The sequence below is a fragment of the Neolamprologus multifasciatus genome, chromosome 23 (assembly GCF_963576455.1).
Source record: "Neolamprologus multifasciatus chromosome 23, fNeoMul1.2, whole genome shotgun sequence".
NCBI lineage: Eukaryota > Metazoa > Chordata > Actinopteri > Cichliformes > Cichlidae > Neolamprologus > Neolamprologus multifasciatus.
This window is the reverse complement of record NC_140460.1, coordinates 42,796,388-42,868,476: the sequence shown is the minus strand read 5'-3', so window position 1 is coordinate 42,868,476 and position 72,089 is coordinate 42,796,388. Positions and strand designations below refer to the sequence as shown.

At 42.9% G+C, this 72,089-nt stretch overlaps 1 protein-coding gene across 1 annotated transcript; it reads right to left on the bottom strand.

Moving 5' to 3' along the window:
- Nucleotides 1–14,344: 14,344 nt before the first annotated feature.
- On the bottom strand, nucleotides 14,345–54,820 carry prkx (protein kinase X-linked). The gene is made up of 9 exons (XM_085151430.1): nucleotides 54,643–54,820; nucleotides 54,059–54,351; nucleotides 42,899–43,067; nucleotides 41,383–41,646; nucleotides 33,900–34,019; nucleotides 28,918–29,013; nucleotides 25,096–25,153; nucleotides 18,982–19,059; nucleotides 14,345–18,120 (listed from the first exon to the last, which is right to left on the bottom strand). Exons 2-9 carry the CDS (start codon nucleotides 54,204–54,206, stop codon nucleotides 17,995–17,997), a joined length of 1,059 nt encoding a protein of 352 aa, XP_085007556.1. The 5' UTR covers nucleotides 54,207–54,351; nucleotides 54,643–54,820; the 3' UTR covers nucleotides 14,345–17,994.
- Between the last annotated feature and the right edge of the window lie 17,269 nt (nucleotides 54,821–72,089).

Genomic DNA, 72,089 nt, shown 5'->3' with positions numbered 1-72,089 from the left:
TGGCTCGTCATTTTTGAACACAGGAAGATGGGATGCCGTGGCAGAAATTGAGGATTTCATCTTCTAAATTTCCAGCCATTAGGTTTCCCTTGGCGTTTACATAATGGCAAAGTGTCCAAATACTCTTTAGCACATGCTTTGGGACTGTTTTCTGAGGTGAATCGTCATAAAAAAGTGACCCTGAGCATATAGAGTAGAAAAGCCAAATGTCTGAGAGACATTTAGAGTGACTGTAAATGCAGGAATCCTCCTGATGCTCTTCAACTCTATCATCCTACAGGGTGGGCCATTTATATGGATACACTGCAATAACATGGGAATGGTTGGTGATATTAAAGTCCTGTTTGTGGCACATTAGTATATGTGAGGGGGCAAACTCCTCAAGATGGGTGGTGACCATGGTGACCATTTAGAAGTCGGCCATCTTGGATACAACTTTTGTTTTTTCAATAGGAAGAGGGCCATGTGACACATCAAACTTATTGGTAATGTCACAAGAAAAACAATGGTGTGCTTGGTTTCAACGTAACTTTATTCTTTCATGAGTTATTTACAAGTTTCTGACCACTTATAAAATGTGTTCAATGTGCTGCCCATTGTGTTGGATTGTCAATGCAACCCTCTTGTCCCACTCTGAAACACACTGATAGCAACACCGCACCCTGTACTATTGCGTCTCTCTCTCTCTCTTTTATACAAGTGCATCTTCAGTCATATTCAGTCAAACCTTTTCCTTCATTTAAAGCTGAAAAGTTCCTAAATCAAGAAAAAACAGGTAAATAATTCAAAGGGTTACAATAAGTTCCAACTAAGCACAAAGAATGCAGGTACCTTAAGTAGGTATCTACCTACTTGTTACTGTTCTGCTACCTAGCAAAGTAAACTGCAAATAACCCAAAAGGTAACTGATCTCATGGCCACTCGGGCAGGTTGAACTCAAACATCGGAGTCTAACATAAAGTTTGACAAGCTTAGTAGTTCATACAAAAGGAATGGCTGGTTCAGGCAAAGATTTCGATAGATAAATCCAGAGTTCAAACAGGTATTTTCCACAGAAGCTCCTCTTCATCGGTTGGATTTAATGGCAGTTGGCAAACCAGCTTAAAGGTGTATTACTGCCACCCACTGGATCAGGAATTCGACAGAAAAACAGACACGCTTATTACAAACTTATTGCAAATTCCATCAGTTGGCCATAGATGTCACATTATATTTATTGTAAAGTTTTCTGAAGACCTGTGTCCCATCCTGAGACGGGTGACTGTTATTTCTTATTGCGGTTCCTGCTCACTTCCCATGACCATCATGTTTTTGAATCTTGTATGAGTGCCTTCCTGTATCGATGTCCCAGTACTTCTGCCATGTTCGCTGGATTTGACTGTTTATAACTTTTAACATGAGCTTTGCTCAGTGGTGTCTGTAAATCAAGTGATTGTAGTTTCGATGATTGTTTTGTCAGTATATCCACATCCTTGTTTCCTTCCACACGTACATGTGTGGGAATCCAAAGAAACTCAGTATTTACACACCTATTGTGCAATCTTTGCAAACTGTAATATTTTTCATGTTAGCATTTTACTTGCATTTTTTCCCAGATCCAATATCATTATCAATAATTTTATAACTTTAACTAATAACTTTTTGGATTATTTCTTTCTGCCCACTGCAAACCAAGCATTATGACCACCAGCTCTACTGTTTACACTGATGAATTATCTGCTAGTCTCTTCTTAATAGTCGAGGGATGAATACTGCAGGACCAATGCACCCAGACCTTGGATCTTTATCTGTATATTGCTTCTTCCAAAAACTCTGTGCTATATACTGAACAAGTGTATAACTGGACTTTCCTTTTATTGCCTTTTGTCCAAGGATGGTGTGACAAACACATAAGGATAAATAGATGAGTAAGTGACTGTTGAACAATACACACTTTACAAAATATAAAGTAAACATAAGCTTAGAATAAGCATGAGCGTAAATGAAATTTGAAACGCTGAAAGAAAGAATTTTACATGCCTGTGAACTTGTACCTGAGGCCTACAGGCAGAAATGTAGAAATCACAAGAAGTCCAGCAGTCAAACATATGCTGAGTTAGCACATGAAAACGGGGCTCTTTTTGATAAATGGTGCCCTACTAACAGTTTTAGTGATGATTATGAGTCCCCTTGTGAGTTAATGCTATTGGAGACTTTAAGAATTCTTTACCTGATGGAGTAATAATGTTCTCAAACGAACAGAAGGTGATGTCAATGTCAAGAGCAGCTGTGGTAGCCGATGAGTTTCTGTTAACAGATAAAAATGTGTTTACCCCTTTTTCTCGTCCAGGCAAACCTGCAGCGTTGTATCCTGCACAGCTTGAGTCTAGTTGCCCCTCCTCTAGGCCAGGAAGACTACCGTCACCTCCACATGGTGAGCGTTAATGCTTCTACTGCCGTAAAAAGGATCATCTCATTGAATTGAATGGCATTAAAGCATAAATAGCAACCCTCCTCACAACCAGAAGGGGTGGGACTGATTAAAGCCCTTCATCCTAAAAGGGAATTTCACTGACTGGGAATCCAAAAGATCAGCAACTGGTGAAAATACTGAGAGACACGGGGCCTCTCAGTCCGTCATTAGAGAAGTGATCTTACCATTTTCTGAAGAGTCATTCTGTCAATCAAGTGTCATTGTCCAGGGAGTAGAACTGGGATCTCCACATTTTGCATTGCCTTTCAAAGGTATTAACTTCATCCTAGGTAATGACTGTGCTGGAGGCAAAGGCATGTCCGTTCCTGAAGTATTAGACAGACCCAACCCGAGTCTGGAGCCTACCTCGGCTCAAGACCAGCCTCTGTAGTTACCCAGTTAGAAAAGTATGACCCTGACTTGGCTGATTCCTTTAAGAGGTCAGATCCCCTTGGCAATTACAAAACATTTCTTCTGGCCAGGTCTAAAATCGGATGTCATTTGCTACTGCCATACATGACGAAACCAACCGACAAACCAAATCAAAGAATCCCTCTGTCCTGTCCCAGTAGCAGAGGAGCCATTTCAAAGAGACAGTTATGTGTGCTTCCACCAGGTTTCCTGAGGCAATCCCACTACGGAGGATTACGGCTCATATTGTTGTCAAAGCTCTGGTGAGATTCTTTTCAACCTTTGGTCTGCCTAAAGCTGTGCAAATGCTGGGCACTGTAGACCAATTGCTCGCCAGGGATCATTATAAAAGGACACCTCCATGACCAGCTGGGCTGCTTCTGACGGTCTCTGAACTTTTGTTTGTAGGTTTCTGTGTGTGTGAACAGAGTGTTGTGGTGGGAGGCTGGACAGGTAAGTTTGGGGTAGCCCATATACCTGCAACAGAGTTACAGCTGTTAAAACCACTAGATTATGTAGTTGATGCCACTTTTGTATGTTTATGAGCTTTTTTGTCGAGCAGCCCAGCAGGCCTTTTGCGTATTGGTTTAGACTTTAAGGAAGCTCTTTGTGCTCCATTAATTTCTTTGATTTGGCTCGAGCCCCTAGTCCTCCCCCCCCCCCCACCTTTTTCTATTGCTAGGTTCATTATTGTCAAGGCATGGTAAACGATAAATAGATACTGCCTGACTATTCATCTTTCTGTTGTCCCTCTCTTCATTAATTTTGGTTGTGTTGCTGTCTCCCCCCTGCCTTAGCCCCCACCGTGGTGGGGGGTGACGTAACAGCCATCGAGTGAGACAGGGCCAACTATGAAAGCATCAACTGCTCCAAAAACATCTTTAGGCTCACTTGAAATTTGCAGCTGCCCACACAGACAAGCCAAATGTTGTCAGACAAGACAAGAATTGTTGGTCTGTTGGATTTTCATGTTGTACAGTTTTTCTGTTGTCTTTGTGACCCCAATACATTAGTCACGTATAACCAGATCACAGTGATAAACCAGGCTATATAATTACATTAGGATGAGGGAGTCTAATTTCAAGGCACGTCTGCTCATTTGGTGAATATCCTGTCTGAAGAGTCTCCCTCTCTGCAGCATCTATGGACAAAAGCCAGCCTCTCTGTTTCCTCAGCTGTGGATGTGGAGTTCAGCCAGATCCATTTGTTTCTATCAGCAGAGGGCTGCATCTCCAGAGAATAAGGTTCAGCGATTAGAACAGCTCATAATTTTCAAAATGACATTTTTGAGAGCTGCTTCGTGTTTTAAAGCTGTCAAAAAGCTTCCTAAAGGTTAGTTTAGTTCTAGCTGACGTGAAGGACTGAGGATTTTCTCTTTGTCTTCTTATTTCTTTTAGAAAACCGAGGGTTTCTAAAAAGGCAACAATTGCTATGGACAAGAAGTGGTGTTGTTACAGCTATCTGACAAAAATTGACCAATTCATAAAAACTGGTTAGTGATGTTATTGGCCAGTACAACGTCATAATAGACGTGATGATGGATTCCACAGTTACTGTGATCTGGCATTAAGATTGAATTGAGATTAAGTCAGTTCTGTTCTTTAGTCAAGTGACCGAGTGAATGGAAAAGTGGTTTTAAACAAATTGAATGAGAGAGTTCTTCCACTTGATGAAGGACATAGTGCAGTTTCTGAATTTCCCTCAAGACTCTCACCTGCACTTCCATTAGTCAAAAATGAACATTCATATACTCAGGCAGGAAACAGAAATCTAGAAGGTGCCCACGATGTAGTCACTTAGAAGCAGCTGACAAAACTGTCAAGAATAAAAGGCACTGCTGAATATCATGTAAGCGTGTTTTACATCTTGGCCACTGAGAAGCCTGAATTTTGATTATTTGAAAGATGTGGAATTACATTTAATGAGGATAACAAAGTGTTTGTTTTTGTAGCTTTACATGAACGTGACTAAACACAACAGCTGAACATCAGCTAAAACCAAAAAAGCTTTTATATCCTTGTACTGTTGTCTAGGTGAATCTTATCAGTGAATCCTTGGTCAGTTTATAACAGTTCTAATGTTCAACAGGACCTACAGTCGAAACCACAACATCTATGTGCAAGGTAATAAAGTTATTGTCATCACTGACAAATATCAGTCTTCCTGTTGACCCACTGCTACATCTTCTGCTTGATGACTCTTGGCGTCCAATGACAATGAAAGCACGCACATTGTGGCTGGCAGGCATAACTGCGGCCAAAAAACTATAGTGGTTCAGAGGTGGCTACCACCACATGATCTCTCGGAGAAACACTGGTTACATGCCTTCTTAGATATCTTGTACTTAGAACGATCCTCAGCTAGGGTCAACCATGCAAACCCCTAAGCAGTCCAAAACTGGCTAAAGGGAATTAGAGAGACCAAAAGCTTACTCAGAAATGTGCAATAGAGAGTTAATACATGTTATTCTCTTTTTGTTTTAAATCACTGATCTATTGTACCTTTCTCCTTGTTCATTATGTTAACCTGTAGTGTCATTGGAATGTCATGGTTATGCTGCAAATGTGATATGTGTTGGTAGGGAGGGTGGGGGTGGGGAGGGGGAGAAAGGGGACTCAGGGTTTGGGGTAATGTTCTCAGGAAACCAAATATATTGTATGTTTGTGGTGTGCTGCATAAGACAGTTTCCCTTTGTTCTAAAAGCAAATAAATATTGCATTATTGAAAAAACACAATATCTTTATCCGGTCGTTAAGTGATGACGTGACAAATTTCTGTCTTCATTTATGTTGGAAGTGATAACAGAGCTGTACGTTTGAATTTGTTTCCAAAACCCCGCAGTCAGGACATGCTATATTGTATTTAGATAGAAGCTAGCGAGCTAACTTCCTGCTAACTTCTAACTCCGTTAAATGTCATAAATTCCATTTTCATGGATGTTAAACTCAATTGTTACACCTGGTAGAGCAGAATGCTGATCATTTTATTAAAGATGAAAGACAGTTTTTCAACTCTCAGTAATGCCATAGTGATCGTTTGATATATGGACCTGCAGCCGAGTTTAGGCCCAGACACGGCTAGTGACGTCAGACTTAACGACTGGATTATCCTACGTGTAACAAATCTGTTTATTAACAGTCATGTTTGTCAGAATGATAGGTCAGTTGTAAGTAGCACATTTTCACAGATGTTGGTTTTGGACCCAATAATTTGTAAAGTCCCTCCAGTATGTGATGGGATGACCTTTCAGCAACCACTCAAAGAAGAACTAAACAGAGTCTTGGTTGAAAAGTGTCAATACAACTTGGACCCAAATGCAAGACACAATACAAAGGCAAGAATAGCTTTCTGTACTTTACTGTGTATATACACAATATACAGTGATATGGTGTGACTGTAGGAGCCCTGGTTCGACTATGAGAGTGGCAGCAAGTCTCTGAGGTGACACTGAAACAGAGGAGAGATCGGTTGCTGATCTGAGTGAGAGGAACCAGAAGCAGAGTAACACTGGCAGGGTTAGTGGTTTACTTGAGTATGCGAGGAGCCTAACGAGGAGCCTAACGAGGAGCCTAACGAGGAGCCTAACGAGGAGCGGTTCTGAGTGAATGTCCAGATGCAAACAAATCCTGTTTTCCAGGTGCAACCAGAGCCGGTGGGCAGGAGGACAGGCAGGTAAAGACGGCATGAATCCAGAGAAGCGTGAGTAACCTTAACCCTGGAGAAACCATGGGGTCAAATTTGACCCCATGGTTTCCCTAGTAAATCAATGGGGTCGGATCTGACCCCATTGGTTCTCCAGGGTTAAGCTGAGCTCTGCAGCTAACGGAAGAGAAGAGTAGTTCAGCGTGGCATGGACTCGTGGTGTGGCTGCTTGGAGGGAGAAGAGAACAAGGTCAGTTCAAAGAACAAAGAATTATTTTGTGGTCTAGTTACAACCAAGTCTTTTTGACCTAAAACTGGTTTAGTGACATGAAGAGGGCCAACAACATAGAAGTTAGTTTTTAGTTTGACTCCATAATGTGTGGCCAGGGGGCCTGTGTATAAGCACAATTCATATCTCAACGTTAGAGTGTTCTGGCTCTAGATATGATTGAATACTGAGTACTGCCCAACATTGCATTGGTCTTTTTTGTGCCCCCTGGCCTGGTGAGTGTCAGGGAGGAGTGTGATCCTAAATCCTGACTATGCGCCACCTAGTGGACTCTATAGGTAATGCGCTGTAAAGCTCGCGGCTCCCCTTTGCCACAGACCCTTCCTGGCCGAAGCAGAGCCAGCTACGACGCACCACCGCAGAGGAAATGTGCCCGGCGGGGAGGCCAGCATTTGAGCGTTTTTTCAGTCGTCTATTGTCCAAATTTGTTGAGTCTGTGCAAACTGTAGCATCAGTTTCTTGTTGTCAGCAGACAGCAGTGGCCCCAGTGTGCTCTTCTGCTGCTGCACATGTCGTGTAAAGCAGAGAGTACTAGAAGAATGCTACTTGGTCTGTAGTTACTGACAACCATGTTATGGCCTGATTTAAAAACAGCTGTAATCACTGCAGTTTTCTTTCCAAGCACGTGGAAACTCTCTATTATTAATGGGACAATTAATGGTTTTTATAATAGGAGGAAATAATGCCTCCTTCTGAGTTTTGATCAATACTGTATCCAACTTCTGAATTAGTCGTTTCTCTAAAAGTCAGAATAGGAGCATTAGTATAGAGGAGTCATTATAAAGCTGCACATGTGCAGTGTTGGAGGTTCTTAGTAACAGAAATGTGTTACACACTACTTGTTACTTTTCTTAAAAGTAATGCAATATGTCACCAAATGACTCGTGAGGACAGTTTTTTCTGTCCTGGATGCCGTTTGCATGTTACCAGTGCGCTCTCCACCTTTTACAAAAACACTTCGTCAGATAACTGATGAACAAAACCTGAAAACATGAGCAACAAAATGATGTTGGCTCGTCTCTACCCTGTTGCTTCTCTGTTGGATAGAAACGCAGAAGCACACAGAGTAATGAGTCGGTGATGATGGACCGGGCCTTTCAACAGCAGACTGTGAATGTGACAAATCTCCATGATAACACATAAGTGATGAATCTGGACTTGCTGAATGACCTATTCATGATTTCATAAAAGCACAGACCGGGGCATGAATTGAATTCCTGGAGCTTTTAAAGATGAAAATCCAAACACTGTCCCTGCTGTGTGGAAACGACTCTTTTGTGATTTTTCACTCAGAATTAGGCCGAGTGATGCACTGCACACAGTCAAACACAGCTGTGAATATTCTGGTTTATAAAGAAGACATATTCATCATCAGGAACTAGGACGATTTATTGACTTGCCGTTGCTACGTGAGCTAGGCGGTGGTGTCTGGATGTGTTCCTGGCCTGATAAATCTCTGAATCCTTCTCCCAATCTCTTGTGTCACAGCCTTCAGCCTGTGTTTAATGTTTCCTTTTGCTGTTGCCAAGAATCTGTCCCCCGTGGTGTTGAGTCCCACATCATGCAGCAAAGCGCTCACCAAGAGGCCGGGCAAAGGCCAAACATTTATTCTGTGTCAGGAAGTTAAGTGTGGTTAATGTGCAAACAAGCATGGCAGGACAGCTGAGTAGCATCTGGGAAAAAAAGGTGAAAGCTAATATGAAAATACATCAATAAAAGTGCTTTAAGGGATACGAGGGAATGAAAGGTCAGGCATGAAGCAGAAGGGAGATATTTGAGGCAAGCTTGGATGATTGTGCTCCTACTAGTGCCTGAAAATGATCTTTCTTTAGAGGTTCCCTTAAATATGGGAGAAAAACTTCATGTTCACATAAACAGATGACTCTGGGATGGAGTGGAGACACTCAATCGCATCCAGCTGTTGTGCTGATGGATGGGAAGCAACCATTTACTGAAAAAGTGGTTCTGGTGTGATGTGCACACACAATCATGTGCAGCATGGAAATGGTAGCTGTTTGGCCTGTTATATTAGCAATAAGGAGTGGGAATGGAAAATTACAAACTGCACGACTGAAGAAGTCTTTGCTCACGCAGACCAGGAAAGTGTTTTTGTGCATTCACGTGTCAGAAGCATGATCGGTTTTGCTTAGAGAGAGCTACGAACAATGAAGAGCTGAGCTCAGTTTCCACCTCAGTTAGGAGGTGGCCTTAATAAAAATACCTCACTGCTGTCTTTGTGTGTTAAGCACATATTTAATGTGCAGAAACCAACACAATTCATTATACCCTCAGGATTTCAGCTTTCCACCTGCAGTAGAAACAGGAAAAGTCCTCATGAATGTGCGTCAAAAATCAGCAGATAGTAACCGTTTTATCTTTTATCCTGTTGGGTCACAGTTTTAACTTGATTTTAAAAGCTTTGCACACTTTACAAAGTTCAAGCACATCATTGCCCAGCTCAATGAAAATGAACCTTTTTTGTGGGGCAAATAATATTGACACCAGTCATTTTGTGTTTTTCTGAAATTATTCTGTTATTGTGTACAAAATATTTTTAAACATAAGCTATCGGGAAATCCTCTATTTGAAAATCCTGTTTAAAAAAAGCATTTGGGACAATTGTGTTGGTGACAGCTTTTGTTATAATATCAATAATATTTATATGAATGTGAGATACTGTTACATGTTTGCATAGACTTTTGTGGAATATGGAGACACTCCTGGCAATGGAGTGAGCAAAGTGAGACTCATACTTTAGGGTTTGTGTAGATGAGTGTGAACACCCAAACAATCCCTGTCAGTGAAGATGATGAACTTTGGTAAAAAGTTCACCAGCATGAAGGAAATGAAGTTTCAAACTTTCCTTAGGGGGACGTCTGCTTAAAGAAAAGTAACCCTTTACTGCATGAGCTTTTCATTTTTGGGAAAAAAATATTTCTCCCTATTTTGGGGGAGCTTCAGTTAATCCAAAATGCTGCAGCAAGAGTCCTGACAGGGACTAGAAAGAGAGAGCAGATTTCTCCTGTTTTGGCTTCCTGTTAAATCCAGAATTCAAAATCCTGCTCCTCACATACAAGGTCTTAAATAATCAGGCCCCATCTTATCTTAATGACCTTGTAGTACCATATCACCCTATTAGAGCACTTCGCTCTCGCTCTGCAGGCCTACTTGTTGTTCCTAGAGTATTTAAAGTAGAATGGGAGGGAGAGCCTTCAGTTTTCAGGCCCCTCTTCTGTGGAACCAGCTTCCAGTTTGGATTCAGGAGACAGACACTATCTCTACTTTCAAGATTAGGCTTCAAACTTTCCTTTTTGCTAAAGCATATAGTTAGGGCTGGACCAGGTGACCCTGAATCCTCCCTTAGTTATGCTGCAATAGACGTAGGCTGCCGGGGATTCCCATGATGCACTGGGTGCCTCTATGTATTAATAGACCTCTGCACTGAATCACACTTGTTATTAATCTCTGGCTCTCTTTTTGTTAAGAAGTAATATTTTTTTTCTCTGTGCTTGGACTGAGTTTCTCTTTTTGGTAGAACAACCTTTCTAAAACCTTTTCACATGATACTTAGGATGTAGGAGTCTCCCACAGTTTAATAATAGGCCAATTATTAAACCCCTTTCTGAACCAGTGAGGCTCCAGATGTCATCAGTGATGTCACCCTTAAAGAAGCATGCCTCGATACAAGCTTCATAAAACACCTTGTGAATTTCTCAATACATGCTGCAAAGCCTTGGGACAGTGCAGCCCATCACTTACTAGCAGTGTGACTGCAAGACTCAAACTTTCTTGTAAATATCATTTAAATAATAAGTGTGAATATTCAGACAGGAGCAGGAAGCCTTTTTTCTCTCATTTAGAGGCTTTTGTTTGTCCTTTATTTTCAGTTTAGGAAAAATAGGAAATGTTAGTTTGTTTCAGTATTTCTCACAACTCAAGCCAATAACTTGCAGCTTAGCATGTTCATTTGTTTGTCATTGGCTCCCTTCGGTGTGGTTGGGGTGTCATCACTTAGCCAAGCAAACTGGAACTCCAGACAAAACATGACTCACGTTTCTATTGGAAACATAACAGTTCATGAAACGCTGCGTTCAGCACATGAAGTCCACTCCTACATTTGGATTTAAGAGATCGAAGACTAAAGTAACTAAAGTAGGATTAGGCTTAAAGAGTTATAGAACCACATAGTCTTTGCTGAAAAACATTTTGACTGATTGTCAGATTGTTTCCTCAGGAAGCGGTTAGCCAAAGCACCACCAACTCTTTTTGTCACAAAGCTTAATTCTCAATGGACACACTCAGGATCAACGACCTGCATCACTACAGCAGCAGGAGGGCAGCAGCATACACTGGCAGCTGAAACGACACTGAGAGCTGCTCCAGTCAGCAGCCACATATTCAGTCTCTAAGGAAGCAACACGACTCAGCGTTGACTCATGACTTTCCGTCTCTGCCACGAGCAGACTAAATCTGCGGTCAGAACCATTCCTGTGGCACTTATTCAGTAATAAAGTCATTGCTCAGTTATGCACGAGAAGAAAAACACTTACCTCTTAAAGCTGGAGTTGTTGAGAAACTCTCTTAACAAGTTGTGGGGAATTCGCTGCAACAGTCATCATCATAGATTCACTTGCTGCTCCAATCTTTAGAGACTTCATTTAAATTTTAATGAATAAAACAGAACAAACTGTAAATGAACTGTAAATTATTTGATTAAAGGCAGATGTTAAAACTCTGTCGCACTCCCCAGTGTAAGCACTAAAATAAGAAACGATGTACTTGGGGATCACAAACATGCACTCTGAAAACTGAAATACAGTTTTCTGGATAATGCAACACAAAGTCTTTTCCATTATACTGCACTAACACCTATATTAACAAAGGAAATCAATCAGTATTCACTGTGGGCAACATTTTCTGGTCTGTCCGGCCATTTACGTGAAAAGGGACAAACCATCTCTGGATGGAGGAGGGGCCTAAGGCTACATCTGTCACCATCGTACATGCTGTGATTGCAGCCATTCCCCAACTCTCTGTGAATGGTACTCGTGGCCATTGATCAATGAGCTTTGATCAGTGGTTGTTGATCAATGGTCATGAGAATTTGCATATTAATAATCAAGAACCTGACCTCACAGCGTGTTGGTCAGATGTGTTCGTTTCAGTCGTTATGCAAATGTACAGTTTATAAGACCGAAGACGATGCTTGGATGAAGGATGAAACATCCCATAATGTCGACTCAGGAAGTTACCGTCATGGCTATGATTCATTAAAAAACAACAAACAGGTAGCAGGAGACTACAAACTGCCTTTGGAAATGTCCTGAGAGGAAGTTTGTGCACATTTAACATTAACATACAGGAACGCTGATGGTGGGCTTCACAGTTGATATCAGAACACAAACTAATGTACTACAAATGAGCTCGACTGGATTTCTATTAAGACTGGAGCTTTTCTTCCTTTACACTATGACGAGAAGTGTGCACACATCACACATACCAGCTGTAGCACTATAATGTCTCCAGCTGAGATTCTGTAAGAATGTGATAATAATAAATTGCAGTACCTCGCTTCCTTTGCTTTGTCTTGAATCACCGAAATGTGAACAGCCTGAAGAAAGGATGAGGGGACTATAGCGCTCGACTCTTCCCAGCACCAAAAGAAATGGCAGTTCTGTCAACATTTCTGTTGACATCAGTCTAAACTTCCAAGGACTTACTTAGAAAGAACTCTGCCAGGTAATAAGTTGCAACAGAAAATCCCACATCCTTAAAGTTCACACTTTAACCAGACATAATGTTTTATAACAATTGTTTTTTTTCAACTATAAGAAAAAACAAATGTTATGATGCTCAGTTAAACTTTTCCATCTCACTAGCTTGGCTAGCATGGCAGTAGCCTCCCATCTGTAGAAGTAACTCTGCATTTCTCCTCCTGGTTTGTCCGTGTTTACTTTCATGTACTGACATGTTTCAATGACCAATTTCTGTGGAACAGCTATTAACATTACTGCAGGAACGGTTAGGAGCAGTGTTGGTCAAGTTACTTGAAAAAAGTAATCAGTAACTAATTACTGATTACTTCCCCCAAAAAGTAATCCCGCTACTTTACTGATTACTTATTTTCAAAAGTAATTAATTACTTAGTTACTTAGTTCCTTTTTAAAAACACGATTTACAACCTGAATAGGTGATAAAGTGATAGATCTTTCAGCCCAATTCTACTTTTTCTACATAATCATCATACAAAATGTAATCAAATGGAAAAGTCTCTTTTTAAAACTTGTTTTATTAGTTTTAATCTTTTAACTTTATGCATCAAGCAAAAATTTAATTATCTGCAACATTCTCTGACTGGAAGAAATTTGTTTAATATTTAAACCTATTTTCTGCACATTCCAGCTCATAGAGTAAAATATTGTTTGTGTGTTTACACTCAGTCTTTCAAATAGATGCAAGTAAAACACAGCAGAAAATAAATAAAGTCAAAGACTAGCGGTCCTGTTGCTCTATTTTCACCTGTAAAGCAGGAGTGGGGTAGGCGGAGGGTTACCCTGGTGCAGGTGTGCAGCGGTCAGTGGAAGAATCCGCGAGTTTCTCTGTGAGTTTCCCATTACGTCGTAGCTACTCGGTGCTTGTTTGGAAGTTTAGGGGTTTTTTCGCTGTAAAAAGAAGTTTTCTTCCCACGCACAACGGACACTAATGTTTTTGTCACTTTTTATGGAATCAAACTCAAAGTAAGGTCAGTACTTCCACGCTTTAAACGCTGCACGCTCATACTCTCTCTGCACTCGATATATGATCCATTGTTGATCTGCACACAGCTGTTGTCACGAACGTCGCACTCGCTTACGTCACTGTCATGAGACATTCTCGCAAAAAATCACGGTTTTAGTAACTCAGTAACGCAGCGTTCCTACGGGAAAGTAACAGTAATCTAATTACCGTTTTTGCAATAGTAATCCCTTACTTTACAGTTCATGCGCAACAGTTACAAGTTACAAGTAACACGTTACTGCCCATCTCTGGTGAGGACCAAGGAAAAATATGGCAAGAAAAAACTTATTAAACATAAAGAATCCAGTTTCAGTTCAAACGAGTCCATTTAAATCAAACTGGAGTGTGGAGGAACGAAAACTCTGACTCTGTGTTGTCTGCTTTGTTCTAGATGGATGCAGGTGTCTCCTGAGTGGACTGACGGTATTTTCATGAAAGCCTGGACCCGAGAAACGTCAAACATCAATGAAGGCTTCACTTCCCAAATGTCAGATTTCCATTTTGTGAATGCAAAAGGTTTGCTTGGCTACACAGGCAGGCGACTACCCTTCAGAGCCTGCTGGGTGTCTGAAGGACGCAGGTGAGTGTGAAACAAACCAAGCTGGACAAAACATGCTTCTTTATAAACTCCACTTGTTTTGACAGTTTAAAACTTCACTCAGGCTTCAGAGTTAAAGGTACAACTAGAACTCATGGAAATGAAAAGGCATTGCTACGTATTGGGTAGAAAACAATGCATATTTGCACCAGAACACATATTTCCAAGACAAAGGTTGACATTTTAAACAATATATTGCTGTGCAAGACACAATGTCCCAGGACTGGACAGAACAACACGTACACTCGGGGTAAGAAAACAAAGGTTGAAATGCAGCAAAGAAAAACCTGTGAATACAGATTAATGTGACACTTCAGGTATTTTAAAGCATGCGCACATTTCTATTTAGAAAAGCTACTTAACAGGACACACAGCTCTTTGTAATGATGCCCATAAACAGCATAATTCAATCATACACTCTGATAAGCATCAAGACAATAACAGAAATGTCAACAACACATTTAAGCTCAGGTGATTACAGGCGTGTCCATAAAGGTAAAGGTGCCCGGTTACAGCATGCAGAATTTTCTGGCATCGTCCTCGAGGGTGGACTTAGTGTTGTTTAACAAGTGGACATGTTAAGATCTGCTGACTAGGAACGTCAAAGAACATGATCCTCATCATTTTAATCAAAGCCTTCACTGAATGGGAGCTCTGAGTGGGTTTGCAGTGGTCCTTCCCTTCAGTGGCCTAACAGAGCTGCTGCTTTATCATGTGGCTCAGGAGTTTGGGTTTCATTCATCCACAGCTAACAGACTGTCACTGAATCACTAAGAGCCTCCTTTAAAAGGTCCACCTCAGAATTCATCCATGTGTGATAATGTCCTGGAAAAGCTTCAGTAGATCTGTGGAGTCTCACAGACGCAGTGACCTGAGTCTGAAGTTAGATTTCAGTTTACTGAAGTTAAATCTTTGATGTTTCCACTTCTCTCGAGGACTTATTCACAGGAATTAGAATTTTTCATTTATTTTAAATAAAAAAATGTAAGCAAACATGCCATTTTATAACTGCAGTGAACAGGTGATGCAGGTGCTCGAGACACTTGGATCCAATCATTTTCTGGATGTCTGGAGTCCACTGCAACTGACATTGGCCTGATAAACAATGAATAATTCATCTGCGATCTTGAACAGCGGACTTTCGTCTACTTCTGTGAGGTCCTGAACCATAAAGTCACTGTTACGACAACAGAAAAGCAGCTTTGTTTGTCCGTATAACACAAAAGTGCAACAGGAAAAGCTTACCATCATGAGATACATGGCTCGCCAGCAGCTCCACTATTCTGGTCTCCTTCCTGCTGTTTGGACGTTTGCAGACCTACGTGGACATGAGGTATCTTGGCCTTATCTTACAAATGACTCTCGCTAACTCATTTCAACATGAGCTACTTTGAGCTTTAAAATGTGTTTTTAAAATGTGTTCAGGGTGTGCCGCAGGCTCAGGAACAATTTCAGTTGTAAACAAAACAAAACAGCAATCAGAAAAAAACTTGTTTATGGACAGAGTGGCTGCAGCTCGATGAGGAAAACCTGTGTAATAAGGACGTCTGCAGCGAGTCCACCCAGAGTGTTTTAGATGAATTGATGCTGCAGCCAAGTATCAAAAACAAAGGCATTGATAGGCTAGGATGCTTCAAAGGTCCAGTGAGGTTGTGTTCAGAGCAACATCTGCACAGCGAATAAGGAAAAATAATTCCACAATGTTTACAAAACAGGATACAGACACGAGGGACGAATGAAAACAGGAAAATACTCGTATGTCATCCACGAGGCAGTCCAGCAGACGGTGGATAATAAAATACAAGCCTTCTATCATCTTATCCATCTGAACAAACATCATGGCTTCCATCAGGTTCCTCCTGCTACTTTCAACGTTTTAGAAATTTTTCACAACAGCCTAAAAGGTCAACTTTCAAAGAGGAGTCAGCACTTCTGAAGTCAGCCAGTGACAAGAGTTCAACATCCCTTTAGTTCATCCTGGAGGTGTTCAGCAGGGTTCAGCTTCCCCCACCAACCCCCTCCAACCATCCTTTTATGGAGCGTGTGCACTGGAGGCATAGGGGAAAGAAAGCTGCCGACTTTAGTTAGAATGAGATCCAACTTCTAATGAAGTATGAGGCACAGAAGCCACGATAAACAAGGTTTATTCTGGAAGGTTGATATTGTTGTGATATTCAGCAAGCAACAGTTCACAGAAAGGCTAATGAATACTGACGAATGCTAAGAATGGGAACTGATAAGATCAATATCACCTATTGATTTTCACTGGCTCCGCTTTCAGAGTCATCACCTTCACTAAGCAGCACATCAACAACATTATATCCGTTCAGAGTAACTGCATGCTGTGCCATCAGTGCTGGGGTCATTACTCAAACATATCAGTCAGAACACTGTTGTTAAAAGCAAAGACGTGCTTTAGTTTATTGTTCCCAGGAGGAAGTCTTTGTGACTGAAACGTATCAGCTTATAAGCCTTTAATAACACAAACCTGATGCTACCACACACCAACACACATCCCAGTCCTGACGAGGACACACATGTGATCCTTGTCTTAGTATTTAGGTATGAACACGAAGCGACGATGAAAACCAGCACAGAGACTTTACGCGATCGCCACGGTGCCTCTACTTTAGAAACATGAACAGGTAGAGATGAAGGCTTCATCGCTGGCTTCGATGCTCAGGCTCTGACCGCTGCGCTGGCGTCAGATTCACGATGCTTTAATTTAACTCCGGGTTCTTGGCTAGCTTAGCGTTAGCACGCCGTGCTGTCTGTGCCTCCAAAGAGCTGATGTTGTGTTAGCGACATCATTAACAGCTGTTTCTGGACACACTTTCCGTTCCACGGCACTCTCACGGTTTTGTGCAATGAAAATAACTGTAACACCTGATCGGCGCATGAGCTGAAATCAGCTGACTGTAGTGCAAATGCAAGAGGATAAGCAGGACTGATAGGCAGGCAGACGAACTATGACTGGGAACTGGGTCTTATAGAGAATTTAGATTCGTATCCCGACCAACTGCACATTCACTCTGCACTGTGATGCACTTACATAACATCCTTGGCTTTAAATAAAATACGACAACAAGAATGAAAATGAGTGAGGAGCAAAGCGCCTGCAGAGCAGCTGTGGCTCTGCAGTAATGGCAGAAAGCTCGGGCTGTGAAGACCTAACGCAGAGACAGCTTTACATTATTAGATGTGACAACAGTTCAGTGGTATGTTGTCTCCAACAGCACCTCACGTTCCAAGTCCACGATACTTTGATTTCCATCGACACAGCACAGAGTTCAGATGTGTAGCTGCGAGACATCAGTGATGTAAGGCACTTCCTTTACAAGTGCTACTGGTTCTCTGTCCAAGTGTCTGACTACATATAGAACACGTCAGTAATGACGACTGATCAGAAGACTGTTACAGTACCAGTCTGAAGTCACATTAGACATCTTAAAAAGAGAGAAACTATAAAACACGACTATATAAAAAGACCTGATTTGGTTTCTGTTTTACACCCAGAAAGTAACAGTCTTTTGGTTTCACATGAACCAGATATTTTTGCATATGAATGGCTCAGAGAATAAAAACAAAATAAACTCAAAGTAGCAGATAAATAAAAGTATAAAAAGCTAACCATGTCTTTAGTTTCATACATACACGTCACAGCATCCGTCCTTTGGAAGTTCATTATTACAGATAAGATGCAAATCCCCCAATTTGATAAATAAGTGTTTTCTCCAACAGAGTACCTGTAATAGTAGTTTTACAATGTGTGTTGTTAGTTATCCACATAAATCAATCGATTAATAAATAGACACGGCTGAGGGGTCAGAAGTTTTTGAAGACCTCCAAGTCTTTCTCGGCCACAGGGGGGTCTTTTTTCCAGTCGTCCTCTGGGTAAACGTCAAAGTTGGAGGTGTCGCCCTCATGGGAAACCTTAGGAACTATAGGAGGCTGGAAACAAGGAGGAGGAACGTGTTAAATGGAGGTGAGGAACTGCAGGGCAATGCTAGTGAGTATTCACATACAGGCGGTGTTCCTAATTCATTCAAAGTTTGATCCAGAAAGATCCGGACAGACACAGTTCTCTATTCAGCACTACAAGAATAGATCGCGATAACACACAGACTTAAATTCAGGTCAAAGGGTTTTTCATTTCATTTTGACGTGTCGTCCCTTGAAGCCACACAGAGGGTGTTGAGTGAGATCGTTTCCTCTTGACTGAAATTCTCTGTATCTACATTCCTGAAGTCACTTCTCGATTGAATATTTCCACATTCTTCTCCACTCAGCTGTCTGAAAGATTTTTTCTCTTTGCGTGGGTTTTCCCTGAATTCTGTAGTTACTGAGCTCACCACAGCATTTCGTCTGTAAAGACCGAACCCGACAGTCGATCGAGCAGTTTTCACCACGAGTCCCGTAGCTTTGGTTTTTCCATTGGGATCTCTTTGGATTGCAAACAGTTTGCAAATGCAAAGACATCATCATCATCATCATCAAAGCATTCGCCATTGAATAATTAAGAAATAGAGCAAAAAAGTCCAATTACTCTATGAACCTGTAGAAACTGAAGAAAACAGGAATGTCTGCAATGTGAAAGTCCTTAAATGAAAGTCTGCAGTTCAATCACAGCATTATTGCATCATTTGAAACCATCAGTGTAACTAACCCTAACTAACCTAACTAACTAACTAGCTAACCCTAGCGCACAAACACAAAATTGTGAAAATGATTCTAATGTCCAAACTGTAAGCAGATTCTTTACCATCCTGATACGAGTGTAGCTGAACAGGTGAAAAATACAATCAAACCCACCTTTAGCTTCCTCAGAGGAACGGCCTCCCAGTCAATCGTTTTAAACCATCGGTGCTTTTTCACGTCGTCGGCTCCATTCTGAAACACACAGCACGGATGTGTTGGGAATATGTATCTGCCCCCTTTTCCTCACTTCAGTTTTTTGTATATTTGTCGTTCTTTAATGTTCAGTCGCCTGAAATATTGTTCAAAGAAAACCAGAGTAAAGGCAAATGTTTAAATAACGATGACAGAAAGATGCTAAACCAACCTCGCCCCGATACAGTAACTGTAACATTTTGTTACACCAGCACATTCCAGCAGTTGTAACAAAGTAAAATGTTACAGTTACTTTATTACAAGTGACGGAGTTTCCTGGGTGTAACAAAATGGAAACATCTCATATTCATGGCTTCAGATTTTTAAATCTTTATAGACTTTTGAAGTGTACTACAATCACAAAATGATGACGTTATTATTAATCCACACATTCAATATTCATATAAAGTCAGGCATTATTAAAGCTTTGAAATGAAAAAATAGGACGACACATTGTCAAAAGGAAATGTGGCACTTTTCTACTCAAAGCGCTTTTTACAACTTTATTCATCCATTCACACAATCACTTTTTCCCATGCTCCTTCAGTCCAACATTCACACTCCAATGGAGGCATCACAGCAACCCGGGGTTACGATAATATTTGGCACGTAGACTGGAACAAACCGACCCACCAAATGTCCGATTAGCAGGTGACTGGCTCTACCTGAGCTACAGCCAAGTCTACACCAAGGTCGTGATTTACAGAAACAAACCTCATTTATTTCTCTGTTTTTCAGAAAAAACACACCATCACCCATGGGGGTTTTTTTGGATCAGAAAATTGAAATAAACTCCAAAAGTGCAGCAGCAGGAGCTCTGATAGGAAGGGACAATACTCATCTCCCACTAATATGCCACATTTGACCAATCAGAGCTCCTGCTGCTGCCCTGTGCAGACTGCACTGATCTACTTGACTTTCTCAGTGTGTGTCTGCGTGAGTGAGGTGAAGCCGTGCGAGTGACTGACCCAGACGAGGCTACAGCTGATGTCGACTCAACAAACAGCAGATAATCAGCATGTGATTCGTCCCTGAGCTTTAATATCACACAGCTCAATTTGTCAACTTAAGATAGATGTAAAAACACATTGTGAGGCTTTTAATTTGAAAACATTGTTCAAGAACAAAATTGTCAAATCAGTAGCAAAAATATAAGAAAAAAGTTTGATCATTGACCAAGATTATTGGGGACTTTAATGTTTACTTGACAAACATAATCTTTTGGACTAAAGTAGTTCATCAGTGTCTTTGAAATAAACTGTCAGTGTGTCATTATTCTAGTGCACTGTTCAACCTCCCAACAATCTGTGTTACTGAGCGATGAGGAATACTGGCAGCCACAATCAATATCATCATGTTTGGAATTATGTGGCGTTAATCACAGAGCTCACAGAGCCGTCTGCTTTATTGAGAGCAGCTCACAGTGTGACTTCACTGACACACTTCAGTTTGAATGGAGATCTGCACAGCCCCGCCAGCCCCCCCCCAAAAAAGTGCATGTTTCAATTCACATCACCTCAGTAAGACCATGTGAAAATTAAAACGAATCATCCCAGGTGAGCTTAAACACCTTTGTTCCCCTTTTGTTAAAAACACACCACACAAAAATACTGTAAAAGGAAACTGTCTTATATACAGAGTAGAAACTCAAAATGCACATTTCACTTAAAAATTAAGATGTGAACAAATCAACTTGATATTCTTCTCCTGTTGAAAAACCCCAAAAAAGAAATAAACAAGTCTTCTCATCAGATAATGATGCTGAGATGAGATACTGACAGAAAATAGGAGACAGATGTTTGTTTGTTTTTAAGTTAATTCCCAATAAAACTAACTGTAAATGTTTAACTACATCGCTGTCTGTATTATTGTTGAAGTCCTAACGTCACCTTTAAAGTGTTTGTGCTGATAACATCATGTCAGACAGGCCTGGAGAACAGCACTGACTGGGAGGCTTTGAACACATCACATAGTTCAGTTCAACATATACGACTTGAAGAATGAAAAGCATCTACTTCAAATCTATTGAATGTATCATCTGTGATATTATTATGTACAAGTCCAATGTATTTTGTTTCTCACTTAAATAAACAGGCAGCCTTAAAGTCTGAAATATTCATATACAAACACACATAACTGTGTGAACTGTCTCAGTGGCTGATTGTGAACCACAGGCCTCAGTGTGAGCTTGAAGACATTTATAATGTTTAAGTAGTTTGATGTGTCGGTGCTGACGATAAACACAGAAACAAGAGGCTATTCTTTGTGACCACATGGATCAGTCATATTACCATTATTACACCCAAAGGCACCAAGTTAACACTCAAAGAAGCTGCAGCAGTACACACAAATATAAACAGTACTTTCAGCCTCTAACCCTCTGGGCTCCAGGGTTGATTTGTTCTCTATATTTCACCTTTAAAACTGTTTATCTGTTATTTTCTCATTTTAACAAACTGTTTCAGCACAATTTATCTAAATCCAGACAAAATTTAAAATACGAGTAGAAAGTGATATTTTTGACAGTAAAAACCACAAACATGTTTAACGAATCATTGTCATAACTTGAAATGCAAATAGAAATTGTACATTTTTTAAAAATATGCACAAGTTTTGCAAACAACAAAGTTATTTGGTACTATTTACCTAAAAATGCAGCCGAGGCTCAGACGTTTTTAACCATTTAAAACTATTTACAGAACAATCAGGTGCTCTGCGTCAAATAAGAAGACACACAAATGATTTACGCAACTCCAAAAAATAGTTTGTGTCACTCTGACACAGAGGAGAACAGCACAGGGACAAACCTGCAGGTCTGACAGCAGCTGTGTCAGCGTTTACACTGCAGTCTGCCTTTGGTGGCTTTAAGGCAGCAACTGTGACGATCACTAGTAGAACTGACACACAAAACAAAACTGTCACTACCCGATCCGTACCGGAAACCCGATCGGTACCCCGCATGCGCAAATCTTACGTCACTTCCTCTCTTTGCCAACATTGCGACATTCAATATATTTGAATGATACGGTTAGCGCCCAGTTAGCTCCTAGCATTTCTCAACAGCTCTGCCTCCTTTTCGACTACCGGGACATTTAAACAATGGATAATCCGTTTACAAACAAATTCATGCTTTTCTCCTCAACAGAGAGCGTTCCCCGATTGAACAACAGCGCCGTCAAATAAGAAGAATGGCGCCTAATTACAGACATAATAATATTGATTTAGCAATGTGTCACGTGAAGATTCAGCAGCCAGATTAAGTGTTTACTGACAATTGACAGTGATAGCGGACATCATCATCACTATTCCAACAATCTTCTCCACACAGACAAGCATAAACACGCTCGACTATCACTAAATCAAATTTGACACACGTTTGTAATGATGCTAATTCAGTTTACAATAGGGTTCATTCGCTCGGTCAGCAGGGGGCAGTATCCTGGTACACTGGGGAGTAAACTGCCATTAAACAAACAGAAGAAGAAGAAAACTCCTGCACATGCGCAGTAAGGATCGGGAGTCCTGATCTGTAACTATTTTTTTATTTCTCGTTTTTGTCTACATTATATTGAAATGTTTCATTATCGGAAACATTTTAAGAGATACTTGTTATTCTTAACATCTTAACAAATACTCTCACCTGTAACTATCGTAAAACGCTTCGACCGGAAGTAGACACCTTCGCGCATGCGGGGTACCGATCGGGTTTCTGGTGTTGAGCCAAAAACTGATTTGCGGTATTTGCCATCTATTTGGTATCTGCACTGCGCTGCCATACTGCATCACACTCAGTGCATTTCAATCATTTCTCCAGCGAGTTTTATAGCATAATTTTAAAGTAGCGTGTGTAACGTACACGTACTGGAAAATTATTCACTAGGACTCACCTATCATGCGACTGTCGTTTTCCATCAAACACCCATTGAAACAGCGACCTACAGTTATGTTACAGCAGCGGTCTCCAACCTTTTTTGCGCCACGGACCGGTTTATGCCCGACAATATTTTCATGGACCGGCCTTTAAGGTGTCGCGGATAAATACAACAAAATAAAACTAGTACCGGTACTGAAAAAAAGAAGATTTATTCATAACACACGTGAAAAGACCCAGGAAAACAGAGTAAACGATAAAAACGATAACAAAATAACGCTGAAAACCGATAAAAACCCTGAAAACTATACATTTCACACCTGAGCCTCAACTCTCGCTGCCCAGTACCAAACGGGCCCGGGGGTTGGGGACCGCTGTGTTAGCGCACTCATCCCCGACTGGCCGAGGGAGGGGCGGGGTCACAGACACAAGGCAGCCAGGCGGGAAAATTTTGCTTTTACATTTTGCGACTCATTTTATTTCTCTATCTGATAAGAAAACGATTCAATCAGTTATTTGTGGTGAATGAAATACAGCTACACTTTCAAGCACTTTTAAGCACCACATCTGAAATTCAAGCACTTTTCAAACCTTGAAAAGAAAACATTAAAATTCAAGCATTTTCAAGGATTTCAAGCACCCGTACGAACCCTGCTACTAAACTTTGACACAATACAACCTGTAATTGTATCAAGGACTCATTAGAAAAGAGGAGGAGCATGTTCTTCTGTGTTTATGTTCTTCATTGTGACTGGCCGCTGCAAAGGCTTAATTGGTCGTGGTCAGGTTATTAAAAACTATTGTTGGTATTCAAATTTGTTATGGACATATGAACGCCTCAACACCTCGACTTGAACTGATGAGTTCCTAAGCTTTTAGAAGTTAACGAGAAACCCAAAGGTCACTAATTTACAGGCTAACAGTTCAGGACAGTAGACGAGCAGGTTTGAGGAACTCGAGCTAGTATCCAAGCTTTTACATCGTCCTCACAACCAGCACGCTGTTGATCATGAGGGTTTACATCTCTCGCACGCAACGTCTAAATGAAGTCAGAGGAGGAAAATCCACTTGTTTGAACAACTAGATGCAGCTTGAAAGCAGCACCAACCACTTTCCTGGGTGTGAGCCCAGGAAATGTTGTTTCTGAAACACTCGGCGTGAGCAGCCCATCTGACTCAACCCCGCAAACCTGCTGCATCCAAAGTTCGCTTCTTAAATGTTTCTTTCTACTTCAGCAGGTCATCTAAACAACCCCTACATGGGCTGCAGCTGATTGACTGATTACACATTTCTGTTAACAAGCAGTTGAACAGGTCTAATGAATCCGTCACATGACCTCCTGTTGTCATAGACACACTTCTGCCACACGGTGATATTTATTAAAACATGCCAGTCTCAGATCCACCAGAACCATCAATAATGAAACAGCTGTGAGGATCAATAAACGAACACACTGCTAAAACTGGAGCAGATTACTCCAGAACTTCCTGGACGTTGTTGTGAGCTGGAAAAATCCCAAACAAACGAACAAAAACATCCAAGAGAGACAGAGGGAAGTCTGGTCACCCAACGGAGAGTGACCAGTTTCAGACAAGTCATGAATGCAGCAGTTCAGATGTGCACAGTGATACCATCCTGGGTAACTGCCTGTAACAAACTGAACATTTCTCTGAAACGAGCTGCGCTCATTAAGCACAATGACTTATAAAATCTGTAAACTGTATCCATCTGTTTTAAAATCTGTGAGCATAAAAAGCCCTCTATTAAATAAATGCCCTCTATTAACACTCGTGTGTTATAAGAAACAGAGAATTTGACTGATTTTCTCCAGAACTGTATCCAGTGATTATTGGTCCATGGATCGCTTCGATGGCACTCACTCATATCAAACCTCTGTATCTTTGAACCTCTGTTCTCCATACGTCTGTCTGAAATAAATGCCTCCAGCTTTATGTTCTTCAGAGGAGTGAAGCTGCTGCTCTCACTGGAGGATATTTACATTATAATTCAGACGTATGTACTGACAAACCACCATAACTCCAAAAACCCTTCTGCATACGTCTATTTATTCAGGATTACGGTGCTGCAGCCGGACCAGCTGCCTACTCAGAGGAAGACGTATGGTACCACGTGGTCACAGCAGGCAGGAAATCAAACTAACTCACCTTCATGTTGCCCAGCCGTCTGGCTCGGTCAATCACGAGAAACTTCTTTATGAGGTCTCTGAGGAGACAAAGGAAGAGTCAGTGACAGCTTCACAGTATAGCTGTACGGTCTCTGTGGGACACAACCACTCACGTCTTTGCAGCACTGTCACAATGACAAATATCTCCTCATTAAAAGGCGACTGACGGCCTGTTACAGGTGACAGAGTGAGGTGTGTCCATTTGACCAACTGAAGCAACTGAGAACATGTTTCAGAGAGACCGTCATCAGACTGTAAATCAGAACATGTGATATAAACATCCACAGGTTTCTCTCACAGGTGTAGCTCAGGAGGTGGAGCAGGTCACCTACTGATCAGGAGGTTGGAGGTTCAATCCCAGGCTCCTCCCGCTGCATGCCAAGTATCCTTGGACGAGTTACTAACCCCAAGTTGCTCTCGATGCGTCCATCGGAGTGTGAATGTGTGTGAGTGTAGTTAGCACTCAGTATAGAGGTGGTGTGAGAGTGGGTGAATGTGGCGTGTTGTATAGAATCAGTCCATGTAAAGCGCGATACCTGCCGATGAACAGAAAGCTAACAGATCTCAGATCCAACCATCTGCTGGCTGATAATTACGACAGCTGGATGCTGAAAAGACTACTTCTCATTTGTGACTGAATCACACTGTCTGAACTGTGGGAACGACACTTAATAAAGAAATATTTTGATTTATTGGGAATACTGGCATTTCATGGACTTCCAAAAGGAAAACAATTAAAGAAACTTTGGACAGACTGTTTCTGCGTTTCCATATGAGCATTCACACAGACAGAGTCACTCTAAGAGGACGTCGGAACCCCGACTTACCAAATTAATTCGTTCCCGAGGGTCTTTGGTAAGTCGAAGCACCCATCGACCTTTTGAGTGAACGATAGGCTAACAGCTAACAGCGAATCAGTGTTGCCAACTCCTCAGGAAGAAAAATCGCTATTGGCTGTCCTAGAAGTCGCTAAATGATGTCATCACCTAATTTGCATAATTGGTCATGCTAAATATAATTGTAACCTACGTTGTTGGAGAGAGAAATAACATCGTGGAAGAGACATAAAGTGAGTAAAAAACGTCCTAAATGCATTTAGAGTTTATTTAGAACTACAAATTAAATTTCTTTTAGCAATTATTGTTTTTTAATGTCACAATTCCAACCCTGCTCCTTTACCCGGGCTTGGACCGGCGAAGTGACCTGAAATAGGCACTCTGGTGGAGTTACTGTGTGTGTGTGTTTATAAGTAGTTTTAAACCTGATCCACAAAACAGCATCACAGTAAAAGAACTGACTGGGTTACAGTCAGTGTGGAGCAGAGGCTTCGCTCATGCGCGATTCATTTGCAGTTCGGACTCATAGGTGTGAACGTCTCCTGCCCTGATAGCAGCTGGGGGAGGACTATCCTCCTGTGAGCGCTTTGGCACGGGTGAGGCGCCCACGGCAGCACCGCTGCCTGTTGAGAGTAAAAGCGATACGTGCTTCACGTCAAAAAGTCGTCATAAATAAGTCTCCAATAACACCAGAAAAAGTCGCCAGATTTGTCGCTTTTTAGAAAAAGAGTCGCTAAGAGGGTCTGAAAACTCGCTAAATATAGCGACAAAGTCGCTAAGTTGGCAACACTGCAGCGAAGGCCAACAGGTTGTCACATGATTCGGAAGGCATTGTAGGCATTCTGGGCTCAGCCAATCAGAGCCAGCGGATTTCGTAGCACGGGCAGAAATATTGCCGTTCGGTGCCTTCGTAACTTGAACTTTCTGTTTAACGGGGTATTCGTTCCACTGTATCCAATAATTCATGGAGTCAGAACAAGTCAAACTCTAATAGGAACTGTGAGCGAAGACACTGAGGCAGAGGAGGATCCTTCAGGTCCGATCAATGAGTTCCTAACAAGTCCTAAGGTAGCAGCTCATTTACTCCTTTCCTCTTGTTCTGGGACGTTTCTGTCTGCTTGTCTACGTTCAACAGCAGCAGCTGCTGGAGAGACGGCAGGTGTCCCTCTCTCAGTTTGATGGATGGACTCTGTGGTGTAAGAAACATATTCATAATTGTGGGAATATTAAAAATCCTTCCTCTGTTGGATAGATGTCTTAAGACTGGGAAGTTGTGACTTTGTTTATCCGTGGAAGCTGTGGCTGACCTCTCCACAGTCACTGCATTAGAACTTAGTGACGCACACTCCCACCCAGAGTGCCTGTAATCATGCCTGCTCCTCAGGCTGTAGTGATGGGTGTTGTGCACTGGGTGGGGGACCAGTCTAAGGCCAGGTGTGTCATTAGTGACTGCAGATCCACCCACAGTGCCTCTTTAACCACAGGGACCCTGCAGATCAGGAAACGTCCCACAGCCGTTTGAAGTTTCACACTGAGTCATGTGAGTGACTGTCGTGATGTCAGTGTGTCAGTCAGCCTCAGATACGAGACTTTTCTGAGTGGCCACATCCTGCACACAGGTCCACCTGCAGGCCTTCTTTGAGCAGCTGTACCACCATCATGCATACATCTGCATATCCAATAAGTACTGAAGTACATATTGGGGTGGGTGTGGGTCAGGAGGTGGAGGAGGTCGCCTTCTAATCAGAGGGGGTGTGGGTCGACCTCTGGCAGCTCCAGTCTGCACGCCAAAGGGAAGGATGCTGACCCAGGGTTGCTCCCGATGCGTTCATTGGAGCACGACGGTGCATGAATGTTACACAGAAAACACTTAGATACAGAAAAAATGAATGTGTGTGAGGCTCGTGAGAAAGCAACAACATGCAGTCAACAGAGTAACACAACAACAAGCACAATCCCATTCTAAGGTAACACAACGAGTCAACGTGTTTCTACAATAAAGTTTAAAGACATTTCTAAGACTTAATGAAACGAGCGCTCCTGCTCCAGGAGTCACAGCGTGTGACGGGTTTACTGTCAGGAAGTTTCTAGTGTTTCATAAATTACAATTGTTTCCACAAAGTCTCACTGTACAGATGTTTTCTACTGTAAACACATTCATACAGGGTTTCTGCTTTCACTCTGACAGAAGCATCACAGGACAGCTCAACATCCTGACGAGAAGGAAACAGCTTCCAGCTCGATGGCCTGTTCTACCTAAATAACATCCACTCCTGTGGCTAATAGGGGTGGGGAAATGGATACAGTGTAGCATGGTGATATTTTGTTTGCTAATAATGTATGGATACAGGGACAGCAGAAATCGATACTTTGTTACAAAAAGGTTTTTGTGCTCTGACTTCAGAGCATGTTGATCCTTTTTCTGAGCAAGAATCCTGACATTCCTTCACTGTCCAAATGTGTTTAATAAACATGACAGTTTACTTATTTTAATTTAAGACATGTTTTATTTTAATTAAGTTTAAAACTTTTTATTTAATGTAAAATTATATTTTGTTTTAATTTACTTTCAAATTCTTCAGTTGCTGAAGGGGCTGCATAGTTTTCATAAACTGCATAGTTCAGAATAGCTATAATTGTACCAGATGGTTGATTCAGTTAAGTTGGACTAGACTGTAATACAAACCGTTCAGTTTGTCAACAATCAAACTGAAATGAGAGAAAGACTGAGTGTGAGACTTTGATATTAGAGAAAATGAATATTGATAAAGTTTACCTTTATGTACAGAATCTGAATATCGCAAAATATTTTTAAAAATTGCAATAACATCGTATCGTGCGTTAAGTATTGTGATAATATCGTATCGTGGGATGTGTGGTGATTCCCACCTCTAGTGGCTAACGATAAAAACCACAGACAGACTCCTGGGTTGTGAGTCTGACCCCTGCATGATGCCACATCTTACTTGACATAGAAGTCCAGGTGACGTGGGAATTCCAGTTTTGCAGCCAGAATCTTCTGATAGATTCCAAACGGATTGTCATCAAAGAAAGGTGGATACCTGTGGAAAGAAAGAAGCGTCAGCCCAGCCTGCTCGTCTCAAGCTACACACACACAGACACACAATCACAAACACAATTCAGGATCATGATGCGAGGAACAGGTAACAGAGGCTCGCGCTCACCTGAAGCACTTAAACCTATGAATGAACATGTGAGGGGTCACCACTGTGGGTCTGTGTCCACAGCTGTTTGTGTGTCTGTGTGTGTCCTCTACCATCCACTGAATGCTTTCCCAGCTCTCCATTCTTCTTTTGGCCTGAACAAGTCGTTACCCACAAATTACATAATGGCAGCTGCCTCTAAACACGCGGAGCAGGAAGGCACAATAACACAGTTTGTCACACCCTGCTCGTGTTCCCAGTGAGAAGCTGCAGCCATAAAGCTGTTGGATGTGGGGCCTGTGGGGCCTGTGGGGCCTGTGGGAGCTGTGGGAGCTGCACTGCAGACTGATGCTGTCACAGCTGAGGAATTTAGGTCAGGCTGAGGATGCGAGTCATCACCTCCAACAGTCCTGAGTGTGTCCAACATCAGGGTTCAGTCTGTGTGAAAATCAAGCTTCACACACGACTCTGCTTCACCGACGAGCTTCTTCACTTTAAAGACGTCTTCAAGCTGCTTTCTTTCTGAGCTCCTTAGACCACATGACCTGGGTGACTGAGGACCTGCACGGTTACACACGTGTTGTTGTTTGAGGCCAATATTAACAACATACACACACTACACATGTATATGGTTCTCTGTAGATTAGTAGATGACAGTTTTCTCATCAAATATCCTTTTTGTTCTTCATTGGCATTTTCACATAATTTGGCTTTTGAATAAAAAATAAATTCCCGGCTCGCCCCGGGAGCGTGAGCTTCCTGCAGTGTCTTAGCTGTTCCCAGGACGGGGCTCTGCTGGACAGAGATCTCCGATGTTGTTCCCGGGATCTGCTGGAGCCGCTCGCCTAGTTTGGGAGTCTCTGCACACGGTCCCACAGGAGCTCGGTCGTTCTCCACCACCCTCGGGGGCGTCTCTCACTTTGACCTCGGGGCTTCCGGGCTGCATTCGGCACAGATGTTCCCGTACACTATGGAGATGATGCTCCATGCACGCCCTGCCTGCTGGCATCTTGCACCCTGCTGTTATGTGCTGGATTAGGTTTGGATTATCGACTTATTGATTAAAATGGATTCTGACTTGGATAACGTGATATCGATTCATCAAAATCCTGAATCAATTTTTAAATATAAATTTATTTTGGCCGAAACGCCAGAATCTCTGGTTAAAGCTCACAAAATTCAACAACCACCAAACAGCTGAAACAGTAAATGAGAGCAGGAACACGGAGCACAAAGACGTAAACACAAAGCTCGACCCGCCGACGCATCAGAATCAGTGAGATGTGACTTTCTCACTGACGGCACGGACACGGTCGGGCTGAAAGCCGACAGCTCGCTGATCCTGATGCGTCGGCGGGTCGAGCTTTGTGTTTATGCCCTTTTTGTGCTGATTCTGAAGCTGCAGGTTTTTATCTCTCTCCAAACAATATCGACTGAACCAGCAGAAAAAGAAGAGCCAAACTACACTTCACATAAACATCGTCATGAATTCACTCTGACGTTTGCTGTTTTGCTTCGACCACACTTCGTGCACAGCTCTCTCTCTCTCTCTCTCTCTCTCAGCATTAGTTTCCCATCTAAAAATCTGTTTTCTGCATTATTCACTTGCTTGTTTCGCACCAGTCTAAGCAGCAGCGCCGTCGGCCGACAGCAGAGCCTCATTTCTGCAGTTCAACTAAAACTTTAATTAAAACTTTTTAAAATGATGCAAAATTGCAAAACGCTGTCTGTAATCAAACCTCTGTAACTCTGCTTCTCTTCAGCAGCATCAGGTCATGTTCACAGGTTGATTCATGATTCGTTCTTGTTCTACTGCAGAACATTTTAAGGTCGTCTGCTTTAAAAAGTCAGGACAGAAACATCTGCTTCATGTTTTTCTGTTTGATCCTCAGTTACTTTGACAACAATCTGCTGTGATGCTCACACCTGTGATGACGTCTCACAGCGTCAGCTTCGTCTTTATATATAAAGATATGGATATGTGCTGTGATCACAATTACAATATTTCTGGCTGTCTGAGGCAAAATTTCCCCGATTTAAATCGAATCGTGGATCAAATCGATTCTAGAAATCAGTGATGACACCCAGCACCCTGCTGGACTGTCTCTGGGGCATCTTTACTCAGCCTGGGGTCTGCCTGGTGTGATAGACCCCAGCCTCTATGAGTGCTCGGAGCTTGTTCTTGTGCTGACATGATTAGTGCCTCTGTGCTGTCTATCAGTGCAGCCACTGGTAGGATTTCTGGATATCAGCCACCTCCTCTATCTGCCGGTGGTTCATACATGCAGGGGCGTGTCCTTCCATCATGGTTCCTCCTCTTTCTTGGGTCTCTGCTCCCTAAGCATGCCGTCATGTTTGGCCATCTTCCAGATGTACTCGCAGATGTTCGTCGTCTCATCCTGGACCGAGCTGCTGACCCCGGCCTCCTTCCTTCCTCTTAGCCTGCAGCCTCGGGGTGCTGGACGTGGGCTGAAAGCTTTCCTGGCAGCCTCTTCATGGTTAATGTACACATTACTTTAAATTTGAATATTAGCGCTGACTTCTAGGGATGGGAAGGCTTCAAAGAAAATGCAAAATGGAGCCTCTGCTGAGTGCACGGGAACGTCACAACAAAGAAGGATTCTCCAGAAAGCATCAACAAAGCTAACAATGTGGGGAGATGACGGGCTTTTCTGAGATAAGATGCTGTCCTTGTAAAGTGAGATTTTATGTCAGCTTCATGAAACAGCATCAGGGGTGTTCATTCAATCACCAGAAAGCCTGAAGAATCTAAACGATCATGCATCGTAGGTTTGTTCCAGTTCCAGTGTGGAGGAACTCGTTCCTCTTCATTTATGTCCTGCAGTTGGAGTCCAGCCCAGCCAGTGTCCGTCCAGCAGCTCCGTGTAACCAGCAGCCTGATGCTGAGCTGAGGTGAAATCAGGAAATAGACCAACGACATGTTTGTACAGGTACTGCAGAAAAGTTCTAGAAGAAATAAGGTTTCATATCCACGGCCACATGACTGCAACTGCAGATACAAAATGGTTTCCACTAAGGACAGAAGTGAAATCATGAAGCAGACTCCCCCGAATCCTTGACTTGATGTTTTTCTACACATGCTTTGCCCCAAACGATCGACTGAGTTCTCACAAACAGCTGCTGCACTCTTTGGTCCAGACGTGTGACAAACAGCTTCACAGTGAGTCTTTGTCCCACTGTGGAAGTGTCCCTCTGCTGGGAGCAGCACAGCCTGCAGCTTTCCCCACTCACACTTCAAAGCCTGCTCACATTCATACTTGGAAAAAGGTCACATTCCTTCCACAAATCCAAAGCCGTGGAGCTTTTCCCAGCAAAGCAGACAGAACGTAGATGGAAGAGGAGGCCCACAGAAAGGTGGAGGAGGGCGCTCCACAGGGCTCAGTGTGATTTATCCACAGACGCCATGCAGAGTCTGGACAGGTGTCAGCATCAAGGGTCGATATCAAACTAAAAGCTTTTTCCTTTCAGACTGGAACGTGTCCGAGTCACAGCTCTGTGTTTCTTTCCACACAGATGCTCTGAAGATTTGCACTGAGAGACTCAGAGTCCACAGTTTAGCTCTGTTTCCACCCTCAGGCAGCTTCTACACATTTGTGTTAGCCCCCCCCCTCACTGAGGGAGATTTCAGTTAACATCCTCTTTCCTCCACTTTGCTTAGTTGCAGAACAGAAAGTGATCCAGTGTGGGAGGAACAAACAGACGACACCGAGGAAGCTTAAACCCACAGAAACACTGTGGAAAGTTCTCACCAATGATAAACGAGCTACTTGAAAATCTGTTTTCTGTCTTTACTCATTTTATGGTAACTAAGTACTCCTGCCATGACTTTCTTTACTGGCATGTTGTAGTGCTTCCAACCTTTGCACGGTGCAGGATTAATGAACGTCTCTGAAACAAGCCAATCACAGCCTTCAGCTCTGCTCCGAATGCCACCGACGGATGGAGATCCTCATTGTTTGTGAGCACGTGAGGATAAACAGGTGCTCTCTAGAAGGATCAGTGCTGTTCCCGTTCACAGATTCATGTGTCTCAGCTCTACAGCGTCTAATAATGACGAGATCTCCCAGAATAAGACAGCAGCAGTGATGCAGGTCTGTCCTGGAAATGAGATTTTGACCTGTATAAACAAACTAATAAGTTAAATTTAACTGAATAATTCTTCTGCTGCATGAACTCCTGCTCTCTCTGTGCAGAGGGTCGTACTGCTTCATGTCCACCCACAAGCTTATTTCAGGGATGTGAGGGAGACCTCGTGGTTGTCAGTGTGTACCTGCCTTATTGTGTATCTGCAGATATTTCTCTGAGCCGTCAGACTGCAGATTTCAGCACGTCTCCCTCCACATAACAGCCGGACTTTAACCTCCTAACACCCGACCTCTTCCACAGCAGCATGTTTAATCTCTCTGATATTTGGGCTGATTGGGTCCTGATGAATGTAAAAACCTAATTTTTGTTCCTAAGAAGAATCAGAGCCACATGTGAGGATGTGTTTATAATGTTGATGGAACAGTAGCAGCATAACGTCCTCGTCAGTGGACATCGGGCCTTTGTGGAGCAAAATTGAGTGTTTTGGTCTAAATAACCCAAAATGTGATGTCCACATATGTGGACGCAGGTCCTAGGAGGTCAAAGGTCAAACAGGTTCGACACTGACTGCCTTTTACAAAGTGAACGAGTGCAGATTTACCCCAGTCGGTCTAATGGAGGAGAGCGCCCTCTGGTGTTCGCAGCAGGTGTAGAGATGTTTGGACTGCACCACTTACCCAGCCAGCATCTCAAAGATGAGGATGCCCAGAGCCCACCAGTCCACGGCCCGGCCGTGACCTTTGCTTTGGATGACTTCAGGAGCCAGATACTCAGGAGTCCCGCACAGAGTCCAGGTCCTGATTGCAGAGAGCACATCAAATATTTATAACATCTCCTGCTTCCTCAATCCAAACCGACTCGTGTGACAGCTGTGTTATCATGAATGACAGGTTTCATTTTCATTCTGTCAAAGTTATTGATTCTTTCCATATAACTCCCAGAGTACGAGCACCTTTGGTGTGAAATGGTTCATGTTTACATCATAGATGATGTTATTGATTCATTCAGTGGCTGAACTGGCCACAGAAGACCAACGTGAGCCTTTTCATGATGATTTCAGGTGATTCTAACATCCTTCTCATCTGTGTTTGTGTCACCACGATGCTCCTGCAGTTTGTCCACAGTTGCAAACACAAACACAGCTCTATGATTCCCATTATCATTTCTTCTTGTAATCTTTACGCTCCACTGCTAAAGTGATCTGCACTCAGTATTACCATGACGATGTGGGGCCTCAGTGTGGACGTGGGACGAGTAATGATCGATGTGGGCGGGGCATAGGGCTGTTCGATATAACCATATATATCGATGACGATATAAAAATGTCTATTGTTTCATTTTACGCTATCGTTTGTTTCGTGGTGTCGCAAAATAAACTGTTTACAGCAATATTTGTTCATGTTTTGATGTCACTGTAGTTATTATTAATTTCTTAAAGTTCTCTCTTTCTCTTATATTTAATATAACCACACTACAGACGGACAAGCGCCTGTTTTTATGCGACAACAACGACGGTAACAGCATCGCGTGTCCGCTTGTTTATGTTCCACATAAACCTTTCACAATAAAGCTCAAGATCCTGTTGAGACTTTTCAAAATAAACTGAATCACGTGAAAGAGCAGATTATTTACAGATGAGAAGTAAAAAAGAAAAAAAGAACGCCGTGTAATAAATACTCACAAAGAAAACGGCGCCGTTACAACTTATGTCTAAAAATGTATTGTTTCATGCATCAGTTAAAACAGCGGTCCCCAACCCCCGGGCCTCGCACCGGTACCGGTCCGTGAGTCGTTTGGTACCGGTCCGTGAGTCGTTTGGTACCGGTCCGTGAGTCGTTTGGTACCGGGCCGCGAGAGTTGAGGCTCAGGTGTGAAATGTATAGTTTTCAGGGTTTTTAATCGGTTTTCAGCGTTATTTTGTTATCGTTTTTATCGTTTACTCGGTTTTCCTGGGTCTTTTCACGTGTGTTATGAATAAATCTTCTTTTTTTCAGTACTAGTTTTATTTTGTTGTATTTATCCGCAACACCTTAAAGGCCGGTCCGTGAAAATATTGTCGGGCATAAACCGGTCCGTGGCGCAAAAAAGGTTGGAGACCGCTGGGTTAAAACACTCGACTCCAGCTACACGACGCTCAGCTGGAAACACTTCACACAAGTCGAGCTGATTCACAGAATTTACAGAAAATGTTACATTTTTGTGATTTATATCGTTATCGGACGATAGACGTCTGATATCGGGAGATGAGATTTTGGTCTTAGGCGGGCAGTGAAATCAAATACTGAACAACAAATGAAGGAGGTTTGAACAATAACAGGAAGCAGGAGCAGCTTTAGAGATGCTCAGCTCCCAGTCATGGTGTCTGTGCCTTACACTTGATGCAGTATGCTGCTCTTAGTCAACTCAAAACCTCATTCAGGTGGATACACACTACGATGTTACCCTCAGAACAACTTACGCCCGTTCCAGGGTGGACACAATCTGAGACAAACCTCAATCATGTCGACCAGAACTTTTCAAAATAAGTGAAATGACAATTTGTGAGGTGAAAGAATAAACATGCACAACATCGTTTCAGTCTCTCCACATAGAAAGACGTCACCAAAGGATCCGATACTTAGAGGAGCCTTGAAGATCATCCTGACACTCCATACAGCTGAACAACAAGCACACTGCTGAGAGCTGCTTTAGATTCATACAAACTCTCCTGGTATTGTGCAGACTCACATGTTCCAGATCGGAGAGTGGAGAACAGATTTATCGACTGTCACATTAATATAGTGCAGCCATGTTTAGAGAGACAGCCGTCCTGTCAAATGCTACAAAGCTTCCATTAAATGCACGTACCGACCGAGAGGTGGACACACCCTGGACAGGTTGGCAGACTAACACAGACACACACCACCTGCATGTGTTTAGACTGTGGCAGGAAGTCGCAGTAACCCGGAGAGAACCCACCTGGACACTGGGAGAAAATCATCAGTGAATATGGGCAACAGAAGCATTTATAACTGCTGCTACATGTCTACATGTTTAATTGTCTCTCCCTCTCTGTCCTCCTCGTTCACCCTAAAGTTCAATAAAGTAAAACCAGAATTTACAGACCAATAAAAGGCTTAAACTGATCTGTGTTCAGAACAATATTCAGCTGCTGCTGGACACAGACTCACACTTTGCTCTCACCTGGATCTGAAGCTGTGCTGTAACCATGAAGCGCACAACAGGAACACAAATCTTTAACTAAACTAATATCATCAGCTGCTCTGCTGCCAGCTGGTGACACAGCAGCAGACTAATGGAACGAAGAAAACAAGCCGACGCTCTTAGTCACAACATCGCTCCTGCATATTTCAGTGAAGCGTGTTTTTATGTGCATCATCTTCCTGCCACGGCAACCAAAGTCTTCTTTAGTCGATTACTGACAACGCAGCCACGCCAGTGTGTGAGCGCACTGCAACATCACCACATCAACAACACGTTTTCATCCTCCAACACATTAGAGGACAGAAGATAAGACTGACATACATCATCATCATCATCATCACTGCTGCTGCTTTTAGAGGTGCTGTGAGGAAACGCAGGCACTCGCCTGTGATGGACGTCTACAGCAGGTTACTCACATGTGGCTGTGCATGCTGCTGGCTAGCTGATTGACACTCTGCATGTGCCACACACACACACACACACACACACACACACACACGCACACACACCTCTGTCAAAGCTACTTGTCCTTTGTTGAAGAGCACTTGGTCCAGTGCCAGCCTTTCATCATTTGTCACCAATATCACCTAGGTAATGACCTCTTTCAACCAGTTACCATGACAACAGTAATTTGTATGGAAATCACGTCGCCCCGGCGGAGGATGAGGAGGCCGCTGCTGTCGGTGGAATCATACGTGGGGAGCAGGATGGACATAAGTGTGTCCACGATGATATGGAGAGATGCTCTCTTCAGTTTTGTGTTGTCACGTTTGAGTGTGCTGATGAGCTGCCAGCAGGGGGCACTGTGGAGACGCGGGCAGCTCTGTGCTTTATCACAACCTGAGAACAACAAAGCTCGTGGCAATCAGGCAGTTGTCTTCCTATTCCAGGCAATTCTGCTGCCCTCCATTTATATAAGAGGGTCACTTGCACATCAGAAAGGTATCTGCTGTCCGTCTGCTCTGCTCCATCTGGGGAAATGCAATCTTACACCATTATGTTTACACGTACAGCTCTGGGCAAAATGCAGAGAGCAACTGAGACCGCAGTGCAGATATAAAGCCATCTCTCCCTCACTCTGCATCTTCTACACTCTCCACCACTGTATATCTAATCCAGAATAAAGGACAGTTTCTCCTGCAGTGAAACATTTCCTCCATCTCACAGGAACACGAAGCTCTCTGTGAGCTAACTGGCCAATCAGACTCAAAACAATCCAACCATCCAGTGAGCAGCATGAGCCTGAGAGCCCAAGCCAAAGTGCTTTTACCTGCTGTCCTCAGTCAGTGAGTGAAAAGCCATCAAGCTGCCTCTCTGAACTCTCCCCTGTGAACGCTTTCGTGCGTCTTTTAAATTCCAGCTAAAGCCGTGACAGTGGACGTGCACCGTGTGCACAATCCAGCACAAACAGTTCAAACAGTCCTAAATAAAAAGACAAAGCTGTTTGTTGCAGAGCTCCTGACCGACGCTTGTTTCTCAGGCAAACAGCTACAGAAAGACTGAATTTATGCAGCAAAAATACAAAATGCCAAATGTATCCAATCACATTCACTCCAAAACTCCGCGCTTCAATCAACAACATCCAACATGCTCTATTTGATTGGATCATTTAAAAAATAATGTCACCAAATGACAGCAGATGCTGTTACTGTGCACACGTCCCATCAATGGATCCCACAGTAGTTACATAAACACACAAATGGCAACAGTAACCATTCAAATGTGTTCGCACAAAACACTCTGAGGAGAACAAACTTCACTGTAAACTTCATGAAGTGCAACCTGAATCCTCACAATGCAGAACCGGGTACAGATGCAGCTCCGTGAGCCATGTGGGCAGAGCACTGATGTCATCTGCAATCAAGAGGACGTTTGTTCTCACATCGTTATCTTTATGAATTACAGAGGCGTCTCTTTATAAAGAAGTTGTTACACTTTCTGTTTTATGTGCAGCAGAAGGAGCTGAGGCAGATGTAGAGTTTCCATTAAACGCTTGTAAATTATAATAAAGGTTGATTCTCACAAACTGAACCTGATATTTGAGGCTTCAACCAAAGGTCAGCTCAGGTCTGACCTCTACGTTTAGCCTGTGGGCACAGTGAGACGAGGGGAAGCATGTGTGCATCACATGATGCTGATCAAAACACAGCGAATAAAGTCTGTACATTAAAACTTGGACACATTAATGTGGAACAGGAAGTTGCTTCTTTCATGGTTTATTAAAAGTACTGAAGCCAGTCCGTGGACGCCCTCAGCCTCACACCTCTGTGCTCTCAAAAATCCCACGACGCCTCGTTTTCAGGTTATTGCGTTTGTAAGATTTTCAGAAAACTTGACCTCCGATCTCAAGGTCATAGATCTCGTCAGAGAGCTTTAATGCGACCTGTGGTGTTCTCCAGTTGGTGGATTCACACTAGGGGTGGGGAAAAAATGGATACTGTGTAGCATGGTGATATTTTGTTTGCTAATAATGTATGGATACAGGGACAGCAGAAATCGATACTTTGTTACAAAAAGGTTTTTGTGCTCTGACTTCAGAGCATGTTGATCCTTTTTCTGAGCAAGAATCCTGACATTCCTTCACTGTCCAAATGTGTTTAATAAACATGACAGTTTACTTATTTTAATTTAAGACATGTTTTATTTTAATTAAGTTTAAAACTTTTTTATTTAATGTAAAATTATATTTTGTTTTAATTTACTTTCAAATTCTTCAGTTGCTGAAGGGGCTGCATAGTTTTCATAAACTGCATAGTTCAGAATAGCTATAATTGTACCAGATGGTTGATTCAGTTAAGTTGGACTAGACTGTAATACAAACCGTTCAGTTTGTCAACAATCAAACTGAAATGAGAGAAAGACTGAGTGTGAGACTTTGATATTAGAGAAAATGAATATTGATAAAGTTTACCTTTATGTACAGAATCTGAATATCGCAAAATGTTTTTAAAAATTGCAATAATATCGTATCGTGGGATGTGTGGTGATTCCCACCTCTAATTCACACCACCTGACCACTTCATGAGCCTTTGACGGCTGACATGAAAACAAGTTCTGATGTGACAGAAACATGATTGCATTAGAAAACGCAACAAGCTTATTAGACAATAACGTATTATTAGCGTAAAAAGATGAACATAATGTTCAACACATCTTGCAGCTACTAAATGTTTTACTACAAACAGGCGAACGTGTTGAAGGACACGTCTGCCTGATCAGACGATGCCTTCAACTGAACAGTTTATGAGCTCGTCTGCTTAGAATCAGCTGCTTTGTTGCTCCTGGCTTTGTTTACATAAACGCATGATATCATTTGTCATCTGTCATCAGATCATTTCAGAGACTTCTCCAAATTCCTTTCAGCTCTGACCAGCAATCATCTATTTTCTCCACCAATCACAGAGGCTACTTTTCTGCAGTGGGACGCCTTCAAGAGCAATCGGAGGATGGAGTCGTGGGTGAGCTACACAGAATGATACACTCAATCATTTCTGCCCTTTCAAGTTACACCTCAGGTACTCGTCTCCAACATCCACGACCAGCGTTCATTACGTGATGACCAACAGGCATCGTGGCTGAGGCTGCGGCTCATGATGGACTCGTGCAACTGAACGCTACAAAAGGCTCGTTGAACGAAATCCACAAGAAGCTATTTTATTGCAAAACATCTTTATTCCAAGGACAGCTCTGCGTCGTCCCCAGCAACTAGTGTCTTAACAACACGCATTCGTTACCTTAAATCTTTCTTCTGCATTTACTTCTTACTCCCAAACAAATATCCCGTGCAAGGTTATTATCGTTAACGAAAACTAACGAAATAACGAAAACTAGAAGTGAAAAAACATTTTCGTTAACGGAAATAAAAATAAAAACAAAAAAAGGAAAACTAAAACTATAATGAGTGTTCACAAAACTAACTAAAATTAACTGAATTTATATCAAAAATGTGTTTAGTTTTCATTGATGTGTGCGTGTCATACAAGAGTCAAGGGTGAAAATGAAGTTTAGTTTCCAGATTTTTTTCTTGCTGTGTCTCATTATGCCAGCAGGTGGCAGCACGTTAGTCGAGTCGTCTGTGTTGCTGCTCCGTCCACGCGCAGAATCATGTCAGGAAAAGTCGGGAGCCAGAGTCCAATTTGGGATTACTTTGAATATGACTGTGTTTTGGATAAAGCAAGTGTCTTGTAGTGGAAACAGACTAATTATGAGGGACATTTCTAAAGGGGAAAAATCCCACAAACCTTAAAGTGCACTTGAAAAGCTCACACAAGAAGGCTAACCTAGCTTAGCTTGAGAAGGTAAGGGAGCACACTCAACCCTCATCCCCAGAAACAGAAGCTAACCCCAGGCAAGGCAGCGTGATGCATCCCGAGACAACAGGACGGGGATATCTACACAACTGTGTGAGTCAATTACCTTCAAAAAGTTTATCAATTCACTTGAACCAAAATTACGAACACCCGGTGCTGCAAGAGTTAATAGTCTCATTGGGGCCAAGATATACGTTTTATAGTTGCCTGGTATCAATGGTTGTTCATCTGCCTTTATTTATTTAAAGAACCCATAGGTGGGAATGTGAGTTGTCTGTCTCTGCGTGTTAGCCCTGCGACAGACAGGCGACCTGTCCAGGGTGCAGTATGGTAGCTGGAATAGCAACATACCCAAGGATGAGCAGAATGACTGATATGATGAAACTGGGATTTTGTTACACTTAATTATTGCAAACACAACTAAAACTATAACTGAAACTAATCAAAACTAAACTGAAACTAAGGATTTTCAAAAAATAAAAACTAAACTAGCAAACAATTGGTAAAAACTAATTAAAACTGATATAAAATTGAAAATCTGAAGTCAAAACTAAATAAAAATAAAAACTAATGAAAATTGCAAAACTATTAAAACCCTGGTTCTTACTCACAAACAAATACCCGTGAGCACACAAACAGTTCTTACCTGTCCGTGAGCTTCTTGGCGAAGCCAAAGTCGGTCAGACGGATGTGTCCTTCGCTGTCCAGCAAGATGTTCTCAGGCTTCAGGTCTCGATACACAATTTCTTTGGAGTGGAGGTACTCGATGGCACAAACGATCTCAGAGGTATAGAAAAGGCCCGTGCCGTTGCTGAAGCGCCCGCGGCTCCGTAAGTAGCTGAAGAGCTCGCCGCCCGGCACGTAGTCCATGAGCATATAGAGAAAACGCTCATCGTGGTGAGTCCAGAACCTGCCACATAACAGACAGCAGGGTCAAACGCGCTGTTAGCTCAGGCTTACATTAGCTTTGATCGTCACTGAACGTCTCTACAAGTTCACCGCAGGGTGAAACTGTTAGTGCTGTCTGAATAAGTGGAGAGGATCACATCAGATGAGAAGCTGCATCATTCTCCGGCTCTTTTATCTCCCGGCGGTGTTTGGACAGGCGTGCAGGAAGCGTTTCAGCTGGAGGGGCACTTCAGATGAATAAGGACAAAAAAGCTCCGTCACTGATGAAGACGGAGGAGGCTCCAGAGTGAACCATAAGTGCTGCCGCCTCTCTGACCCTCACATACGCTTCAGCTCTAGTCTTGCTTTCACAGTTTCTGTCCTTTATGTAGCACAGAAACACAGCGCTGCCATGTTACACGCTAAAGAATAAACGTGTTTTCTGATGATGGTTTGGATGATTATTCACACCAAAACACATCAGAACTGAGAAATATTCAATTTTATTTCATTTATATGGGTTCATCAATCACCTCAAAGCGACCATGACCCTGTTTGTGAAGGAATTTAAATTCAATTCTGATTTAACAGGAAGCCAGCAAAGAGAACGTGACAGAAACATGGCCTCTCTTTCTACACCAGCGGTCCCCAACCCCCGGGCCTCGGACCATTACCGGTCCGTGAGTCGTTTGGTACCGGGCCGCGAGAGTTGAGGCTCAGGTGTGAAATGTATAGTTTTCAGGGTTTTTATCGGTTTTCAGCATTATTTTGTTATCGTTTTTATCGTTTACTCGGTTTTCCTGGGTCTTTTCACGTGTGTTATGAATAAATCTTCTTTTTTTCTGTACCGGTACTAGTTTTATTTTGTTGTATTTATCCGCGACACCTTAAAGGCCGGTCCGTGAAAATATTGTCGGGCATAAACCGGTCCATGGCGCAAAAAAGGTTGGAGACCGCTGCTCTACACTGTCTGTAACGAAGCATGTAAATGTAAACCGACCTGGGCCTCGCACTGAACCCTGAGGAACTCCATAATTAACCTCAGTGTGTGAACTGCTCTTTCAAGGATGTTTGATATAAAGGAAGGTTGGAGATTGGCCTATAATTAGCTAAGACTGCTGGGTCTACAGATGCTTTTGGAGTAACGGTTTAACTACAGCAGCTTGAAGGCCTGTGGTGCACAGCTGATCAGCTGATTATTAGAGATAGATCAATCATATTTACAACTGGACTACGAGCCCCCATGTTTGCAGATGAGACTGAAGAGCACTCACAGTCTGATGAGGAAGGCGTGGTTGACCTCGCTCAGCACCTCCTTCTCGTTGTGGACGTGCTGCTCCTGCTTCAGTCGGATCACGTCAGGGATCTTCATCTGCTTCAGGGCAAAGAAGGCCCTGCTCTGTTTGTCCTTGACCAGGAAGACTCGTCCAAACGTCCCCGTGCCTGAAGGGGGAGAAACAGGGAGAAGAAGGGGGTCACACCGGGGAACCTGACCGTGACAAAGGATTGTTTATCAAGGAGTAATCATCAGCCTGAAACCCAGGCCGTCCTGGTGCCAGGCAGCACAGGCTCGGCTCAGCCAGGCTCGGCTCAGCCAGGCTCGGCTCAGCCAGGCTCGGCTCAGCCAGGCTCGGCTCAGCCAGGCTCGGCTCTGCTCAGTCAGCTGCTCTTCCCAGCGTGTTTGGATGTTTTCAGCTGTAGGTGAGCAGGTTATATGTGCGTCTTAGTTCTTGTTTAATGTTTCTAATAGTACGCAGGAGCACACCAGCAAGTCTGTAGTGTAGAGTCTTTACACCCTTCATTTGTTTAGATGTTTTACATTGTGTCAGGAAAAATGCACAATGATTTATAGAAACCTCTGCATACTTGTAAACATATAAGGAAAATGCAGTATTTGTACAATTCTAGCTTCAAAGTCAATATTTGGTACGACCCTTTTTTCCTTCACTACAAGCCGAACCCTTTTCTTTAATCAATCTGCACAACTCAGCTTGTTTGAGGGCGTTCTCTGGCTGTTCGCTGCCCTTTGTGAGGAGAAACCTTCACTGTAAGCAACACTTACAGATCCAGAAGATTTATAATACTTAATGTATGAAGTTTGTATATATGGTCCAAATGTTGATGACCCCTCCTTCTTTCCTTCCTTCTTTCCTTCCCTTTCTGATCACTGACACGACTCATAATAGGAGGAGACTTCAACCTAGATTTAATCCAGGAATTGACGCGCTCAGTACAGCAGGAAACAAACATTTTAAAGACCTTTATGCAGCTTTACACTCATCACAGATTAATCCCTCTGATGCTGACACTGCAGAACTTCTTAACAATATAACTCTACTGGAACTAAATGGATTCACCATTAGCAGCAATCTGACCAAATGTAGCTATCAAAGTTCAAACTGAAGACAGAAGGTAAGCCTATACGCTTATGACGTGTTACTTTTCCTCACCACTGTTGACTAAGGGTGGGCGATATAAATGATATCAATTTGGCCAACGATAGAGATTTTTACTATACCGCGATAGCGCATGTTGATGATGTCATCAAGCTGCGCCTGTTTTGGTCGAAAGCATCGCAGCAGCTAAAACCATTATCATCTGCAAATTATGCGACAGTCACAGCAAAGAGATGAAGCACTTTTGAAATATGGGGAAAGCCAAAAACTGCGCTTCCTCCACTTCCGTAACATTGATTCATTAATGCTGAATTCTCTGCAGCTGCTCTGTTCCCATGTTGTTGCAGTATATTAATAACTAACCTCGTATTGTGGATGAATAATCTCAGTTGTTCTCCTGACTGAAGTTTGGCCCGTGTATAGCATCCTGCTATGATTGCATTTGTCCCTGACCACCAGAATCCCTCACGTTAACTTTTATCCAGTGGAAAAAAGTTAGTGTTCATCCTCCAGCTTCACTGTGCTAATGTTATGCTAACATAGCTGTGTCGCTAGCAATCGCGTAGCACAGCATGTTTAGTAGAGGTGGGAATCACCACACATCCCACGATACGATATTATTGCAATTTTTAAAAATATTTTGCGATATTCAGATTCTGTACATAAAGGTAAACTTTATCAATATTCATTTTCTCTAATATCAAAGTCTCACACTCAGTCTTTCTCTCATTTCAGTTTGATTGTTGACAAACTGAACGGTTTGTATTACAGTCTAGTCCAACTTAACTGAATCAACCATCTGGTACAATTATAGCTATTCTGAACTATGCAGTTTATGAAAACTATGCAGCCCCTTCAGCAACTGAAGAATTTGAAAGTAAATTAAAACAAAATATAATTTTACATTAAATAAAAAAGTTTTAAACTTCATTAAAATAAAACATGTCTTAAATTAAAATAAGTAAACTGTCATGTTTATTAAACACATTTGGACAGTGAAGGAATGTCAGGATTCTTGCTCAGAAAAAGGATCAACATGCTCTGAAGTCAGAGCACAAAAACCTTTTTTGTAACAAAATATCGATTTCTGCTGTCCCTGTATCGATACATTATTAGCAAACAAAATATCACCATGCTACACAGTATCCATTTTTCCCCACATCTAATGTTTAGGTGGAATCTAGCGATCTAACTTCCTGTTAACTTGTCAAAGGAGCTTGCAAAGAAAAGCGTCTGGACTTCTTTAAGTTACTTGAAGACGTTTCACCTCTCATCCGAGAAGCTTCTTCAGTTCTAAGGACAAATGGTGGAGAGTCCTTTTGTCCCTCTGTGGGGGGAAACTCCCACTAGGTTTATATCTGGGACTCTCCACCATTTGACCTTAGAACTGAAGAAGCTTCTCGGATCGTTCCAAATGGACCTCACTCAGTCGAACACGTGCACTTATTGCAAAAACAACTCTGCTGAGAATCATATGCATGCTATATGGTCCTGAGCACGTGTGGATAAGACCTATGACCACATGGTCTCGTTACAGCATACCAACCTCACCCAAACTGTGCAACTTCAGTGACAGAGGTGAACTAGATATGGAAGCAAATACATCTTTTATACTCCTCCTTTCCTTATGAATCGCAAAGAAAAGTATCCTGATGAACTGGAAACCAAAAAACGCCTTCTGTACCAATCAAAACAGAAACGGGTGGAATGTCTGCCTCTTCACCAAACCACGGACGGATGAATTTGTCTCCCTCCGGTCCCCACTGATCAATTCCACTACTTAATGGGGGTGGTTGGGTGTAGTCTCATTTCCCTGTTTGACTTGCAGGTGGATGATGATGGTCTCTGGGACTACGGGTGACTGGTGGCCTCCTGGGGACTGGAGAGCTGCGGTTGCAGATGTCTATGCATCTGCCTCAGACGGTTGAGAAGTGGGGTGGGTGCTGCCTAACGGTCTTGGGATGTGGGCTCTGGGGTAGCTGGCCTCATCTAGCAGGGGCGAGTGCTGGGCCTGGGATCCCAGCGCCCGGGGTCGCCTGGTCTCTGGCTGTGTCCCTCCCTCTGTGGGGACTGTCTGCACCTCCCTGGCCAACTCGCCGTGCGGTTTGGGCCGACCCACATTAGAATGCCCACTCTGCGCCTCGGGCCCTCGTGGATGCTGTTAGGCCAATTGGGAGGGTTGGGGCGTCCAGGTGAGGGAACAACCGTTGTTGGGTGCAGCTTGTTTCAGACCCAGACCAGTTTGTCTCGTCCCTTTAGTGTGCGTGTCTGTTGTAACTGATTGGTATTGTGACACAGTGTGCAGATGAGCCCCAGTCTACTCTGTGTGGTGGGGGTAGTGGGTGCCCCACACTCGGTGGTGTCCCGGGGAATTTTCAGGTGCCCTGAAAACCTGTACCACGTCAGTACCAAGGTGGCTGGTCTCTCTGCCTCTGGTCCTCTGGGACTCTCACCCTTTGGCTGAGGACCCATCTGGGGCCTCCGTCCTTCTCCTGCTAGGATGGGCCTGCAGATGTCGCAGAGATGTGCTGCCTCAGGTCTTCGGTACTCCTGGGGGCTACGAATGGCACGGTTGTCCTGGTTCATAATTTGCCTCTGGCTCCTGGGGGACATTACTGGGGCTTCCCATCCTCATTATGAAGTCCATTTGTGACAAAGACAGTTATTATAACACTCTCTCACTTACTCCCAGTACAAGTAAACTGTTGATTTAAGTATCTGCGTATTTTCCCATTTATGTGCTCTGGGAGCAGCTGTTGGCGATACGGTGTGCATTTCTATTTGTACTCTATCCTTTTATTAGTACTCTTTTTTTCCCTGCCTGTCCTGCCTTACAGTCTTCATACGACACCACGTTTAATAATAACTGAAATAAAACAAATAGAAATGAATACATGAACAGATAAAAGATGCAGAGATTCAAAATGTGCTTCACATCACAGTTTAGATCCAGATTCTGATTGCAAAGCTGCTGTCATGAAGCCAAAGAGATCTGAAGTGAGCTCCCATCAGCACAGCTGATGCTTAACTGAACCTTTTAAGTGCCACCCACAGAGAACGAAAGGCTTTAAATAAGTCTGATTACAAACAGACTGTCAGCTGCACAGAAAGAGAAAGAGGAGCAATCGTTGCTGCGCTGACCAAACACCTGACATCCTGGTTCATGACGACACAGCAGCTAAAGAAACAGGAGAAAGTAGGTCAAGAAACACGAAGCAGAAACACTGCAGTAGAGCAGAAACACTGCTCTACTGCAGTGTTTCTGCTCTACTGGAGTACACACACACACACACACACACACACACACGCACAGACACGCACACAAACACAGACACACACACACACACACACACAGACGCACACACAAACACACACACTGACACACACACACAGACACACACACACACACACACACGCACACACACACGCACAGACAAACACACAAGGACACACACACAGACAAACAAACACACAGACAAACACACGCACACACACACACGCACACACACAGACACACACACAGACAAACACACGCACGCACACACACACAGACACACACACACACACACAAACACACGCACACACACACAAACACACGCACACACACACACAGACACTGACACACACACACACAAACACACGCACACACACACTGACACACACACACACACGCACACACACACACACACACAGACACACACACACGCACACACAGACACACGCAGACACACAGACACGCACACACGTGCACGCACACACGTGCACGCACACACGTGCACGCACACACACACACACACACAGACACACACACACACACACAGACACACACACACACACACACAGACACAGACACACGCACACACACAGACACACACACACACAGACACACACACACACACACACACACACACACACACACACACACACAGACACACACGCACAAACACACAGACACAGACACACGCACACACACACACACACACTGCACCATGTGACACTTTAGTTTCAGTTTCTCTGCTCCTGTAAACTAGTTGTGTTGTGTTGTGCGAGTGTTTTCATGCCTGTTCCAGTTACATGTGACTAGTATCCTTAATCTGATTGGACGACACCATTGTTGCTGTGGGTCTTTCACGTCTCCTTGTACTTGTTGCTATGAGAAACAACATTAAGAAACACAGAATAATGTGATTCGTTCAGACAGGAAGAAAGGGCATGAGCAATCAGCCCGAGCGCCGTCAGGTCACAGTGGAACTGTGGGAGTGGGCAGTAATGGCCAAGCTCCCACAGGAGCAGGCAGCGCGTCCTCCTGTGGCCACATGATGACAGTTTGTGTAGTCAGGTACTGGCCTGAGCCCAGAACTGTCCTAAACACAAAGCAGCAGTTGGCATTTGATTCCTGCTGATGGGCAGAGAGACGGGTGAGTGATACAACAGCTCCTCTGAGTCACGCTGCTGCAGCTCCCTAATGAAATGCTGGCCGTCTCGTTCCTCAGCTTTACCTCCAATGAACCTTTGTCTCAGTCCTGTTGCCACAGCAACAGAGAAACAGCAGCGCACCGTCACAGTCAGGTGAACAAGTCGTATCTAGAAAAATGTCTTTTAAAATGAAAATGCTTCTGTAGGACTGTCAGTGTGTAAGAATGAAACGAGCACACAGCCCTCTCAGCTGCAACGCCCTATTAACAGCGATTATGACCGTCTGCATCAGCCTGTTTCATGACCTGGTTTAGGGAGACAGCCTCAGTCTTTGTAATGAGTCATTTGGTCCAGTCAGAGATGGCAGTTTGTGTGCTGGTCTGTAGTCAGGTTAGAGAGGATGGCTCTGCTTCTGAACAGTGGGTGAATGAAATGCACAGCTGTGTGTTCTTTAGTTGTCTCCATGCTGAGCCAAAACATTTAACAAAAGCCAGTCTGCAGAGCTTTAATGCTAGCAAGCCATCAGTGCACTTAACTACATAATTAGCATGTTGTTAGACAAGCTTCCCCTCATCCAAGAGCAGACTTGTTCTCACAGGCACTTGGTTGTGTTATTAAGCACAGAGATGCTTTTCAGTTGTGATCAGACACCAAGCAGTGAAATGAAAGTGAAGGCCAGGTGACGTCAGACAATAACGTACTTTTGAAACTGATCCATAACTCTTCATCTACCTGTTTGCTTCTGAAGCTTAGACAAGACAACTGTGCTGTATGCAACAGGATACACTCCCACTGCACCGGCAGTTACAATGAATAAATAAAAGCAGCATCAACAAACATGTTTGGCTTAGAGCTGGGCGACACAACGACAACGATATATATTGCGAAATAACTTTTTCTCGATAGAAAAGTTAAACTATTGCGATAGACCTCATCTCGCTTGTCCTCTTAAAAAAAAAGAAGAACAGCCAATCCAAATTAAGTAGCGCAGAGCCGAACCAATCACAGCCGCAGCGTCACGTCACGTGACTTGTTACGTACAGCACAAGTGCCAAGCCGCACATGTGTATTTGTTTGGGAAGCAGCCAGCCGCCGTGCCGCCCGGGTAACGGAGGAAATGAGCGCCGACTAGAGAAACATCAACCGAGAGCGTGAGCGAAGGTTAGCGAAGAGAAAACAGATGATGGTTCCAACGCCGGAGAGATTGTTGAACGGAAGAGCCACAGAAGTTCGTAGTGTGAAGGTATTTCTGCTGTTTCAAGTCTGACACAAACAGAGTAGCGAACTGTCAATGTGCCGAAAGCAAGTCTGGAAACACAATAAAGCGGTGCATGCTCAGTCTCTGACTGGAAGCTAATTCGTCATCCGGCTTCTGTCAGACTAAAGTAACTGTTACACTGTTTGAAAAGCTCAGCTGTACAACAAGGAGAGATCGAGAATTTCCTTTTAGTTCTCAGTTTATTTGATGTTGACAAAAGTTAGTCAATTTTGTTCTTCTGTAAAACAAACTAAGATTTATTTTTAGAATTAATATTTTGTTTCTAAGTGGAATTGACAATTTAGTAGTTTTGTTCTGTTTTGAAACTTAAACGCTTTAGCGGCTGCCTTTGGTGTCGTTTGCAATATTTGCCTTTATTTATCTGAAACAGTCTCATGTTCCTTAAGTACATCTACCCTGTTGAACTTATTATGGGAAATAAATATTTAAATCAAAACAAGCTGCTGATTATTTCACACTGTGAGCAACGGCACATTTAAATCCTACAAATATAGTTATTTGGCTTATATCGTGATATATATCGTGATATATATCGTGATATATATCGTTATCGCCTGAAATGAACATATCGTGATATGAACAAATCTCATATCGCTCTAGTTTGGCTCGTAGATGTTGCCTGTGAGTGATGGTCAAAGGCCGCCGCAGCACGTGACAGCAGCAGACTCGCCTAATGGCACCAGAGAGCTGTCTTATGTTTTCAATGACAATTAAAGTGCACATATAAAGAGCTTTAGCTGGTCTGTTTTAGCCACCAAATCCCTCATCAGACAAAATGAGTTGGCAGATAGGATTTTGATGCCGTTGCTTCCACGAACAGCGGATGGATGCGATCCCCTGCTGCACACCTGCCCAGCACTCGTTAGGCTTTGGCTTGTGTGTAGCCTAATATTACTAAAGTGCTGCATGAGCGTATGTTAGACTCATTACATCGTCTCAACCTCTGCACAGTCCTTTATTCAAACAGGCAGCAGAGGTGATGGACGGTCCAGTTTCCATCCTTCAGTAAACAGTGACTAACTCAAATCGTTCTGCCAGGGGAACTTTTTCATTTGATCTAAATATACAACAAGGTGAACTTTAAGACCCATAACAGATGAGTGACTCACATGTGGAGGACACTCACACAGGCAGCAGATGAGGAGTTCAACTTGAACCACACAGATACAAACATGTGTTCAGTTCATGCAGAGAGAAGTGCAACCAGAAGAAGAAGAAAATAAATCAGAGAAGATTTTTAGAACAGGGCCAAGCGAGCCATGAGGGATCACAGCTGTAAAGATATTTATTATATAAACTGTCATTTCCAGGTGCTTTTAATCTGACTGTGGCAGCTAATATTAGGATTGTAGTTATTGTAGCAAATTAAGGGTGCTGATGTTTGGAGTGCATAGCAGTCAACGACTCAGAAAGCTGGACTGGACATTGTGAGAATAAGCCAGGGTGGAGTGACCATGTGCAGGAGTGACAGATGGATTGAAATGACATCGGGGGGGCTCTGAGCCCCTCCTTCGTTGGACTGGCGATGGACAGATTCACAGACGAGGCAGATGAGAGTTTGCTTGGACTATGATGATCAGACAACATTATGATATGCAGTGAAAGTAGGTAGCAGATGAGACCCTGAGAGGTGGAGGTATGCACTGGAGAGAAGGATGAATGTCAGTAGAAGCAAAACAGAAAACATGCGTGTGCATGAGAGGCAAACAGGTACAACAACAAAGACACAACAAGCTGTGAAATGCAGCAAACATCCACAGCAGTGCAGAAGAGAGTGGATCAGTGCAGGCAGGGTGGAGAGGGTGGAGACGACAACAGTGAACGTAAGGGTTTGATGCACGCTCAGCCCAGGAACGCTGATCCTGTTCATCCGGACTTTTGTGACATCGCTATGAGACATCATGAAACTCGCCGAGCTTGAGTAAACTGGTCTTTAAGTGCTTTCAGTTACATGCTCCTCTCATTTCATCCCTACAAACAGTTACAGCTACACAAATGTAAATTGGATGTGTAACTGACTCTAGCTTTTCTGAATTCTAGTAACGTGTGGCACGTGTTTGTCATACTGATTAAAATGCTTAAGAGTTAGATCCAGCCCACAGCTGTGGCTGTGAGTCCTCTGAGTCTGAAGGTTTCTGCCTGAGTTCTGGTGGAATCACGTACAGCAGTGAGGTGTCCTCAGCCTGAACATGTCCAACCTCTGCCTGGGCATGTTCACGGCAGCTTTTTGATCTCTACAGCCCAGATGACACATGGGTCAGGTGACATTATCGGCCTATCAGATATCAGCATCAGCATCATTCCATAGGACATTATGTTTAAAAAGAAGAAGAAGAAGAAGAATACTTTTCACTTCCATAACAATTCATAAATGGTGTCATCCCAAATCTGCAGCACAAGCTCAGTTCAACCTGCACCAAATCAAGTTGTTACTGAAAGATGACACCTTTATATTTATTGATAACCATGAGCCTTCATTCATTTATACTAGCTGACCCTCCACACAGTGATGATGAAACACGTCCAATACTGACTGAAGTATTATTGGATGAGATACTTATTTGCAGTGTTTGCATATTAAAAGGATAAAACTATTATTTGTGCCATATTTCTCTGTAAGTCCTGGACTGACGCTGAGCTGCAACCCTGGCAGGGACGGACGTGCCAGCAACTACACAGAAACACCAGCAGCCTTCCTCACCAACTCAATTCAATCAGCAAAGAAAATATGGTGCCAAGCGATCATGGGGGGTGGAGCCTAGCACACTCCAGACAACCATTCACACCCATGGGCAGCTTACAATCATCAATCAACCCAACCCCGCCAAATGCATGTGTTTGGACTGTGAGAGGACGCTGGATGACCCAGAGAGACGCCACGCAAACATGGGTAGAACACGCATGCAGAACATGCAGGTGGTGGATTCCAACTCAGGACCCCCACCATGCACCCCCCACTGGTGCGGGTCCTGATGCTGCTCAATGGATAATGTGTTAATAACAAATCGATGCCACATTTGATAAAAATGTGGAAAAAACGACAGTAAGCTAAATTCAAAGAGACTCCAAAAATCAAAGTGATAAACTGATGCAGCAGGATGTTGCAACATGTGTTGTTATTGACACTGGTGCTTATATTGTTCTAATATTTTTTTTAAATGGCTCTTACTTTTTTGTACCATATCAAGTCTGAGCGTACCTAATGATCTGACCTATGGTACCCGTATTATACGGATAAACTCATCAGGAAGGCCAGCTCTGTTCTGGTGTGCAGGTGGTGGGAGACAGAAGATAACATCTCTGATGGACAGAGTCTCCCAGCCCATGCATGTAGATGTTGCTGCAGAGCTGCTTCAGTGACAGACTGCTGCATCCTCGATGCATGAAGGAGCGTTTCTGCAGGTCCTTCCTCCCTGCAGCTGTCAGACTGTACGATCAGAACTGCTCCCAACAAACACAGATGTTTACATCAGCGCTGTAACTGCACCTTTCAGTATCCTGCTCTGTTTGCACACTACAGCCTGGGCTTGCCACTTATCTGTACTCTACTTTTAATAACTGTACTGTACTCTGCTTTGGTAACTATTGACCATGATGTAAATATGTAAAAATGGTGTTTCTGTTCCGTTTGAATATGTGGTTTTTGCTGCTGATACAACCAATACAACGAGTATTTAAATGGAATAAAAGGTAAGCTTAAACTTAAACGTTTGGTGGCAGTACCCTGGGAGGGCTGACGGGCAGCAGCAGTAAACTTACACTACTGGGAAAAGTACAAATAAAGAGACGGTAGAAGATTCATTCAGCTGACCAGAACCTTCAACAGTTTCTATGGAAATGAAACAAAGTCAGGATTCGGTCAGACCTGAGCACAGCACAGTCGAGGACTCCAAACAGCCACACACTGGACACTGAAGAGTGAACGTGTGAGTAAGAGTGACACACTGCATGCTCACAGTTCAGACCAACTGAGATCTTCTTAATGAGGAAACAGATCCAATTGTTTCACAGCAGAGAACCTTAGCCAATAACAGCAGACGCTGAACAGGAAATAACAATAACAGGAGAACAGAGGAAATCACTGAACACTCCAGCAAAGCTTCACTCTACTTCCTTAGAACAACATGTGACGATCACAGAAACCAATCAGCACAGACTGTGTAAAACTCTGCACACCATCAGCACCTGGTCCAGCTGTGACTCCAGCTTTATGTTTTTTAAATATGAAAATTCATCAGTTTTAAAAAGGTTTTCTGATGTCAAACACCTGGGAACACCCAGTCTAAACCTAAGATAAGACACCTGAACAGTCATGGACAAATCAAATGTTGTGGTCAACTCACCGACTGTGGCGACCGTCTCCAGGTCATCAAGGCAGTATGTGCGGTTATTTGGTGAGGCGTCTTCCGCTGAGCTGCTCGCGTTGCTTTTACTTTCTTTAAGGGAGTTTGTCTCACTGGTGACTCCGACCTTTGCTTTGGATGACGCCATCGCGGACTTTCGGAACTATTTTGGGACTATGTGGATCTACAAACATCCAGCCAGGGGCAAACCGAGTGAAGACGCATTTCTGGAGACACACTTCTTCGTCAATCTGGGACAGCACGTCGGGTAGCAGTGACCGGGGCTGGCCGCCCTGGATGGTTACAAAAAACCTGCTAAAGTTACCTTAATAAGCTGAGTTAACTAACAGTCAATGGGGGAAATAACCGCAGACTTAAATGACACAAAGAAGCCGGTCACAGGTGCACTCGTCTGTAGCGTTAGCGGCTAACACAGTGTTCATGCAGCGCTGCACATCTGCTCAAGCATCGTGAAAGTGGCTTCATAAGCCGCACAACGCAGTCCTACATAAATCACGGGACTTTCCCGACATATCTTCACTAATTCTCCCCATTATTACCGCAACTACAACAACAGACCTCACCCTGAATTTCTTCTTTCTGTCCACATCGACCAGGAAGAGATTCCGGTCGCTTTTCAAGTAATTTCCGGTTAAGACTTTCAGAAGAAAAGAAAATGAACCAGTTTACCGGATAAAACGAGAAAGTGAGTTTTCCTTCATCATTGTCGTTTTACATCTACACGGTAAAGAATCGGTATAATCTGAAAAAATGCAAACATTTTCTATGTTATATTAGTCAACGTCTTACTGGAAGTGACTTGGCACGGAAACTGGATGTTGACGAACAATCGGTTAACGAATAAAACGAAGTAGTTCCGAGACGTTAACCAATCATGTGTGAGTGATGAGTCAGGGCGTGGTGATGAAGACAGGTGCTGAACCCCGAGCTTTAACAAGCAGACAAAGCTATTAACAGTAAAAGAATATCACACATGTATGAAATTAACAAATGACAGCTTATTACTCTTCAGGTCCTGCATGCAATCAACCTAAGAGATGCACTATAACCTGTATGATTATTTGCTGTGAAACAGTGAGCCCTCATCACTGCTGGAGTCTGCAGAAACATGTCAGCAGCACCTGAACTAGCTTCGTAGTTATTACTAGAAATGAGGTAATGTTTTGGTAGCATTTGCATATGTGATCATTCTGTAAACACAATGGCATAAAAGCTTTTAGCTGAATTCTAATAAACTTTGTAGGGATGTAGAATAGAGTAATATAGATAGAGTAGATTCATCCTTTACATTTTGCTCAAGTACACAAAGATCTTCAAGGTCAGCTTAATGACTTTTTGATTAAAAATGGACAAAATGCGGTATAACTTAGAAACTCTGATTCTAACAAGGGTGATATTATTAGATATAACCTGTCACATTTGAATTGGGACTTCTCCCTCAAGGTCAGGAAATTGATCTGAAGATCAAAATGATAAAGAGAACTACTTAACATGTATCTCACTGCCAGTAAGGCGCCTCCGTCCGTCTCTTTCTGGGATGGCTGCACAGCATTTGCTGAGATGTGTGGCCTTAGGTCTTCGGTACTCTTGGAGGCTTTATTTCCTCCTGCCTGTCAGCTTACACATTATCATACAACACATATAACGTGATATAAAAAATATTTTTTAAAAAATGATCATTTTGAGAAATGTCAAAATTTCAAGATTAAAGTGGAAATATTTTAAGTGCTACTTAAAATAATGAAAAAAGGGAAATACTATTTCCATAAGAAAGTTGTTGTTGCAGGACAAACTGCCACGGCTGCTACGTCGTGTGTAGATGAGTAAAACAAACTGATTGGCCATCGTATCGTGTTTTGTGATACATACATCCTCTTTATTGCGCAGAGTGTAACCATCCATGTCCTCGTCCATTACCAGGCATTTAATTTTGTATAAATTCAACCAGCTCACCAAAGTCTATATGTTTTTTTTCCTTGTGCCCAAGCTTCTGAACAAAGCTTCAGTTGGTCTTATCTTTCTTATTATCCCGCTGTGTCCATGTGCTAAAAGATCCATTCCATCCATTCTCCTCCTCTTATCCAATTCAGGGTCTCGGGGGGCTGGAGCCTGTCCCAGCTGTCTTAGGGCAAGAGGCAGGGTATACCATGGACAGGTCACCAGCCTGTCGCAGAGCTCACACACTGAGACAGACAACCATCCATGCTCACACTTATGGGCAATTTAACCTAACCCCACTAACTGTGCTTCTTTGGATTACCATGCCATATTGGATGGTATGGTATCCTTACCGGATTGTGGGAGGAAACCAGAGTCCCCGGAGAGAAGACCATGCAAACACAAGGAGAACATGCAAAGTCCACACAGGAAATCCCTGTCTTGATGGTGGAATTGAACTCAGGCCCTTCTTGTGAGGCAGCAGTGCTAACCACTGCACCACTGTGCTGCCCAAGTAAATAACGTCCTTGTAACTAAACTGACACTGGAATAACGCTGTGAGATGATGAGATGGTGAAACTGTACTTCAATGTGGATTAAATTGATTTTTTCCCTCCAAATGCTAACACCCCAAAAATACAACAAAAACAAAATAACCCAGATGTTAATGCTCTGTAATAACAAGTTCTCAAATGTGCTGAAATGTTTTCAGAAGGCGCCAATGCTAAATTGGCATCACACTGGCTAATGTGGTTCCTCCAGTTAACTCACGTGCACACATCCATTAATTAAGGCCCAGCAGGTAAGATTAGTATTGAACACATCACCACATTCTCTAAGTAAATATTTTTGTAAAGGTGTTGGCATGAACTTTTCACCAGATGCCAGTAACAACCAATCAAATCCACACGTACAAAGAAATCCAACCATAGATGTCCATAATAAAGTTATGTGTAAAAATGAAAATATGACACAGGAAAAAGATTATTGCACACACTTGGTGAAATTTATTGAATACTTTGTACCAAAGCCTTTTTTGGTGATGACGCCTCCTGTATGGAGAAACTAGTCCCACTGCTCAGGTGTGACCTTGGCCACACAATCAGTCTTCTACTCCCAAAGGTTCAGCGAACTCTGAGCTTTAGATCTTTCCAGAGCCGTTGAATGGGAGAGTTGTGGCATCTCCATTCACTCCAATAGGTCTTTTCCCCCTTCCAGCAGTGGGCGGAGCATGGTACAAAACATGATTGGCTGCTGGAAAAAGAAAAAGTGGGGACATCTTTGTTTTTTCCAGAATTCTGAGGAAATAACAGTCAATCATTTGATTGATCAAATCTGTAGCATGGAGCCTCACAATGGTTCTGAAGGTTATCAACATATACTAGCCACACTATAAAGATACAGCAGCACAGAAGTTTGAGGTGTATTTTAAAAGGAAAGAAAGGAGAAAACACAAGTATCCTTGTTATCAGTACAACTGCCCTCTAAGCACTTGTGGAACCACAACTCTGACTCTGACTTACTCAAGGGCTCTCACTCTTTTAATAGCTTTTCAATTGGATGCAGGTCAGGTGACTGGCTGGGCCATTCTAGAGGCCCAGCCAGTTATTTTATTTTCTCTGAAACCAATTGAGAGTTTCCTTGGCAGTGTGCTTGGAATCGCTGTCTTCCTGAAACGTTCATTTCATGGTCCTGGTAGATGGCAGCACATTTTTAGCAAGAATGTCTTGGTACATTTTTCCATTTATCCCTGCTATAGTTACATGAAGTATGCCAGTGCCATATTCTGAAAAACAGCCCCATGTTATGATGTTCCAAACTTCACTGTTGTTGGTGTTTTGGGGGTGATATGCAAACACCAAACATGGTGTTTGTTATGTTATCCACAGTTCTGCAGCACTATATACATATGGACAGTATTAACTAGGGGTGCAACGATACTCGTATCGATATTGAACCGTTCGATACAGTGCTTTCAGTTCGGTACGCATATGTATCGAACAATACAACATTTATATATATTTATTTTATCAACTTTCCTTCTGACGATGCTGTCTGTGTTGAGCGCTCAGTGGATCTGCGCTCGACTACTCCGCCTAGGCTGCACTGTTGAGCGCAGATCCACTGAGCACAGCGCAAGCTAGTGAGACAGAAGCTAAGCTCGTTGCAACATGGCAAATTGAACCTCCCCCACCCTCATTCAGATCTGGCGTTTGGAACTATTTTGGTTTTCATGTGACGTATGACCCTGAAGGTAAGCAGTCATGGACTAAAGTAAAACAGTATGTTGGATGTGCCACGCAATGCTCAATTACATTGGTGGGAACTAGTGCGTTAGCGCAGTTAGCTCGTTAACATGTCGTCCAGGCCCACGCACGGGGCGAGCCGCGGTAGCTCGTTAACGGAGATTTGCCGTGTTGTGGCGTTAACGTCATTTCAGATTAACGCTGACAGCACTAGTGGGAACACAACGAATATGACTGCACATTTACTCTGACATCATCCTAGTGCAAAGACAAGTGGAAGCAGACAAAAACAACAAGCAGCATGCTACAAACTTTACCCGAGTCATTTAGACAGCCGTTAGCACATGATTCTCCTTATGGGGACCTGATATGTTTAATATGCTGCTGAGAATATAGCCCAGAAGAAGCGTATAGTAGAGCTTTTATTTTGGAAAGAGACATTTCTCTGTAATAAACTCTCTTTTCCAAAGATGAGTGATTTCTCGATCAGAGATTTATTATTTTATTACTTTGTTGTTTCAGCAACATTAACTTTAAAAACTGTACTTTTGAGTTAAAACATATATTTATAATTTTAATAAATGACAAAGTAAAAAAGCATGAACATTTTTTGTATCGAAAAAATATCGAACCGTGAATTTTGTGTATCGTATCACCCCTAGTGTTAACAGAGAAAAAAATATATAAAATGTACAAATATACAAGCCAGTTTTAAAAAGTAATATGTAATAAACAGTGTTATGTATATACAGTTGGGTTATTGCACATAGAATTTGGTATTGCACAATGGTGGTTCATAGAGGAATTGGGAAAAAACCCACACACTCAAAAACAATGAGTTTTTGAGTGTGTGGGTTTTTGTGCTGATGCACCTGCAGCGCCCCCCTGAGGGAAACAGGCTGAACATGTTGAAACCAGGGTGGAGCTGTCCTTGATGATGTTTGCTGCTCTGCTGAGGCAGCGGGAGGAATAAATGTCCATCAGGGAGGGGGGAGGGCAGCCGATGATCTTCTGTGCTGTCTTGACCACACTCTGAAGCCTCACTCTATCCGCCTCGGTGCAGCTGCCGTACCATACCGTGATGCAGTAGGTTAGCAGGCTCTCAATGGACGAGCGGTAGAAGGTCAGCAGCAGGTTGGAGTTCAGCTTGTACTTCCTGAGGACTCTCAGGAAGTGCAGCCGCTGTTGGGCCTTCTTGACGACCGCTGAGATGTTGTCTGTCCAGCAGATGTCAGCAGAGATGAGGACACCAAGGAACCGGAAGGTGTGGACCCTCTCCACACACTCCCCGTTGATGTAAAGGGGGTCAAGTCAGTGCTGTGTCTCCTGAATGCAACAATGAGCTCTTTGGTTTTCTTAGTGTTCAGTGCCAGGCTGTTCTCTGAACACCAGGCTGCCAGCTTCAGGACTTCCTCTCTGTAGTCTTCCTCGTCTCCCTTTGAGATGAGTCCGACTACCGTGGTATCATCAGCAAACTTGATGATGAGATTGTTGTTGTGGGTCGAACTGCAGTCGTGGGTGTAGAGAGGATACAGGAGGGGGCTCAGCACACAGCCCTGTGGGGAGCCGGTGCTCAGTGTGCGGGTGGAGGAGAGATGAGGGCGGAGCCTCACAGTCTGGGGCCGGTTTGTGAGAAAGTCCTTTATCCAGGCGCATGTGAGAGGAGGGAGGCCAAGAGTGACCAGTTTGGTGATGAGGATGTCTGAGATGATTGTATTAAAGGCTGAGCTGTAGTCCACGAAGAGCAGTCGGACGTAGCTCTGCTGCTGCTCTAGGTGACTCACCATAGAGTGGAGGGCTATATGCAAACTGGTGCGGGTCGAATTCTGGGGGGAGGTAATCCTTGATGTGCTGAAGGACTAGTCTCTCAAAGCATTACATGATTACCGGTGTTTTTGCGTTTACGTGTGGACGAGGAAAACGGAGATTTGTCATGGAACGTCAAAGGTGTGCGCCTTTTTTGGCGTGACGCTGTGCGCTATGTTATTGTTTACATGAGATGAATTTATAGAGACAAAATACTGTTACTGTTAATCTGACTATCTGCAGTTTTTACACACATATACAGTGGGGCAAAAAAGTATTTAGTCAGCCTCCGATTGTGCAAGTTCCCCCACTTAAAATGATGACAGAGGTCAGTAATTTGCACCAGAGGTACACTTCAACTGTGAGAGACAGAATGTGAAAAAAAAATCCATGAATTCACATGGTAGGATTTGTAAAGAATTTATTCGTAAATCAGGGTGGAAAATAAGTATTTGGTCACCTCAAACAAGGAAAATCCCTGGCTCTCACAGACCTGTAACGTCTTCTGTAAGAAGCTTTTCTGTCCCCCACTCGTTACCTGTATGAATGGCACCTGTTTGACCTCATCATCTGTATAAAAGACACCTGTCCACAGCCTCAACCAGTCAGACTCCAAACTCTGCCATGGCCAAGACCAAAGAGCTTTCGAAGGACACCAGGAAAAGAATTGTAGACCTGCACCAGACTGGGAAGAGTGAATCTACAATAGGCAAGCAGCTTGGTGTGAAAAAATCAACTATGGGAGCAATCATCAGAAAATGGAAGACATACAAGACCACTGATAATCTCCCTCGATCTGGGGCTCCACGCAAGATCTCATCCCGTGGGGTCAAAATGATCATGAGAACGGTGAGCAAAGATCCCAGAACCACACGGGAGGACCTGGTGAATGACCTGCAGAGAGCTGGGACCAAAGTAACAAAGGTCACCATCAGTAACACACTACAACGGCAGGGAATCAAATCCCGCAGTGCCAGACGTGTTCCGCTGCTGAAGCCAGTGCATGTCCAGGCCCGTCTGAAGTTTGCCAGAGAGCACATGGATGATACAGCAGAGGATTGGGAGAATGTCATGTGGTCAGATGAAACCAAAGTAGAACTTTTTGGTATAAACTCAACTCGTCGTGTTTGGAGGAAGAAGAATACTGAGTTGCATCCCAAGAACACCATACCTACTGTGAAGCATGGGGGTGGAAACATCATGCTATGGGGCTGTTTTTCTGCCAAGGGGACAGGACGACTGATCCGTGTTAAGGACAGAATGAATGGGGCCAAGTATCGTGAGATTTTGAGCCAAAACCTCCTTCCATCAGTGAGAACTTTGAAGATGAAACGAGGCTGGGTCTTCCAACATGACAATGATCCAAAACACACCGCCCGGGCAACAAAGGAGTGGCTCCGTAAGAAGCATTTGAAAGTCCTGGAGTGGCCTAGCCAGTCTCCAGACCTCAACCCCATAGAAAATCTGTGGCGGGAGTTGAAAGTCCGTGTTCCTCGGCGACAGCCCCAAAACATCACTGCTCTTGAGAAGATCTGCATGGAGGAATGGGCCAAAATACCAGCTACTGTGTGTGCAAACCTGGTAAAGACCTATAGTAAACGTTTGACCTCTGTTATTGCCAACAAAGGTTATGTTACAAAGTATTGAGTTGTATTTTTGTTATTGACCAAATACTTTTTTTCCACCCTGATTTACGAATAAATTCTTTACAAATCCTACCATGTGAATTCATGGATTTTTTTTTCACATTCTGTCTCTCACAGTTGAAGTGTACCTCTGGTGCAAATTACTGACCTCTGTCATCATTTTAAGTGGGAGAACTTGCACAATCGGTGGCTGACTAAATACTTTTTTGCCCCACTGTACATGCGCAGTTACTGTCCCTCCGTTTAGAACGACAGAGGCGTCTGAGTGAACGACGTGGCTTATAGGCAAAGGTTAAAATATCAATACTACAGTCTAAATAGTATAGTAATAGGCCGCCCCTCCCTGAGCCTGGTTCTGCCAGAGGTTTCTTCCTGTTAAAAGGGAGTTTTTCCTTCCCACTGTCGCCAAAGTGCTTGCTCATAGGGGGTCATATGATTGTTGGGCTTTTCTCTGTATCTATGAAGCGCCTTGAGGCGACATTTGTTGTGATTTGGCGCTATATAAATAAAATTGAATTGAATTAAATATCAGGAGAGCAAATCAATATGCTTTCAGATGTGTGGCTACATGTTGGTGACCTTTCAACACAGCCGCTGTCACAACACAAATCCCAACGTCGCTTTGAATAAATTTACTTTTTTACAAAGGTAAATTTATGTATGCTGTATGCATTTTGTTCATTCCTAGTTGTGAGTCCACACCAACCAAAATACTGTCTTTAGTTATTAACATTTGAAATGTTGAAGGCACCTGAAAAGTAACACAAAATTATCTGCCTTTCCAGGAAAACAAAAACTTTTCAGAAGTACTTAAGGCTTTGTGAGGGTACAAACCCTGTTTAGTCTTTCCCTCCCAGGCTTCTAGACTTCTGATTGGCCAACATTTCGTTTTTAGCGTTTACATGTGGATGGAGATATTTTTTCAAAACTGCACGTGTGCACATGTGCAAAAACAAAAACAGAAAATCTCAGTTTTCAAAAATACCCGTAACGTGTGGACGTAGCCTCAGGACCAGGCCTTGAGGACTGGAGTTCGACGCCCCTGATCTCGAGCATCAGTGACCACTGAAGGTTTTGATGGAGATGAATATAATCCAAGGCTCTTCACAGTCACCAGATGTCACACCAGCTGAACAACTATGGGATATTTTGGACTCCTGTGTTACACTTGCTTTTTGCTTGAGCGGGAATAGGGTGAAGTCAATCTGCAGTGTGAAATATGTGTGCTGCGACCAAGTACAACCTTTGCTGGTGCTCTTGTTGGTTCATCAGCTAACTCTGGAGAAGAGCAACGTTTTTACTTAAAAAGAGCTGAGTAAAAATGTTTAAACTTGAAAACAATAAGAAGTGTCCACCCACCCCGCTGTTCCTATTCTCAGTGAATGTATGGCTACATTGTAACCTTGGTTCTCTGAGTGAGAGATAGTGATGTGCGATACCACTGATGTCCTTTCCAATCCGATACCAAGTAAAATCCAGGGTGGTATCGACGATACTGATCCGATACCGATACTTTGTACAAAAACGTATTTAATTTGTTGTATCTCAAATTATAGCGTCATAATGATTACAGGGCATCAGATTACTTGTTCTTATCACTTAATAATGCAGAGTTCATCATATAGAAATAAAAAAAACTGAAGTTTTTGCCACATGTATCGCAAACCACGTCTCAGCTGTTTGTGGAGGTAAAATACGTCCACACATGACTCCAATTACGCTCAGCCATTGTTGTGAGTGCGCACGTCAGCGGCTGCGAGACATTTATACAGCCGTATTTCGCACATGAAAGGTGGAAGAGGAAGTAGTTACTTCGACTGTAGACAATCCGAATGTTAAAGTTTATTTCCACTGTGTTCCTGTTAATGATAAACTACAAATTTACCCTAAATTACTAAAATATCGATATTTTAATGTGAGAATCGATTCTAGAACATAAATGACTGGTATCGGAGGAATCGATATTTCAGGATCGATCTGCACATCACTAGTGAGAGACTCTCTCTCCGCTCCATGATATCGTCCACATGTACAGGTACGATCCCCTTTTGTCAGGGTCACGGCCCCGTCACACCTGTGCATCTATAAAACATGAAGGTCGAACTAGGGAGTGGAGGGGCTATCAATCTGCAAGACACAAGACCGGCCCCAGAGGGTCCCGTAAGATGTAGAGAACACTGCAACTGAACACGCCACTATGACGCTAACTGTGGACACATAGTTGGCAACCGTTAAAGAGCACTCAGCACCTGCTCCCTGAAGGAGGGTCTGGCTGCCCCAACCTGGCAAATGTGGACTCAGCCATCTGGTTGTCTAAAGAGGGAACCACCTCTTCATAAGGCCCATGAGGTGGCCTTCCCTCGGGTCGAGTGGGCCCATATTCTGGAAGGGAGGGGGGCACCGGAGTAGGCGTATGCCTGGTGAATTGTCTCCACAATGAAACAGGATAGTCTGGACTTAGACAGGGGTCCGCCCAGGATCGCAGGGTGAAAGCTGACAAATACCTGGTCTGTTTGCCTAAAAAGTATGCCTCACATACTCTGCCATGGCCCAGACACCAACCTGGTGCTGAGCTGCCTCCTGGTCCAAGCCCCTAGTGGGAGGTGTATTCAGACAGGACCTTTGGCAGGAATGCAGGGTTGGCTAGAGCGTGGAGCTCGCTAATCCTCCTGGTGGGTGTTATGACTACCATAAAGGCAGCTTTGAGAGACAGCCATTCCACATCGGCTTCCCCGAACAGGTTAAAGGGATGCTGAAGGTAACGGACACACACTGTATGACACACTTTTCCAAAACACACTGACACACAGTACCCAACAGTACATGTCGATCAAACCAACATTGATTTCACATCTGCACAGCTGTTATAGATAAGCTGTGTGGTGTAACCGGGCAAGTGTCTTAAAGAAGTATCCACACGCCCTGACAAAGGGGGATCATTCCCTGTGGAGCATGTAACTGAGTGGAGAGAGAGTCTCTATGTGATAGAGAACTCCATTGTTCCATCTTTCCTTATTCCAGCACACTTGTCAACCAAGCAGCATTTGACCAACACATACGTCTAGTGACATGCAACTGGAATTTTAGAAGACTGCATGGGAACACATTTGCGGTGGGTAAACACTCCGATCCCTTTGCTGATAGGATGTAAACACATATGGAGACAGACACATTTGCAGGACTATAAAAGCATGGTTTGGACAACACTCTCCGCCAGCATCATCAAAACAAACAAAACAGGTTTCATTCTATCAGAGGCCGTGTAGAAACTTAGAGTTAATCCGGTCGTTCAGTCTGACGTCACTAGCCGTGTCTGGGCCTAAACTCCGCTGCAGGTCCATATATCAAACGATCACTGTGGCATTACTGAGAGTTGAAAAACTGTCTAAAGTCTTTCATCTTTAATAAAATGATCAGCGTTCTGCTCTACCAGGTGTAACAATTGAGTTTAACATCCAGGCATCCATGAAAACAGGATTTATGACATTTAACGGAGTTAGAAGTTAGCAGGAAGTTAGCTCGCTAGCTTAAATACAATATAGCATGTGCTGACTGCGGGGTTTTGGAAACAAATTCAAACGTACAGCTCTGTTATCACTTCCAACATAAATGAAGACAGAAAACTAAACAGCAGTGACGTTTGTAGGGTTACTGAAGTTTGGCTAGCTGGTAGATAATGATGTGCTATGTGACCGCTAGCGACACAGCTATGTTAGCATAATATAAACAAGCTAACTTTTTTCCACTCGATAAAAGTTAACGTGAGTGTTCTCGGTGGTCAGGAACAAATGTAATCGCATGGCAGGATGCTGTAAAAGGACCAAACTTCAGCCAGGAGAACAACTGAGATAATCCATCCACAATACGAGGTTAGTCATTCATATACTGCTGCATGGGCTGGGCTGTAGCTACATCCTAAGGTTTTAAAAACTGAGCTTAAATAAATGATTAGCGGTAATAAAAGCCGAGGGAGGTCAACAGTGATCACTGACTGTTTTAGGAGCTTTTTGAGATTAAATAGAAGAAAATACAAAACATTAAACATGTTAACAACACCAAAGCATATTAAACGCAGACTACTTTAGGCCCGGAAGTAGGATTCGTCACGTCATCACTCAAGGGTGTAGATTTGGCATGGACGGAGGGGACGTGTCCCCACCAATAATTTGATCTCTTCAAGTAAAGAAAAACAAACCCGATAGAAAGAAAAATACGATCTGTCAGCGTCTCATTCAGCGAGCAGTGCAGAAAGAGTTCAATTTGTTCTCTACTGGAGTCCTACCTCATGTGATAAATATGGCCAATGTGATTGGCTGAGCCTTTCAGGGAGCTCTGTTTAGTTTTAGCATCGGCAAACCTGCACTGCGAGGAGGAGAGGAGGACGGCAGCAAAGAGGAAGAACCTGGATATAAGAAATTGTTTTTCAAAGAAACCTGTAAGTCACTTAAATGGTAAATGGCCTGCATTTGTATAGCGCTTTACTCAGTCCCCAAGGACCCCAAAGCGCTTTATACTACATTCAGTCATTCAGTCATTCACACACACATTCACACACTGGCAATGGCACGCTACATTGTAGCCACAGCTGCCCTGGGGCGCACTGACAGAGACTTAAAGTCAAGTTCACTCATATAACGTGTCCGTCACAATAACGTTACAGGCTATGCTAGGCCATACATGCCAACACTCCCGATTTTTCTGGGGAATCCCGAATTTCAGTGCCCCTCCCAAAAATCTCCCGGCGCGATCATTCTCCCCAATTTCTCCCGATTTTCCACCCGGACAACAAAACTGAAAACCATATCCCAGACTTGCCCAGCCAATTCCAGTTTCCAACAATGGCTACTATTACTGCAGCTACTTAGTTTGACTCTTTCTGGGTCACAAAATAAACTTTTAACACAGAGAATGTAGCTGTGTAAACGTCAAATAACTTAAACATGTTATTGTTTGGCCTTTTTCAGTGCTTTAGTTGTGTTTTATTTGTTGGTGAGTAAATTGGTTTGGCTGAGATAAACGTTATTAGATTAAATTAGATTAAATAAAACTTTATTAATCCTTCGGGAGGATTCCTCCGGGTTCTCACACAGCTGAATAAACTGCTGTGTGAAAACAGCAGTTTATTCGACCATCTACGCCAGCGTCCGGTTATATTTTAGACAGCCAGGAGCAGACAGCAGGTGACGTAATTCTGAAGGCTAGACCGTCCAATTTCACAGTCGCTCATTTCCGGTCTACCCGGCTTTCGGAGGACCCGGCCCACTTAGACCACAAAGGCCGGGTCCTCAGGTGGACGCAGCCTCTGAATTTGGACACCCCCGGCCTGTTTCCGGCTGGACAATAATAACAGTGACATTTAAGTTATTTTATCCGATAAATAAACCCTGTAAAATCAAGTTTTTTGTATATATATGTACATGTATATCCCCCCAGCCCCTTTGAATGTCTCCCTAATTCTGAGGTCTCAAGGTTGGCAAGTAGGTGCTAGGCTTGGTCCACATCAGTCTAAAATTGTATGTAACCATGAATGATGTGATGCCATGTCCACCAGGAGAGACTGGACAGTATAGATGTAAAACAAATATGCCAGCAGTTCATTTCAGCTAACGAGAGGAGCAGGCATGTGTTTGTTGTGTGGGCATGTAGTCCATGTCTGTTGCTGTAACAGTAGTTCATGTTTAGAATAAAACATCCCAGCTCACTGATCTGATCGGGGCAGTAGTGCCTAAAATGTTGCATAATGTTGCTGAGAGATCTTTTACTTTGTGGTAATCTTAGACGAGTAGTTTTATGGACAAAACCCACCAGATCATTCAGTGTTCCCTTAGTGCTGATGTATCAGAGATGTTAGTGTACTATAACTGAAGTCATGTTGTTAAGTCCTTAAAGTCATATTCTTTTATTGTCATGACTCTATTTGAAGCTATTTTTATTTTTGTATGATATCTGATTTATATGGAATATGGCTGAAGTAAACTAAAGTATAAAATACTTAGTCAGTCATTTGTTTAATAGTAATTTAACATTATATAATTCACATATAAAACTATGAATTGTAATTTTAAACGGTTTAAAAGCATGTAGAATAACATATGTAGGCAAGTATACTTCTCCTTTTATCAAGAAACAAAAACAAAAAGGAAAAAAAAACGAACAGGGCAGGGTTCGATGGTTGAATCATCCGTCCCCACCAATGCCACAACCAAATCTACAACCAAGATGCCACATGCAATTTTTCAATTGAATAGTGTATTTTTCAAATTCAAATTCAAATTCAAACTTTATTTGTCACATACACAGTCATACACAGTACGATATGCAGTGAAATGCTTGGACAACTGCTCGTGACCTAAAGAAAAAAAGAGAAGGCTATGAATAAGATAGGAAATAAATATGAAAATAAAAAAGGGTAAATTTAACCAGGAAGGAATAAAATAAAATAAAATATAAAAATTTAAAAAATATATAAAAATTAAGTTAAGAATGAGATAACTGTACAACAAAAATTAGAATGAAGGGTAAAGGGTAAATTTAACTGGGAAGAATAAGATAAAATATATAAATTAAAGTTGAAAATAAAATAACTGTACAGCAAAATACACAGTATAGAAATATATAAGAATGTATGAAGAAATATAAATATAAATATATATATATACACAATAACAGCAGCTGTACAAATATTAACTGGAAATGAGGAATATAATGTCCAGTGTTGTGCAATCCGCATTATATAGTGTCTTGTGCAGTGCAAATATGCTTAAAGTGGTTTAAGTGATGGTTCAGGTTCTACAACTCTGGGCTTTGTAGAAAACCTACGACATGACAGCCAAAATCATTTCAATATATTTTATTGAAGTAAGAAAATTCTGTTACAGTTCCAATCCAACTTAATTTATATATAACTAAACAACAAAGTTGACCAGAGTGCTGTGGTTCACAGTTGTGAATTAGTAAATATTAATTCCACATTAACATCTTGAACCCAAACCAAGACTGTGCAAGCAGTGATAAGAAACCTTGGGTGTGTGGGGCTTGCACATGTGCTACACACACACACACACACACACACACACACACGCACACACACACACACACCTTATGAGCCAGGTGTGGGTCAAATTTGCCCTGTAACAGCCTGCACAAAAATATAACATTTTATTGTGTTTTTACTGCTGTCAAATGATGAAACTGGCCAATTTTGACGCGATCAGCATGTAAGAGTTAACGCTGTGCATAGACATTAGCTGATTCTAATCTAATATCCTTAAAATAAATCCATTACATAATCGTAGTAAATATGCAGGAGGGTATATTTGTCAGGAGGCAAACAGGAAGCTCGAGACATGAGCACCTCTGACATAGTCTTAAAATACTCTATTGAGAGACAGCTGCCAGGTTCAGTTTAGCTCCTGCAGTCAGAGCTGGCAGAGACCTTCAGTGCTGGCTGGACGTTGTCTATATGAAAGTTCATCATTTAAATGTAGCTTGAGGTGTCACAGCTGTGCTTGCTTTGAACTTCTGCCTGTTATACAAATACAACATTTCACACTGACATAACTCTTCTCCAGTGTGGCACTAGCTCCATTAGATTAACCAACGCTGCATATCAGAGCTGTTGGAAAAGTATGGAATGAAACAAGAGCACATAAATTTTAATCAAACATAATCCATATTTCCTGATTTGCACATTTAGTTATTTCCTCGTTTGAAAGTTTTCTGACCACATTAGCAATGCAAAGCAGGACAACAGCTATTAGCATTCAGCTGCTGTTTCCCTCTTTTATTCCAGACTGTCTGCGGCATGATCAGAATGAAGGATGGGAAAAACTCTGGGAATCCACTGACTTTGCCACTAATTCACAGCTCCACTGAAGTTATCAATCAATCAATCAATCAATCAATCAATTAATCAATCAATCTTTATTTATAAAGCACTTTTCATACAAAAAAAATGTAGCACAAAGTGCTTTACATGGTTAAAAGCAGCCCACCCTGCCCTCCAACTCACTCCCCACACTTTCATTAACATAAGCGATGTGAATACAGACCCCCCCCCACACACACACACACACACACACACTTAAAGAGTAAAATTGGGCTGGGCACACATGAGCCAGGTGAGGAAACACTATCACAGGGAGCCGGTCACAGACTGCAGCCTCCAGGCCGGGCACACAGCAGGAGGGAGGCAAAGAAGCCCCCCAGCCAGGCTGAGAGGACCCCCAGAGCCCAGCAGCCACGGTCGATCACAGCCCCGGTGCAGAGAGCGCCCTCCGAGGAAACACTGGAGATATGACACAATAGGATATATACTGGGTAAAAAGATAAAATAAATAAGAACGGGATACAATATAAATATAAATAGAGTAAGAAGATAAAAAATGAATAAGAATAAAATCAATAAATATTAGGTAAAACCTAAATTAATAATAGAATAACAGGATAGAGTAAATAAACGTTAACTAAAAGCTAAATTAAAAAGGTGGTCTTGTTCTTAAAAACATGTACGTTCTCTGCGGCCCTGAGCTCCTCCACAGACGAGGACCATACCACTGAAACGCTGCCTCTCCGTGAGCATGTGTCCTGACCTTAGGAACAATCAAAAGGCCAGTACCAGAGGACCTCAGGGTCCGCGAGGGTTCATATGGTAGAAGCAGATCTGAGAGATAAGAAGGCCCGAGACCATTAAGACATTTAAAAACCAATAAAAGAACTTTAAACTCGATCCTGAAACACACGGGGAGCCAGTGCAGCGACTCTAAAACCGGTGTAATGTGGGCCCGCCCTCTGGTCTTCATCAGCACACGAGCTGCAGAGTTTTGTAAAAGTTGTAAAGTTGAAATATTCTTGTTAGGAAGACCAGAGAGCAGAGCGTTGTTCCCTGTGTACTGCACCACTGCACATGGTTGAAATGACAATAAAGTTATGTGCAGATCGAGGACTGCTTTACAGTAGAGTGGTTCTCATATAGTGCTTTTCTATTCAGTGTTTTATCAGTGCTCATAAAACCCACTGATGATCAGCACAGGCAGCAAATGTTTGGTTAAGTTTAGGAAAAAGTTGTTTCAAGTTAAAATACACGTGTTTTACTTAATCCTTGGAAGAGCTTTTAAACACACAACTATGGCCTAGAGGCCTGCTTGTGTCTATTGTGATCTTCTGTGTTATGCTTTCTTTGAGGGTGTGTGATGAGTTGGAAATTAGAACGTGCAGTTGTTTCGAGTTTGTGTCACAGACCAGCGCAATTTACAGTATAGAATTAAAAGGAAAAATCTAGTTCAGTGATACAGACAGGAAGTTGCTCTGACGAGGAGATACAGAGGGGCTTTAAGGTGATGGTGAGGGCTGAAACTGAAGGGAACAGCAGAAATTCTGCACAGTATCGAATTGCAATAGCCTACGACGGATAGTGAGAACAGCTGAGAAGATCATCGGAGCCTCTCTTCCCTCCATCATCATCATCCACCTATCGTACCTGCAAAGCCACCAGCATCGTGGAGGACGCCACACACCCCTCACACACACTCTTCACCTGCTGCCATCTGGAAAGACGCACCAGAGCATCCGGGCCTCACCGCCAGACTACAGAACAGTTTCTTCCCCCAGGCCGTCAGACTGCTGAACACTCAGTGACCGGACCTTCATACATGTCACCTCAAGCACTTATCTGCACAACGCTCAGTCTTTTGCCAACCCACTGTTGTGTCTGTATCGTCTGTTCTGTCTTTGTGTTGCACTGTTTTTGTTTTTAGAGTTTTTTGTGCAATCTTTGCACACTTGCGCTTCATGCAGTCCTGTGTTGATTGTCTGTTCTATGTAGCGCTATGGTCTTGGAGGAGCGTTGTTCACTGTGTACTGTACCACTGCACATGGTTGAATGACAATAAAGCCACTTGACTTGTTAAAAACTTTAGTTAGTGAATTCAGGGTTCTGCAAAACTCACAGCGGATGAGTCCTATTCAAATTAAAACGAATGGCCTTAAACCTTTATCAGCCAAGAGCAGCGTGATAGTGACCCATCTGTGAACACGCTGGAAAGAGCTTTGAGCACACATGCAGGTGCCTATGTCATCACACAGTGCAAGTACGAGATCGAACACGCATGCACGCACACACTGCACAGAGTTTAACAAGCCCTAACAAAACAACAACAGTCCAGGAGGGAGATCAGGATGTGGGAAAGACCACCAGGCCAGTCTAACAGGCACAGGTTGGTGCAGAAACACTGTTCAGGTTGTCTGCCAGGAAGTGGAGACAAAAGAAGGAGGGAGAATCTTCGGTCCACAGTGCAGTGAGGAAGGTAGCTGGACCTTACGTAACATCAGCAGTGATGCTGCAGCTGGAGAGCCAGGTGATTACTAGATGTCGCT

Coding starts and splice junctions, on each gene's coding strand:
- prkx (XM_085151430.1), bottom strand. CDS start 54,206: ATGGCGTCATCCAAAGCAAAGGTCGGAGTCACCAGTGAGACAAACTCC. Junction 43,068..54,058: donor GGAGACGGTCGCCACAGTCG/GTGAGTTGACCA, acceptor CTCCCCCTTCAG/GCACGGGGACGTTTGGACGA. Junction 34,020..41,382: donor GCCAAGAAGCTCACGGACAG/GTAAGAACTGTT, acceptor CTCTGCAATCAG/GACCTGGACTCTGTGCGGGA.